We start from the raw sequence: 71,129 nt of genomic DNA, 5'->3' as shown, positions 1-71,129 counted from the left end.
CCAAGCACTGGCTGCTGTTTTTCTGCACGGGAGTTACAGACTGCGAATCAAAAGCAGGAGTTACCTTTTCATTGCAAGCCATTTCACAAGGCAAGAGCTGTTTGATTGGAGAACCCATTGCTCTTTCCACAGTACGGATGGCTTTCACCAGCTCTGCCAGTTCCTTTGGCTCCAGGGAAGCCTGGTGGTCACTTCCTTTCCATGTTTTGTCGAGAGTCACGTGACGCTCCACCACTTTTGCACCCAGAGCAACAGCTGCCACCGAAATGGCAATGCCGGTTTCGTGCCCTGAATAGCCAATGGGGATGTCGGGAAAAGCTGACTGATACGCCTGGAACCACGACAGAGTTGGTCTCAGTTGCCAAGGCAGCAATTTCAAAGACAGAGCCAATTTAACAGTAATAACTGCAGTGAACACGCGGGCAGTTTCTGTGCCACAAAACAAGCTGTTGGTTATGCTCAGGATGAAGCATGCCTAGGATGCCTAGGATTCCTCCAGCCCAAGTGCAAAACTTTGCACTTTGCCGTGTTGAACCTCACCAGGTCCGCCTTTGTAGCCTCTCGAGGTCCCTCTGCATGGCATCCCTTCCTTCAACCATGTCTTTCTAATTTATTTGTGCTCTTCAAGGTCTTAAAAGCCCACCCAGCTGTAAGTTGTGCAAATGGAGTTTTTTTCATCCAAGAACCCAACACCTTGTTAAGCTTAACCTGCGTTCAAAGCAGATGGTGCACCTTCCCATGTTTCAAATCTGAAGCAATCCTTTCCGCAGCAACACAGGAGTTATTCAGTCCTACAGGCAGTTAAATACAGTCACGTCCAGATATACTCAAGCTAACAAACACTGCGTGCATAAAGCTGGGCAGATGTTTGAATGCTGGCCGACCTGGGAACATTTTCCTGCATCGGCCACCAGGCACATCCAAGCAATAATTTCAAAGGAAACTATAATCCATTTTCTCTCACGGCTCTGATACTCACACAGAGCCTTTTTAATGGAATTATGCGGTTGAGCTCCCAACTGAGAATCACGTCCTCAGTTCCACACACCCTCCCAGAGGTGAGGTAACCGTCCACATCCTTTTCTCTCCTTTTCAAAGCTCACGCTCACCTTCAGCTCCCTTCTATTTAACTGCATAGCCCCTAAAGCAATCTCTCCTATCGTATTCCTGAAAGCTCAGCTCTGCCACAACAGGACCCAGTTAATAGTTTTACTTCAAGGCCAGGTGGAATTAGAGGACCGTGATGCACTTTCCCACCTCTCAGAGACAAACTCGAGCATGTGTAAGACCTGGAAACAGAGCGCAATGGAAGTGCACAGGCCTTCTGTGGTACTGTGCCAATAGCACTCTTACTTATTCACTGACCGATATAACACGGAGATTGACGTCCTCAGGCTGAAGCGGGTAGGCACTGGTGCACTGCAGGAAGCAGAAGTTTGGATTGATGGGCTTCACAATCTGATACACCTGGTGCATTGTGTTCATCGACTGCATCCCGCTGGAAATCACCATTGGGCGTCCTAGCCATTAAAACAAATGTTTTGCCTAGATTTCAAGTTTAGATCCCTAAGAAATCTGCACAGGCTTAACTGAAGTTCTGCAATGCATTTGGTTGAACTAGAAAAGGAAGATGGGTGATTTTTTTGGCTTTTTGTTTTTCCCCAAAGTTAAGCAAAGCAAATACATAATAACTGAACTGGTGAGACACTGTGAAACTATGAAGTTTAATGAGACTGGGTTCCCCAGTTCATGAAAGACAGGGAAAATCCAGGGAGAGTGCAGTGGAGGGGCACAGAGATGACGAGAGGCCTGGAACATCTCCGCCAGGAGGAAAGGCTGAGAGACCTGGGGCTGTTCAGCCTGGAGAAAGCCAAAAGGGGATCAACTGAAAACGCGAAAATGGACAGGAGTCAAGTGGATGGGGCCAAGCTCACTTCACTGGTGCCCAGTGACAGAACAAGGGGCAGTGGGCACAATCCAGAACATAAGAAGTTCCATCTGAGCACAAAGAAAAACTTCTTTACTGTGAGCGTGACAGAGCAGTGGAACAGGCTACCCAGAGACACTGTGCAGTGTCCTTCTCTGGAGATATTCAAAATTGACCTGGTCATTTTTCTGTGCAACCTGCTGTAGCAAATGTGCTTTATCAGACAGTTGGACTCACGGACCTTCTGAGGCTCCCTCCAGCCCCTATAACTTGTGATTCTGCAAATACTGCTCAGTAGATAATGCTTACCTTTCTTTGCAGTCTTTTCCAAATATGGGAAATTATTTGTATCTCCTGATCCTACTTTGAAAAATGGAACATCCAATTCATGAAGAAATTCTACAGCCATCTGCAAGAAAATAGATAAATAAATAAAAATTGCTATTTTTCAACACGCCAGTTCAGCTGGGTTAATGACAGAGAAGAATCACCGACAAGCCAACCCTGCAAAATAGCAAAAGCAAAGTTTAATTACTTTAAATTTAAATTTAAAGTTTAATTACTTTATATGGGGCACGTATACATAACCCTCAAATTATATTAGTCCAGAATATCTAAGGTACAAAATAAACGGAAAGGTAGGTCACATAAATTCCAAAGCAGATGCACCATTCTGCTTATGAAGGTTGGTCTGTAGGTTAACAGTTAAGAAACTCTGGGTCAAACATTATTCCAGTATAGTTACTAATGAACAGAAGCCAGGTGGACAGTAGGTGTCCTTACAGACAGCAGGAAAACTGTAATGTCCTGGCTGAAACTGATGATTGAGCACCTGGTGAAGGGGTGAGGCTGGCCTATGGACTGCAGACAAGTTCTTGACACTTATGCTCAGTATGTGACTGGAAGGGTGGACCCAGGTTGGAGCCACTCATCATAAGAGCAGGCCACGGGATGGGGAGCATGTCTGACACCTTGGCTCTGTCAACAGAGAGCCCCTTCACCAGTTCAGCAAGTTCTATTCCTACTTTTGTATACGATTATGGCCCTACCTGCAAATTCTTTGCTGGCAAGGACCAGTCATAAACTGTTTTGTTTGTTCGTTTGTTTGTTTGTTTGTTTGTTTTCTTTTTTTCTTTTTTTTTTTTCTTTTTTTTTTTTTGTGAGCAGAAGAAGTCTGGATCAAATCTGTATAACAGTGGTTTGACTGTGGTCCTGAAAACTTGATGGAAAACTATTTGGTCAATGTCTTTGTTGTTTAAGTGCTACTGAGGGGAAACTTTTAACTGAATGGTCAGTTGGTCATGTACCTTAAAGGGCTGGAAGAATTTACAGCTTTTGCTGTAAGCTAAACAGCTTCTTTTCAGTTAATCAGAAGAAGTAAAGGCTAGGTTTTACAACACAAAGATAGGGGGTTACTTCCTGCTCAGTTGCTATCTGTTTGATCAGACATACTAGGAAGTTAGTCTCTGTGGTAAACTAGTCTTTTTCCCTGCCAGGTTGGCTGATGTGTATTCTTTTGGATGAAAGAATATGATGTGCAGGGCATTTTAAAAGGGTGAGAAAATGTAAAGTCAGATATATGGATCATTGCTTTGTTGAATCAGGACGTGGTCATCTTTCACTGGTGAAGAGTTCAAAAGATTTTTCTGTGCAGTAGTTCTTGAAGCAGAATGATGAAATGGATCTCACAATGATTCAGGTTGGAAGGCTCTTTAAATATTGTCTAGACCAACCCCATTGCCATCAGCAGGGACAAAAGATCATTTGGATATCCAGTTGCAGAAAAAGATGGAAAACAATACCTGTAAATGTGTTCATGCTGATGCCAAATACCTGCACCTCAGATACAGTACAGGAGAGACGCTTTCTCTGCTCCAGTCTTAAGGAATCACAGAATCACAGAATCACAGAATCATAGGGGTTGGAAGGGACCTCTAGAGATCATCGAGTCCAACCCCCCTGCCAAAGCAGGTTCCCTACACCAGGTAGCACAGGTAGGCATCCAGGCAGGTCTTGAACATCTCCAGAGAAGGAGACTCCACCACCTCCCTGGGCAGCCTGTTCCAGTGCTCCGTCACCTCACTGTAAAGAAGTTCTTGCGCATGTTTGTGCAGAACTTCCTATGCTGCAGTTTCCAGCCATTTCCCCTCGTCCTGTCTCCACTCACCACTGAAAAGAGTCCGGCCTCGCCATTCTGCCCCCCACACCTTAGATATTTATAGACTTGGATCAGGTCCCCTCTCAGTCTCCTTTTCTCAAGGCTGAACAGACCCAGTTCACTCAGCCTTTCCTCATAGGGGAGATGCTCCAGGCCCTTCACCATCTTTGTGGCCCTCCACTGGACTCTTTCCAAGAGATCCCTGTCTTTTTTGTACTGGGGAGCCCAGAACTGGACGCAGTACTCTAGATGAGGTCTTACCAGGGCAGAGTAGAGGGGGAGGATCACCTCCTTTGACCTGCTGGCCACGCTCTTTTTAATGCAGCCCAGTAAGCCATTGGCCTTTTTGGCCACAAGGGCACACTGCTGGCTCATGGCCAACCTGTCATCCACCAGGACACCCAGGTCCCTTTCCGCAGAGCTCCCCTCCAGCAGCTCATCCCCCAACCTGTACTGGTGCATGCAATTATTCCTCCCCAGATGCAAGACTCTACACTTGCTTTTGTTAAACCTCATCCGGTTTTTTTCTGCCCAGCTCTCCAGCCTGTCCAGGTCTTGCTGAATGGCAGCACAGCCTTCAGGCGTGTCAGCCAATCCTCCCAACTTCGTATCATCAGCAAACTTGCTGAGGGTGGCCATTATCCCCTCATCAAGGTCATTGATGAAGATGTTGAACAAGACCGGACCCAGCACAGACCCCTGAGGAACACCACTGGTTACAGGCCTCCAACCGGACTCTGCACCACCAACAACGACCCTCTGTGCTCTGCCAGTCAGCCAGTTCTCAACCCACCTCACTGTCCACTCATCTATCCCACACTTCCTCAGCTTTGTTATAAGGATGTCGTGGGGGACAGTATCAAATGCCTTGCTGAAATCAAGGTAGACTACATCTACTGCTCTCCCCCTATCCACCTAGCCAGAGACAACATCATAGAAGGCTACCAGGTTGGTCAAGCATGACCTCCCCCTTGTGAACCCGTGCTGACTACTCCTGATAACCTCCTCTTCTTCCAGTTGTCTGGAGATGACATCCAGTACAAGCTGTTCCATCACCTTTCCAGGGACAGAGGTGAGGCTGACTGGCCTATAATTGCCTGGGTCTTCCTTCTTGCCTTTTTCGAAGACTGGGGTGACGTTGGCTATCTTCCAGTCTTCAGGCACTTCCCCCGTCTTCCAAGACTTCTCCCATATAAATAAATATCCCATGTCATATCAGAGGTGATCGAGAGCAGCCCTACAATGCCATCAGCCTCCTTGTTAGTGTGGATGCCAGAGGAGAGTTGCTTAAACAAATTTTATACACCATGGCTTCTTACAGTCTTCAGCTGTTCTACATTGGTCAGATTTTTTTCCTCTTGTTAATGAGACTTTTACCTGAGAAGCATCTTTCATGTGGAAGGTTGAGAGAGATTGAACTACTTAGTCTGGACAAGTGATGGTTCAGGGGGACTCTTCTTTGTACAGCACACTGACAGGACAATAGCCATTAGAAACAAATTAAAAAAAAAAATAAATTCAATACGAGCACACCTCATATTGAAGAAAAACCTTTATTTACTGTGAAGACAGACACTCAAACAGGTTGCCCAGAAAGTGGGTGCAGTCCTGCACAGTCCTGCCAAGAACATATTCATGTTGATACAGCTTAAGCAAGCACATTGGAATAGACAATCTCAGGAGGTCTCCTCTTAGCTTAATAATTCTTAGAGTCTGTGATTTGTTTGCCACTTCTTTTGATGGAAAAACAACAAACAAAAATACCAATGACATTCTTAATGTCTAATTCCTTTCCGAAACATCTCAATTTTGTTATTTTCTCTGGGTTATTTAGCCCCAGTCAATCCATTCAAAATGGGGCCTTATAATCTCATGTTCCCCAGAGTTTACTTTCAAGGTATTGATTTTCTGTCATTCATATGATATCTCGTATCTCATTCCCATCATGGCAAACATGCTTATTTATGCCATTTCTTGTTAGCTGTGGCTGTAACTGCCTGAGTCAGTGTGTGCTTAGTGATCTCTGTGCATTTGCTTCGAAGAAACTTGCAGCGTGATGTTAAATGATGTGCAGAATAGCTGCTGTGAAGGAGACAGATGCTGTAAGCTTCCTGTGCTTCTCAAGACAGTTCTTTCTGGCTCCTGTAACTTGTGAGCAAGTAGCAAGCAAAATATTAGATTCCTTAGCATGGAATTTTTTTTTTTTTTTTCTGACTTTTATCTATAGCTTGATGGTTGAGGAATATTTTTATTGATTTCGGGGGACCATATTCCAGCCAACACGTGCCCTTTCTTTCTAATTGCCAAAACCATCAGCTTCTGCAAAATAAGACTAGCTAGAAAATTCTCAGAGAGATGCGGTACATGTCCAGATGTCAGCTAGACTGTGCCTGTCTCATTTGCATGCCAAATGAGTTAAGAGGGAGCTGAAAGTACTGGCATTTAAATTTTCTGCTCTGGAAACATCTGTTCTACTAAATCTCAAATTTCTTCAATCAAAACCATTCTACGATTCCAGTACTCTGTTGAAATTATTTTCTTAATGTTGGAAGTACATAACTGCTGTCATATTTTGCTAAATGCTTGAAAACATCTTTTTAGAATTACTTTAAAAATAGAGGACAGTATTTTTAGAAGGGAGAATTATAAGTCATTCTGTTACAAAGAGTGGGGAGAAATTGCACTATCCTTAAAGTCATTTGTAGCCTGTGTGTCATTTAGTCTTTCCATAAAATGTTATTCATATAACATTCTTGTACTAGTCTCGCTGGCATGTAAGTCACCATGGATGAATTACAAAGGGCACTATTACTATAGTCTACAGTCTAAGATGTGATATATGCCTTTAGGAAACAATGTATTTCTACTTCTTTTGTGGGTAAGAAAGCAGGAACAAAACAATAGTTTTGATAGTGCAAAAATACTTGAAGAATTTATCATCAAAGTAGATCTAATAACCCACTGCAATTTTCTCTGCCTCAAAAGCCAGTAACATTAAGTTATCCTTTCTGATTTAACTCAGATAATTTTATTGCCAATTGTAAGCTTATTATTTTGCTTATGTTTCATCCTTCATCATGCAATTTTAAGACAAGCAAGTATGCAGATTTGCTTTTTATTTGAAATGACAGTATTCTCTTTGTACTTGTGGCATTAAGTCATCCGGAATCCCCCACCGGGCTAAGAAAAACTAAAAAAGCAGAAGAGGAAGTTGCTAGGTTTATATCCCAAATTCACTCAAACGCTTGAATGGGAACAATAAGACTATTCTACCTTTTTGTGTGCTTATGTAAAAGGGAGGAAGAGTGATTAAAATGTACATGGGAGTGTGCTTTCAGGACAAATTAAGGGTCAAGGCCAGTAAATTTCAGCATGAGCATGACATGCGCTTCATGGGGGAGTGTCATTTTTACAGTCTTCTGTTATAAATGAAGGACATAGTTGCTGCTGTTGCTCTTTATTCCTTCACTTTCCCGTGGCTGCTGGAGATTCATTAAAATAAATGACACAGTTCTGTTCTTCCTAGAAGATAAAACTGACAGAAGTTCAGCCTACTGCCATGCTAGATTCTGAGTTTTCACTGGAGAAACCAGGCATGCTTTAAATGACTCAGCAATATGCAGGGACCAGTCTGTACCACCTTCCTAGCAAAATGTAACTAACAGAACAAAATGTACCTCAGCCTGCAGTTTGCCTCACCATGTCTTTCATGTAGGTAAAAACTGACTTCCAGGGTTGCTTTTCTCTGCATTTGGCCAATTTCAGAACGATGTTGGAATGGGACTACAAGGTAGGACTGGGTGGCTTATGTCTAATGTACTGTGACACGTACTGACTTACGGGCAGCACCTAAGTGGAGGCAGAGGCCTTGCCATAGATCTCGGTAGAAAATCAGAATTACTGTCCACAGATATACCGTTCCAAGACGCCTAACACATGGTATGCATAGGTTAAGCTTTCAGCTATCAGAAAGAAAACATACGACTGCACATGGATGCTTCCACTGGCTCATTCTGCAGCGCCCGGCCCATGGGGGGCTATAGGACTGACACCAAGACACTTCTCCTGGGCAGTGCCATGGCACCTGCTGGCTTTTAAGAAGTGTTTGGGCAACGTTCTCAGACATAGGGTTTGGATTTTGTGTGGTCCTGTGCGTTGGATTACGAAACAGGAGCTGGATTGGATGACACTGATGGAGGCTTATTTTGATCTTTGTTGATCTCTCCAACTCTGTGAAAGGAGGCTGTGAAGAAATGGGAGTCGGCCTCTTCTCCCAGGTCACAGCAATAGCACAAGAGGGAATAGCCTCAAGTTGCATGAGAGGAGGGCTAGTTGGCTATAAGAAAAATGCCTTCTCAAAGAGTGGTGCTGCACTGGCACAGGCTGCTCATGGAGGTGGGGGAGTCACCGTCCTTGGAGGTGTTCAAGAACTGTGAGAGATGTGGTTGCTGGGCATGGTGGGGATGGGCTGATGGCTGGGCTCTGTGATCTTAGAGGTCTTTTCCATCCTTAACACTTCTGTAGTTTAGTGGCAGACTTGGCCGTGCTTGGTTAACACTTGGACTTCTCAGAGGTCTTTCCCATCATAAAGGATTCTACGATTCTCCGAGCCCTGCGGCTCACTACCACCCCAGGCGTAGTACGGTTAAGCGGTGCTACGACGCGGCAGTGACGCAACTCCGTACAGACAAAGTCACGCGACCGCTATCGGCCCCACGGCTACCGCGCGCGCTCCCACAGCCAAGCCTGCGCGTTCCCGGCCCCACAACCCCTTTCCGCTGCCCTCTCTGCCGGCTCCCCATCAAGCCCTTGGCGCTGATTGGCCCGAGCCCACCGAGGCGCGCGTAGGATTCCATTAGCCCCGCCTCTGCCGCTCGCTGATTGGCTTTGCCTCCCGGCGGTGCTCGTCTCCCATTGGCCCAGGCGGAGGGTGCCCCACTTCCGCGCCGATTTCTGTGTGGAGGCGCAGGCCCGGGACCCGCCGTCGCCCGTGCCCGCGCAGCACCGCAGCAGCTCGTTCCCATGGCTAACCTGGAGTTGTTCGGTGCGCAGCAGCCGCAGGCCGCCGCCGGTAACGGGGCGACGGACGGCGCCGAGGAAGACCCTGCCGCTGCCTTCCTGGCGCAGCAGGAGAACGAGATCGCGGGCATCGAGAACGACGAGGGATACGGCATCCTGGAGAGCGGCGACGTGCCGGAGGCGCTGCAGGCGGCGGAGGGCTTCGACTCCGGTACGGCGCACGGCCTCCCTCTCCTCTGTCCCGGGCGGCCGCTGCCTTCTGGCGGGTCCGCCCGGCCCGCGGCTCGCTCCGCCGCTCCCGTGCGCCCGGAGCGGAGTACCGCGGGTAGGGCGGTACGCGGCGCTCCGCCCGGCGCCGCTCTGCTCGGAAGCGGCGGTCCACGTTCGCGCGTGAGAGCCGACTGGGCTAATGTTTAATTTTACTCGGCCTCTGGCCGTTGTACCTCCGTAACCTTTGTACCGAAGGTGAGAAAGCTGACGCTGCAGAACGGGGTGTTGTGCTCGGAGCAGCGTGGTTATGTATTCTGGGAGTCGGGTTGTGGGGGCTCTCCGTTAGTGCAGCAGCAGCTGAAGCGGTCTCTAGCCTCTGGCACTAGGGCCTTTAATCTGAATCCTGGGCGAGAAGGGGCTGTGAACCTAGCAATGCTGTTTCTGTGTTGCTTCAAGGTGTGCCTCGTGTTCATCTCTGCACCCAGGGGAGTTTGTTTTGACCTCGAGAGCCATTCCTTTATCACTTCCCGAACGGGCAGCTAGCCTCTTCTGTCTGAGTTGAATTACTCCGCTCACCGGTTCACTATTGAAGTGTCTTCAGAATTAAGTTTTCAATGTGAAATGCTGCTACTGAAATAACTGGTGTTTATGGGACTGTTGGTTCATAATAACCCCTGAAACAAAGCACGGTTAAGCGAGCTGAGTAATGGAGACCTGCTGTATTCAGGGCTAACCTAGAGGTACTGCAGCCCTTAGAAACTGGCTCATTCATAAAAAGGTTGGCTATACAGACTGCGTACTTCCATGCAAACGTCTTTGTCAAGTGAAGTGACATCCTTAAGCACTAAACATGGGGGTAATCATTAGAATACCATCCAGATGTAACGTAACTCACTATTTTTATGAGCAGAAACAGACTGTGTATGAATCCCCTCTCTCAGAAGCCTCAGATGTTGCTCTTTGAAGCATTATGCTTTATATGGCATAGAAGAAAATTGTTAGCATCTCACAGGGTGATAGAACCAACTGGACTTGTATTTTCTCTGTGTGCAGTCTGGCTGTTGCAGCGTAGTTCCTCACCAGCTGATTAAGTGCTGCCAGGTTGGGTAGAAATGAAAAACTAGTTCAGCTGTGGCTGAAGAAGCTTTTCATTTCCTTTGAGAAACTGTTACTGTAGAAAGAGAGCCATAAAGTAGTAGATATAATCTAAGGATCTGTGAAGTCTAGGTGTGGTCTATATATCACTTTGCTTTTTGGTATGAATTTGGATTTCACTGATGCTCTGGCCTGTAGTACAGGTGTAGCTGATCATCTTTTTGGAATTCTGGTGGTCACCTTGTTAATAGAACATCCATTCTCTGACTGTTAAACCCTATATTCCCTATTAGGAAAAATAGAAGATGCAATTTGCAATAATGCAAAATGTGCTAGTTCAGGTGACAGGTGTATTTGTAACTTCTGTTGCCACTTCTCTATAAGACTTCTTAGGGTTCAGTCAACACCCTAACAAACATCTGACAACACTAGTTCTTATTAGTTTATTGAACTGTTTCGGTGAATGTAAATCTATTCTTGCATTTATTTATGTAAATCCTTAAGAAAAATATTTTAGTGAAACCTTAAAGCACGGTGGTCAGGGATTTGTGGATTTATTTAATTTACTGTTTTAACTATAACTTTCCTGAAATCCTGATTTATGGATCTGCTGGGTAAGTTTTTCTTTCTTTCCTTTCTCAATGCTGGGCAGAAGTTGTAGCTGAAGCAGTTCTCTTCCGGAGTGCAAAGATCTTAAAATATTATGAGAAACAGTCTCCAGCTTCCTTAAATATGCTTGTAAGAAACATGCTCTCTAACACATCAAACTGTTTAAATGAAGTCTATTAAAAAAAAAATAAAAAATAGTTCAGCGTTGAACTTCATGTACTTAGGCTAATGGAAACATATTTGTGGTAATTGAAACTGTATCCCTGTTAATTGTAGCAATGATGGGTACTTGGGGCATAATGTTGCCAACCTCATGTGGTCGCACTGAGCATCACTTCACATTGCTTCTGTCAGGGCTGGAATATTGGCCTGGCCCATTAGACCATTTATATGTACGTAGACATTCCAACTAGTCTTGTATTCACTTGAAATGTGAAGCATAATCGCTATCTCAGAGGACAAGAAATGCTGTGTAAATAGAGCAATAAAGAGCTATTGTCTGGTTATTAGTATTCTGGTCTCTTGTGGGATCCCCTTCCCAGTAAGAAAACAGTTCAGTTGTAGTGTCTGCTCTGCAGGAGCGAATGCGTTCAGATTGAGATATCTAGCTTCCAGAATCTGTGTTTCAATGTAAAAATCCCGTGATGGCTTGTTGGTGACTTCTTACTGAGAACAACCTTCAGTAGCAAGCAGTTTTGTGTAAACAGTCATGAAAATACTACTCAAGTTTAATGTAGGCTGTCTAGTCTCAAACATTGACTTCACTTGCACATTCTGTTGCCTTTATGTGAACTTCAGTGAATGACTCTCATCTTCTGAAGAGCCTCTCTAGGAGGTAAGGAACTGAAATCTCTCAAGGATTGAATATCAGTTGTTTTTTTTTTCTTTTTTCAAAATATCTTTGGGAAAGAATTGTTTTCTTCTGACTTGAGTTAACTTCACAGACAGAATGAGTTACTCATCAGTGGCTATTGTTTTTTCTAAACTGTTCAAGGTTTCAAAGTGCTCCATAAGGTAGCATTGAGAAAGGTTTGATTTAAAAAAAAAAAAAATAAATTGTGATGCTGTATTATGAAGCTCATAGTAGGAACAAACACATCTATTTTGCCTATTAATGAGGAGAGAAGCCCTTTTCCTGCTTTTATTTTTTATTTTACCTACAATCACAGAAATAAGGTTTTGGCTGGAAAACCTATTTTTCCTCAGTGATGCAAGACATTGTTGTAAAAGAATAAGGAAACAAAACCCTCAAGCTACTACTTTTTAGAAGATAAGCAGTGAAGAGAATACTCAGTATTTGAAAGGGATGCTAAGAGTAGCTCATATAGCATGACTTTAAGTATAGCCATATTGAAGTTAACTTCTCTTGCATGGAGAATATTGTCAAAAGCCTACTTGATAGGAAGACATCAGAAGGAATTAATCCATGTCTGAGCTTGAATTAGAAGTGTTACTCTTCATGGTCCTATGTCTGGTTCTTCTGATAGCCTTCATTTATTGTGCTGACAGTAAATCTTCACTAGTGAACAAGGCTGAAAGTGTATTGTGCTGCATAGCTGTATGGTCTTAGAGCAAGGCAATGTGTTTGATTTGAAGAAGTAATTACAGAAAATGTTCTGTTAATGCTCACTTGCAGCACTGCAGTATTCTTTAGGTGTTATGGATGATAAGTGGGATGTCACACTAGATGGGGAAATGTTGTAAGACTCTTCTGCTTTAACAAGGCAAAAGAAACAACAATGGAACGCCTAAAATGTGACAGACAGCATCGAGATGTTCCCCTTTTTCTTCCTTATCTCTGTGTACAGAGACTTCTGACTGTCCTTGCATTCCACTGCAGTCTTCAGGACAAAAGGAGTGTTGAAAATAAACAACTCCCAGGGGCAGATAGAGGACCAGCAGGATGCTAGAAGAACTCTAAATGACATTGAAGATCACCAAATAAGGCTGTGTCTGTTAGTCAGTATGTAATGTATGTGAAAATATAACCTATTCACGAACGATCAACTGATGGAGCATTCTTGGAGAGTTATCCAATGCTACTGCAGCACTGCCAAGAAAGAATACCTTGCTTAACTGTAACAAAACTTTGCTGTAAGTTTCTACACAGTGATTTTTTTTTTTAATCACTTTCAAAAGTAGATCTTCACTTCAGCTGTCTCTGACAGCTCAGTTGTTGACATTCAGTACAAAGCTAACTTTAAATGAGAGTTGTGTCAACTCTGAAGTTGAAGTAAGCCTCTGGCTAAACCTTTACTTTGTTCTTGGAACTAGTCTGTAGTTTTTGCATGCCTAGTACTACCAGAACAACTGCTTATGGATTAATTTTATTCCAGGTCCACTACCATCTGCTCGATCTGCCCTTTTCTTGAAGCTTCATAAGCTTCCTTGGCTGTTCCTTTCAGTTAGAAACTTTGCAAATTCACTGTATGTTGACTTTTAGGACTGAAGTGGGAAAAAAACTGTGCTTATCTTCAAGGTACTTGTCCATTTCTCTTGAAAGCTATTGCACATTTGGAGGACACACATTCTAGCTGTCTGTTTCTGGCAAGCTCAACCGTTTTTTCCCTCCTGTGTGTGCAAACAGCTGATACAGCTTCTGCTTTCCTCACAGGCTCAGACTCTAAAAGTTGTCTGGGTGGAACTCTAGAAGTTTGTTACTCCATTGCCAGCATGTTCTGGAAGTGTGGATACTTGGATATTTTCTGTGCTTTATCCAAAGTTCAGAAGGAACCACCAAGGAGTGTGGGGTGTTCCTAACTTCCTCAGAAAGTATGGTGTTAACTTCAGGAGTTGTAAGGTGCTGTATTAGTCATGAATGGACTCTGAAGCCAATAGAGATCTGTCATTGTTCATAACTGTTGAAAACATTTTTCTGGGGAAAGTTGTATACAAAATGACATCCTTCTGTGAACAAGGAAATCTGATACACAGATTGCTTTGCTTACTGAGACAAAGGCTGGCAAACAGGTTTTTTTTTGTTTTTTTTTAAGGTTTCATATTGATTTACACCAACACTGAAACTGGAGAGCTGGAGAGAGAATATTTGACTGTTGATTCTGTTTCAGTTAGTGTACTTGTGTTAGCACATGATAGCACAGCAGTACTGTTCTACTTTATTTTCAGCGGGCAGGGTGCATTGTCAGCATGCTGACTCAGCATTGTAATCACAAGTTCTAGGAAGCTTAAAACAGATGGAAAGCTGTAGTATTTTTAATGCCTGTGACTTATTTGCCCTCTAGCCATACTTTCTGCTGTACCAATTAGTGTCTAAGCAGAAGATAAGTAGTCCTAAGATGAACACATCTGTTTTTCAGCTCTGCAGGAATGTTGTTCCGTTCTGCAGACTACTAGCCTGAATGCTGAAGACTTTAATGAAAGTTTTCTCTTTGTATTATGACAAGAAAAATCTTAAAGATGTAATCCCCCTTACCTCGCTGGTCAGTCAGTGCTTCCAAGTATGTCCCATGAAACAACTGCCTTTCCTCTGGAGATCAGAACTACATTTATTTCAAGACTAACCTTTGTTGGGTTTTTTCTCTCCAACTAGGTTCTGTCTGATGATGCAGGTTGCTCTTAGCTCTTCCCAGGTAGGCTCTGTAGGCAGCTAACTTGTTCAGGTGGTTTTTGTCAATACAAGTTACAGATCCTGACTTAGCTGTAATTCCAGCCCAGTCTAAAAAGGTGAACAGCTGCAGCCTCCTTTTCTAGCATGAAGTGTAAGCAGGCCTCCTTTATGGGCTTCAGTCTTCCTAAATGTAATGAGGAGAATTGTTAGTTATGGCTGTAACTACTCAGGACTGTGTGCTCAGTGGTCTCTGCACATTTGCTTTGAGGAAACTTGCAGCTTGATGTTAAGTAATGCGCAGGATAGCCGCTGTGAAGGAGGCAGATGCCTCTCAAGCCAGTTCTTTTTGGCTCCTGCAACTTGTGGCAAGCAGCAAACAAAGTAGTTATTGCTCTTGAGATATAGGAGTGTAGCTCTAAAATACTAGGGTCCTTTAACTGGTAAAACTCTTGTTCATTTACTTGAATTGTCTTTCTCTTTCTGAAGCTGGTAACTGCATTATTGAAGGCTAGTATCATTCAATGTTACCATGTTTTGACTAAGGATTTTACATACTTTCGCAAGTACTGTGAATTGCTGCTGTTCAGGAGTCGGAGATAGGGGCTTAGTAATACTGGTAAAAGTGCAAAGAGGACATGGAACAAATAGAGCGTGTGGCAGCATGACAGTCTGCTCCAGGTGAATTAACAACCTTATTTAGGAAGCTAATGTGAAATGTTTGAGTTTCTGCCTGCTATTTGTTGACTTTGGTAAAATCTCAGCTTTCAGTGTAGAGTGCATTAATGTGGCAGAAACACTTGTGATGGGCTTATCCAGGGTAGCATTATAGATGAGGCAAAGTTGTAAACTTAATATATTTCACTGGGAGATGGTACACTACTGTTCCAGAAAGTGGTTCCTGAAAATTTTACCGCCTTCTCCATAGACTGAAGACTCAAATAGTTTCACAAAGTCAAATACTTGTTTCACAATTGATGTGTGTTCCTAGGTCTTCCTTCTGATAAGAGATTTTAAGCTTCTGTGGTAAGGATTCCAGCTGATCTTGTTCCAGAGACTCTCTTTGCCAAAAGGAATAACACGGCTGGAGAATTAGAAAGCTATCAAAGATGTCATTGCAGGAGAAACATGAAAGGTGATTTTTGGTAGGGATGTTAATATAATTTTTGGACTTGCTAGGAGTTAGGAGGTAACAAAATCATAAGATTTAGAAAGTGTTGCCCTACCTGATTGTTAGTCTTACAAGTAGTGTGAAAAGTGTAAGTCACCTTTAACTTCTGAACAGTTGTCTAGTATTCATTTTCAAAGGCAGGGATGGGAAAATGGGAGAAACTCCAGGACATTCTCCGTAGCAGCTTCTCAGCAGTGTCAGCTCTGCTTTTTGAGTAGCCTGTAGCAAGATCTCATAGTGAAGAACTGGCTTTAGTTCTAAAGAATAATGACTCACTGTCTCTTGTGTCCTGGAAAAGGAAGAAAAGTGCAGAGGTAAGGAATTGACCCTATGGGGTATTGAGTAACAATTACTTACATAATTCCCATACTGGATGCTGTAATAAAGGTTTCCAGACAAGTAACTGTTTAGTAAATCCAATTGTATTGTTTTTCTCAAATGGTTAAACTACAGTTATTTCTTTACAGGTGCTGTTGATGGAGTGATGAATGGAGTTGTCTATCAGGTAAAATACAAGTAATCTGTGCTTAGGATGTGCTGTTCTACTGTGAGAACTTACTTAAATCTAGACTTGTACTCACCATTGCTTTTCTAATGTGCTTGTCTGCTGTCTCATGACCTAAAGCTGCTAATGCTCGCAGTATGCTCCTCCTCTGAACTGGAAGGCATCTTAAGGCAGCAGTCTCTTTTGAGTTATGGTTGAATGGGACGTGACCACAGCAAGCAGATTCACTTTCTACGACTGGGTGACCAGTCTGGTAGATGAGGGAAGGGCTGTTGATGTAGTCTTCCTAGTCTTCAGCAAAGCCTTTGGTATGATCCCTCACAGGCTTCTTCTGGGGAAACTGGCTGCCCGTGGTCTGAACAGATATACACTTCTTTGGGTAAGGAACTGGCTACAGGGCCATGCCCAGCGGGTCGTGGTGAATGGAGTGAAGTCCAGCTGGCGACCCGTTTCAAGTGGTGTCCCCCAGGGGTCGGTACTGGGGCCCATCCTGCTTAATATCTTCATTGATGATCTAGATGAGGGAATTGAGTGTACAAACTGAGTAAGTGTGCAGATGACACCAAGCTGGGAGGTGGTGTTGATCTGCCTGAGGGTAGGGAGGCCCTTCAGAGAGGGATTTAGACAGGCTGGACTGCTGGGCTGAGGTGAATGGGATGAGGTTCAACAAGGCCAACTGCCAGGTCCTGCACTTTGGCCACAACAACCCCATGCAGCATTATAGGCGTGGGGATGAGTGGCTGGATGAGTGTGGAGAAGGACCTGGGGGTGTTGGTTGATGCTTGGCTGAACATGAGCCGACAGTGTGCTCAGGTGGCCAAGAGGGCCAACGGCATCCTGGCCTGCATTAGAAACAGTGTGGCCAGCAGGAGCAGGGAGGTGATCATCCCCTGTACTCAGCACTGGTGAGGCCGCACCTCGAGTATTGTGTTCAGTTTTGGGCTCCTCACTACAGGAAAGATGTTGAGGCCCTGGAGCATGTCCAGAGAAGGGCAACAAAGCTGGTGAGGGGTCTGGAGCACAAGTCTTATGAGGAACAGCTGAGGGAGCTGGGATTGTTCAGTCTGGAGAAGAGGAGGCTCAGGGGAGACCTCACTGCACTGTACAACCGCCTGAAGGGAGGCTGTGGTGAAGAAGGTTTTGGCCTGTTCTCCCAGGCAACGAGCAGGACATGGGGTAATGGCTGCAAGTTGTATCTGAGGAGGTTTAGGTTGGACATAAGAAGAACTGTTTCTCTCAGGGGATGGTGAGGCACTGGAATGGCTGCGCAGAGAGGTGGTAGAGTCGCCGTCCCTGGCAGTGTTCAAGAGGCGTCTGGATGACGTGCTGTGTGATATGGTTTAGTGCTTGTGGTGGCAATAGTGATGAGGAGATGGACTGGATGATCTTATAGGTCGTTTCCAGCCTGGTTCTCCGGTTCTCTGGTTCTCTAATATGACTTAGCATATACTTGATACAGGCTAATAAACCAAATGGAACATGTTCTGATTACCTACTTCGGAATCAAGTTGCTTAGTCTTTAATGATAACTCATGTTGTCTTATCAAAGTTGGTCTTACAAGGAAAAAAATGACTGAAAATATATTTGTTAGTGATGTAAAGTTGCATGACATTAAATTATTGGCATGTGGCTCATTCACATTATGAAAGCGTGTTTGTTGTATTACAGACAATGTTTTGTGTGTGTCAGGGAGAAACAGAGCATGCTCACACAATTGTTGTGGTATAGCTGAATTTAATACCTGTTTCACTAAGGCACTGCTGATTGTTGAGAGAATTCTTTGGAGAGCCCTGTTTAGATAAATACTTAAAAGGGAGCAACATATAAGCTACTTTTCCACAGACATTAGTGAACACTGAGATGGACAGAAACAAACTGCTTTCACTGCTACCGTTTTTATATCCTCACTCTTGCTGTGAGGTTCTTGGGAAAACTGCTTGTTATTGGTTCTCAGGTATACAATAAAAGGCAAATGAAATACCTTGATTGTTTATGATTCCAATAGCTGCTTTGTTTGATAGAGCTTCCACTTGATGAGGTATTTAATCTGTTAAGGGCATAGTGGAAAGGGTTGGACATGGAGTATGCTCTGTGGCAATGCACTTGTCTTTGAAAGTCTAATGTATTAATAACCCTGTGCACTGCAAGTCTTTGAAACGTTGTATGCTAAACTGCAAGTGCTAGCATACCTTTTAAAATTTAAGCAAAAAAAAAAAAAAAGCATCTTGTGTTCTAAGCAGCTTACAGTAGTCCCAATTCTGTAATGCCTCTAACCGATGTTAGAAGCCAACTTCTGTTGAGGCTTGCAAATTTCTCTGAAGCAGACAAATGCAAATTATAGAGAATACTTCAATCTCCTGTGCACAAAAAAAAACCCTCCAAAAATATACTTTTGTTGCAAATATTTAATGTGATATTAGCTGGGGGGTTTGTAGGCCTACAGCTGAGATTCTGTGAATGGTCTTATTCTTTCTTTGGTCTTAGACCTCTGGCACAGTTTGAACTCCTGGTTAGCTTGAATTTGTTTGATCCCCAGTTGCTAGAGGCAACTTTCATATTAGTTTACATCAATCATACTGCCCTTTATAGCCAGAGATTTTTCATCATGTGGTATGAATGTGGTATAGCATCAGAAGAATATCACATGTTCAGTTCAAAGCTACTTTTTGTAGCTTGCAGGTATTTACTGAAATGTACAGTTTTAATGTTTAAATGACATTTCTTTCTTCCCAAGGAAAGCAATGGTCCAACAGACTGCTATGCTGCCATATCACAAGTAGATCGACTGCAGTCAGAACCAGAGAGCATTCGTAAGTGGAGAGAGGAGCAAAAGGAGCGCCTTGAGCAGCTTGGTAAGGAGACTGTTTGTTGTAGTGGTATTCTTGGTTGAAACTCAAGAAGTGGCAGTTTCTTCAGCAGGAGAGCTTTTCAAACAATGGCCTCTAGCTTTCTGGAGTTCAACTTGCTGCTTGAGCAGCCAGCCTACAGGGTAAGACTTCTAGTAAGCAAACTGTTAATATTGGTGTAGGAGTTAGGAAGCAAGTGGTTCTCTGAACTTTCTTCCGACACTACTGAAGTGGCCTGTTTAACTTACCAGTGAGTTCCTCAGTTCTGTAGCAGAAAATAAACAGCTTTTATCAGCAGAAAAGAATGAGTAGATACAACTGCCAGCACTTTTCTTCAAGGAAGGAGATTGCTCATTTTAAGATTGCTGAGGCCACTTGTCGTTTTGTCATAGTGAAATTAAATAACCAAGTAGTAACTAAATTCAGCTATCAAAGGCAGCCACACCTACCTGTGGACAACTCTAAACTGGTGTACTTTCCAGTTTCACTAAGGAGGAGGCCTTACTTTGAGACCATCAGGACAGCCTTCTGAACATATGATTCCAGACAGAGCTGAGTCTGTTGTTCCTCTTTTATACTAGTTACAACAGATGAGCTTATCCTGAACTGTGAGTTGGGTGTAAAGGCAGACTGAGTATCACATTCCCTTAATTTGTCTAATGTAGAGAGCTTACTGAGCTTTTTTCTAGAACAGCCATAGCAAGGTGGCAGTGTTTTAGAATGGTTTGCAGGCTAGCAGACTGACTGTATTATAATTAGTCTACATATGCTTAGACTAAATTGAACTAGACTGTCTCAGTGCTGTACAGGGACATTCTGTTTAGCTAATCTTCTGAATGTTGAGGGCATCAGAGTTCTCATGGCCTAAATCAGAGAACCTCATAAACCATATTTGAGTGGATTAAGTAATAATTTGCACTAGAGTACACCCTGAACTATCAGTTGAAATGTTAATGAAATCCAATTGGAATAAACATACTGATAAATCAATTCTGGAATCTTTAGATGCTAACTCAAGAAAACAGGAAGCAGAATGGAAGGAGAAAGCAATAAAGGAGTTGGAGGAGTGGTATGCCAGACAAGATGAAAAGCTCCAGAAAACAAAAGCTAGCAACAGGTAAGATTTCTCCAGCCATCTGAAGAGCTATATTGCTGGCTGTGGAAGTAATTAGGCAAAGGAGAGAAGAGTAGAATGTCTACTATATCCTAAGTCACTAGTCCTTCAGCCCACTAACTATCCTGATAAAAGTGTCCAGTTGTAGACTAGTCTGAGTTTCTTTAGAGGCTAGCTTGAATGTCCAAATGGGAACACTGAAATAACAAGCTATTCCAGAAGCTTCCTTTAATACAAAGCTTGAATTTGGATGGAACTGTTCAGTCTGCTCACTTCTCTGTATGTACCTAGCTGCACAGCTCTTCAGTGGCTAATTACCTTGCAGCTAGCGATCGTACTTGCCAGCTCTCAGAAACTTGGAAGTGGTCTCCTAGTTACTCCAAAGCAGATTATTTCATTAGATGTCTTAAAACCTTTGGCTGCTTCTTGTGGAAGTTTATGAGAAATAAGCAGAGTTCTGTGAGTGACTATTTAACTCATTAAATTCATCATGCTTGAATTGGCTCTTACGGGCTGTGGAGCAGAAACAAGTGACCTAGGCACAATCTAGTAAATTCTTACATTTCCTTATGAGTTCCATGCAGAACTTTGACTTCTGGCTACATAAAGGTAAATATAATAATGCTGACTTAATAACACTTAGGACTTCACTTCTGACCTAAGTCTGCCAGTGTCATTTTCTTCAGGTAGTCATTGGGGCTGCTTTAAACTTTGGGAATCTGTAGACTTCAAATTGAAATGATTTTGAAATGCCATTTTTCCTATCTGAAGAGCTGGTTTATCATAAGTAGTCTTAAGTAGACTTTACTTACTGAATGACAAAAGGAGACTTTATACTTCCTACAGAACTATGGATTTGATGCTTTCATTCCCTCAGACACAGTCTTTCTGTTGGGCTGAAAACAAGATAGCTGTTACAGGCGGTGGCAAGAGCTTATTACCTCTTTAACTTTGTCTTGGCCAGTGGTTTGAGATCAGGGTGCGCATTCTGGAGTAAGGTCAATTTAAAAAGAGCTGCAGTCAGAAAAGTCAAGTGTTTATCTGAGGGGATGTTCAGCATTCTCACCAACCTGGTGAGATCTCTCTACTTCAAGTAGTCTCTGGTATCTGGAGATGATGTCATGCCAACACTGGGACTAGCCCTAAACTAGGTAGTCCTAATTTTCTATGATATAGGAGAGTTTTTGTGTTCCCCCTTGAGTTAGCAGCTTAATTGGTATGTTCTGTGTGGCAGCTGCTTCCCTGTTTCAGTGAGTGTAGGTGATACTAGTTAAACTTGCTTTTTAAAACTGCCTTCGGTTGTGTTCTGTACTTCTCATCCTTATCTCTTTTCTCCTGCCTGCTTGCCTGCCTGTTGGACTATTTGCTACCTAGGGTGGCAGATGAAGCTTTCTACAAACAACCCTTCGCTGACGTGATTGGTTATGTGTATGTTGCTTAACTACTAATTCTGTTTGCTAGTCAGCTAGGTAATGAGGAGGGTCTGAAATAGTGCTGAATGTCTGAAGATGTCTTCTGCCAAATATTTCAGCCAGTATAATAGTAGAATAATAATAATAATAATAAAAAGTAGAATAATAGCCTGTTTTTTTTTTGTCCTGACTCTGATCTGCAGCATTAAGTGCTGTTTTCCTGTGATGATCATACCCAGCACACTTAAATTATGTAGAATACATGCCACTGGAATTTTGTCAGTGATTCAGTACCCTGTAATACATTGGGCTTCAGTTTACTGACCTTCCAGGCCAATACAACAAGGTGTTTTGATGCATGTATGGGTTACAGTCAGATGGAGTCTCATGTGGGTGCTGTGTTTAGTCCCAATCACTTCCATGGTGAAGTATAAAGTATAACTGCATGTTTTGTCATAGGCACTGTGTTCCTGGTCTGTTCCATTTGACTAAATAATCAGAAAAAGATTAAAATGAGGTTCACATATAGTACAAGGGGAAGAAATCGCATGCTTAAATCAAAGGAGAAGAGGTGCCTATAGAATTTAGGATGCTATTAGAGAACATGTGGAAAAAACAAGATGATGGTACTAGAAAGCTAGTAGCTGCTGGTGAAAGAGCACATATGTGCAGATGTATTGCCAGCCTCACAGATCAGTGAGAAGACAGCCAGGATTTTCAAGCCCCAGTAATTATGCTAGTTTCTGTGGGGCAAAAGGGTTGCAAGGTTCATTAGCTTGTTCATGTATTTTAATTTCTTCCCTTAATTTGTAGACTTGAATTGAAAGATGGCCATGTCACAGATTCTAAGGTGACACCTTTAGAAGGTGTACTGGTGAACCATGGTTTGTCTTTGAGTGCATTTATACTGAAGGTCAAATGTGGAATTCATTACCTAATTGTAGATGGATGTAAAGCAAGACTTGTGAAATGATGGATTTACAGGTGGTGTTTGACTTTGTTCTGAAGTTTCCTGGAGTTAACTTAGATTTTTTCCAATAAAATCCTTCTTTTCTTGTAGCAAATGTGCAGTGCAAGTGCTGCAGAATAAAATTGGCAGCATGCTTCCTGAATGTAGGCCAAACTGCTAGTGCATGTTGAGCCAGCTGACCATCTGCATTAAACTCATTCTCATTTTCTATATCTGACTTAAACTTTCTCTCGTTTCTTTTCTTCTCTTCACCTTTAAGCACAAACATAAATCATCCTTGCTACAGCCTAGAACAGTTAAGTAAAAAACCTTCACTGCCCGTTAAAAGTGTCATGTCACATAAAGTAGCAGTGTTGTAGTGATCCTTGTCTTCAGTGGTGTCTGTAACCTTATCATCCCTGTGAACAGTGCTGAACCCTCATGGGGGAGTCATCCTCACTGCTTTTTCTGTACTGCTTGTTGGAGTAGATGGATTTGGTTTGATCTCTCAATGCTTACTGCTCTTTTACTCAGGCAGCTACCAGGGCCCCAGAGTTCCAGTAAATGATACTGGATTGTTACACGTGCATTGAAGCAATGCTGTTGGTAGCACAGAAATGCCAAAAGGATTCTGCTGGGAAGCCTCTGGTGCTAACCTGTACACATTGTATAAAGCCTCCTTAGAGTATCCTTAGGGTAAGAAGAGGGGAAACGTGTTTATCCTGCTAGCTGACTTCAGATGAGTCATCCTATCTGCCAAGATGTGCTTTAGACTACAGCACCCACAGGCATGGAATTCATTACTTACGTTCCTTGTGATTAATGCTGCTTCCATACAGCATTGGGAAACATCAGCAGATAGTTTTATGATGGCCTGAAGGCCTTGGGACTGATTTAAATCCTCAAATGGAATCTATTCTAAGACATGCTTGCAGGGAACTGTAAATTTCTGGTTGGCAAGTGTCCAAAGCAAGCCATCAAGTGACAGAAGCTTAAATATTTAAGACCTGGGCATTTTTCCATAAATAAAATGTCTGCACAGGAGTACCTTACCTTCTGGGAGTTTGGTGACTCCTGTAGGCAAAGACTCAGTGACTACTCTTAAAACCAAACACCTGTATTCCAACATTTTACACAGCAATCTTTTGCACTGCTTGTGCATAGCATACTACTGCAACCTATTTCCATCTCCAGGGCTGGGGCAGTGGGAGCTTAAGAAGCCATGATGTTCACAAGCAGCTGTCAGGTCACATTTCTTATGAAACGTGCTGAAAGGAACTGCATCCTGTAAGTGGGAAGGAGTGCCTTATGTTGGGCATTAACACAAGGTCCATTGCATTGCTTTCAGGGCAGCTGAAGAAGCCTTTGTGAGTGATGCAGAAGACGTTTTTCCAGGCACTGAGTGGGAACGCGTGGCTCAGCTCTGTGACTTTAATCCCAAGTCTAGTAAGCAGGCTAAAGATGTGTCCCGCATGCGTTCAGTCCTCATCTCACTCAAGCAGGCTCCGCTGGTTCGCTGAAGAAAGGCACAATGGAAACACTACAAATGCAATATCTTAACCTTACTCAGAGAAGCTATGTTTGCTGTAATTGGATTAATTGTTTCTATGTTTTTGTTGGACCAAACATGATGTATCTAGAGCTGATCACTGTTTCATTGCATGTTCTTCCTCATGTCTTTGTTTTAAACGAGAGAACCTCCTGAACTGTAGTCTGTGCTATTTGCACTGAGAAATCACTTCCAGCGTTACTGATATTAAAGATGTGTTAAACTGCAAAATGTGTTGACTCTGGATGAATTCAGAAACTCTCCTGCACTCTTTTCACAGGGAGTGTTTAAATCAAATGTTTCTCTGTGCTAGTGAATGACTAGCCAGCAGTATCTCTAGTTTCTCAGAGGCTGTCCTGCTTGTCTCTCTGTAAGCTTTCTTAAAGCTCTTGAGAGCTTTAGTTAGAACTGCTTCCTTATCCAATTTATTACACAAGGCAGAAGCTTTGGGAAACTGGAGCACCAGGCCTGTTAAGGAGCTTATCTTAGTTCTGTTAGAACCAAGGACGCTACCTTGTTGATAGTTTTCTGCTAGGTGACAAACTCACTCCAGCTATAGGTTTTAGGTACAAAAAATACCACAAGGGCGTTGAGTAGTTACAAACTCTGACATCCATCTGCTTGTTGGGATATCTGTTTTGCCATGTAATTATTCAATACCAGTTTCACATGCGGAGCCCTTTGGTGTGGAGGCTGCCTCAGATGCCAGCATTCAGATCAGATTCCAGCTTTGCTCTGGTTGATATAGTAGCTTAGCTAATGTGTAGGATTTCTTAATCTTTTGTGCATGAGCTGAAAGCCTAGCTTAGTTTGGGGAGGATTCCTTATGCAGACTAACATGGAGTACAGAGGAAGCTTTCTGTGTGCTAGTTTACGTGCATTGCGCCCTGTCCTGGCACCGGGCATTTCTAAAAAGAGCCTGACTGCATCTTCTTTATGCTGTCCCTCCAGCTATTCATACACATTGATAAAATCCCTGATAAGTGGGAACCTCCACTTCTCCGGACTTAACAGTCTCAGCACTGTAGGAGAGGTGCTCCAAGTTGTTTGTCACCTCAGTGCACCAATGTGTCTGTGTTTTCTCTTGCACTGAGGTGCCTGTAAGTAGTCAGTGTGTTGTAGGTGGGACATAGCAGTACTCATGCTGTCTGAAAATTGTTTTTGTTACTTATGCCATATTCAACAGAGCAAAAAGACAGTTAACTTTCTCTGGGTGAATCTAACTCCTTGTCTGTGCTTCAGAACAGACTCCTTTCTGGTGAGCATCTGCCGCTGTTCTGTGACTTGGCATGACACTTTTGCACTGTGTCTAGCCTAGCTGAGCAGACTCAGTCCTCTTCCCACCACTGTTTATTTCCGTAGCAGTAACGGGGCTGAAGAAAACTATCAATGGAATCTCAAAAAACATGGACAATTCCCATCTTTTAAACAAAATTCCAGCTGTATGCACACCAGCAGCATTGAGAGAAGCTGTAGACTCTACTGAATACATCCTGGAATATGACTGGCTTCGTTTAGCCTGTGGTCAGGTGGCAGACAGACCATACTGGCCTGAAATGGTGATGAGCGTATGTAGAGCTGAAGGGGGATGGTGTCAAGGCCACGAGTTCATTAGAGATAGGAACCTGAGTACTGCCCTGCATCTTTCTGCCTCTGAGAGGAAGCTCTTAGCCAGTGGAACACAAGTGAAAGTTGCCATTAGGCATGAACCACTTTTTTTCTTTTTTTCTTTTTTTTTTTTTTTTTTGCGGCTGGTCAAGAAGAGAACACATAGTTTATGGGCAAGTATTTGAGAAGGGACAAGGGATTGTCTGTTGGGGTTGACAAGAGGATTCATCTGGTGGTACCTGTCACATGGGCAAGCTTGTTCCTCTGCAGAGCAGTGATGCTGCAGCAGCATGTTGGCATTGGGTATAGTCTGTGCAAGTCTGGGCAGTCTGCTGATCTTCATTGTGAAAGGTTCTCAATGGAGGCCTTTGTGCTGTGACCGGGTATGGGACAGTCGTTTAAATTAGGAGTTGTAGCAATGGTGGCTTGACTGTAAAAGCAAAGCCTGATTGTGTGGGGAGGTACTATCTCTTTTTAAACAAAAAAAAAATGTGAGCTCTCAAACAAGATCCTCTTCAGCTAAAAGTTGAAGATTCATAATGATCTTTGGTTTGCTTACAGTACTGCTGATACCTGTATGGGGCCAGGAGGAAGGCTGTGCACACAAAAGCTTCCCTCGGTTATGAGAGTAGCAGAAAATTGGCTGCATTACCCATGTCCTTGTTGCCTTGCTCATTCTGGAAAATGTAAACTTAGTATGATTTTACACCAAACTGGAGTGTACCATACAGTCAGTGTTTTGGGCATCATTCTGTTTCCAAAGAGCAAAGTATGTGTTTCGTGCTTTGTGTGAATTAGCTGATGGACCAACCCAAAAGTGCTGCAGTTGCTTGTGCAAACTTAATCCATGGACTTTGACTTTCTGTGTCTTCTTCAGAACCTCATGAGCATCTTTAGCTGTTTTTAAAACACTTACTTACATACTCATAGTGCGAAGTATCTGCTTTCAGACTACAAAGCAAACACAGCTGGGTGCCAGACTAAAACACAGCTGTACTGAATGCATGACATTAGCAAGGACATTTCAGCTGCCAAAGCAAGGGTTTTAGTGTGCCTTTGATGAGCAATTTTCCGAAGTTACTTGGACTTCCCTGAGGGCTGTACAGTTCCAGCATTTTCCCCTCATTAATGCCTGTATACTCTCCACTGCATTTGAGAGAGGCACGGTAATCAGATTTCACTGAGGCAGGTGACTTTCACTGTGCAGTATGATTTGTTTCTGCAATACACCGTTAACAATATTTCTACTGGTTGTGCATCCCAATTTTTGACCATTTAAATGGAAGGACCTCCAGAAGACTGTGGCATTTGTTGATTTTCACTCTCTGGACAGCAGATCAAAGACAGAATAATTACAGAATAACTACGCTTGTTGCTCAGGAGACTAAAAAGACATTCCAGACATTGTTGCAGTGCTGAGTAGCTATGCTGCTTGCAAAACATCAGCAGAGATCAGCAGGCAAGCAGCAGTGGACTAGTTTTCCTACCAGATGGAACAATGCAGCATGTGGACACACAGAAGTCTTGTAGTGATTACATTAATTGTAAGGTACAGCACTGAGCCTGCATCAGTTGAAATTACTTTTCAGCCTTTTGGCACTATGCAATTTCAGGTACTGCTAGTGCATGTTAATACTGATGATAAAAATGCATGTCCCAAGGGGTCTCCTGGAATGCTCCTCAGAGCCGTATGCCATTCTGCTCAGAGAGTTGACTGTGGCATGCTTGGCAACCTTGTTAAAACTTCAGCACAGTTGTGATACCACGTGCACTTACAAGGCACATCGTAAAACCAGACTTCCATCTCCTCCAACAGGTGGCTTTAGCAGATGGTTCCAGTACAGTAATGGGAAGGCACTATTGTGTAAGTCTCACATTTCTTTACAGTCTGAAAATGCTGAAGATAGCTTGGAAAAAGGAAATCCAGCTATTGCCTTTCTGCCTTCCCAGAAATGGATATAAAGGCCGCTTTGCTGTCAGTAGGGCTCATGACTTTCAAGGAGTGGGGTGCTTTAAAGTGCACAGGGTCAACATATACTAATCACACAGCATGGCACTGTAGATATTCTCCCCTGGCACTGGATAGGACTAAGAATAGTGTCCATGAAACCTTTGGTTCACAAAGAAGCGTCTGAGGTGTGACAGGATTCTGAACAGGGGAGGAAGAAATAACAGAAAAAGCAAACAAAAGTCACACTTTTAAATATGAACATCTTTTTAATTTTATAAACTGACAACTGTCTCATGAAAACCAAGGACTTCTTCTGCACCACTTGCCCCTTTGCAGCTGGTTTTTGTCCAGTTGCCAGAAAAAAACAACTTCAAAAACATTTTAATAATTGTTTTCTTAAAGAAAATAGACTTTTGATTTATTTTATCAAATGTTTTGAAATGTTTAAACATCTTTCATATTTTGTCACTGCCTGCCATCTCCCTTCAGCTGCTAAGGAGAAATTTTATCTGAGATGTCAAAAGGGAAACAGCATTGGGAAGTCTGGAAAGCAAAACCTGGTCCCACTTTTTATCAAACAGTCCTCGTGATGCTGGAGGGATGGAAAGGTCAAACGATAGGTATTCTCTCTGCTAGAACCTCAATACTATTATCCCCACCCTGAGCTGTTGTCACTGTAGATCAAAACAGACTTCTTGACCTGCTCATGGAGCTACTGCTCTAGTACTGAAGTTACTGAAGTTAGTCTAGTCTAGTCTAGTTAGTGAAGGGACCCATCAACTAAATCCAGACACTAATGAAAAGGAACACATAAAGCCTGATGCAACTTAGCAAAGGTTAAGAGCCAGTATATCCTCACTATGGAGTAGATGATTCATTAAATGCCAGGATACAAGATTGTTTCTCTGGCTGCTGTCTTCTTTCTGGGATAGCTGACCACTTATATTGTCCTGTTTTTAAGTTTCTTCTTGTGTCAAGTAATTGTCAGTATTACAGTATCTTGAAAGCATGCCAAAAAGCAGATCAATAGAGACAGAACTATGTATCAAATAAAGACTTTAAGCTAAAGAAACCTGCCTTCCTTAAATGTACACAGTACACTGTGTGATCTTCGGCCTCTATGCAGGTCCCAGAAAAGCCCTCTCTCTCTCTCAGAATGTTTCCTGTAAAAATTTCCAGAGTGTCATATAAACTGTTTTTTAACAAGGCAAGCCTTTAAGGTTAGCTGCTCCAAGGCTAATAAATACCTTGTGAGGACGAGGCTCAGATTTAACTTTCCATCCTATGAGTTGATGGTAAATGCAGGACATCACTGACACTTCACCTGCATCCCCAGCACTGCTGAGGAGATGCGCTAAGTCACTCTGCAGTGAATGAGATTTCTCAAAAGGCAGTCTTTATGCTTATATATACCACATTATAGGCTGTCAGATAACTGGCCACTGAAGAATAAAGTCCCCTCTGCTAATCTGGGAGACAAAGTGGTAGACTAAGTCCCTTGAGAATACCCATTAAAATGAAATTCAACCTCAAAAATAAAAATACTTACTGCGGGCTGTAGCCACAACACAAAGGTGAACACTGCTACACTTGTCAGTTTGTTTGGACTGCTCTTGCAGCCTGCAATCTCACGAGACAACTGTCTTTCTCCTTCATATGCAAAGCTTCTAAAATGGGACTCTGCCCTCTAACGGCGATGTAATAAATAACTGTATCCTCCAAGTCCTTCACAAACCACTTCTAAATAGAGCTTTGTGGAGGCACATTCTGTTGTTTCCACTTACAGAAACTAACACCTGCTGTTGGTGATCGTATCCTATTTACTGTGTGGGTGGAAACCTGTAAATCGAAAAGCTGGTCACATTGTATACTTCTCATTTCACAAAGGTGAAAAATGAGAACTGGATCCCCAAGTATTAGCTATAATTTGACACAATACACATATTCCCTACCTTACATCAAGATACGCTCATAAATAATTCAGCTACACTTAAAGCAACATCTGGGCTTTGAGGTGATTAAAATCAACAGAATTGCACAATAGTTCCTACGAATTTTGATGAAATTTAGAAAAACTACAAAAAGCTAATACCTCAATTAGGAAATGTTGAAGTAGTCACTAACTATTTAGAACATCATTACTCTGATTCTGTAGCTGCTCTGGTCAAAAAAAGGTTTTGGGCAAAGTATTCCCTCCACCCATAAGGAATATGAATAGTTCATTTCTGTAATTCTTCCAGGCACCTAGTATATTCTACGGGTAGTATAATCCAGTACCAGGCTAGCAGCTCCAAGAAGAGCAGGGTCTGCTAGATTAGAGACCACCACATCCACAGTTTTAACAGATGACAGAGCCTGTCGATGTATCACATCTTTGACAGCATTAATATAGTGGCTGGCTAGAACTCCAGAAAGGATCACAAGGGAGGGGTTCATGGTGTGCAGAATGTTCACAACTCCAAGTCCTAATGCTGTACCAGCTGAAAAAAATAAATGAAATTACATGGAATACTCAAAGCAGTGCAAACACAATTTTTTGAAATAGATCTGATAGCAGCAAATAACTCAGTATTCAGAAGAGTGTTACAAGTTTTGAACTTATGTTATCAGACTGTATTAATCTTTCCTTTAAAAGGGAAAAAAGAAGTGCAGTAGTGCATTATTCAATAATATGGATGTGAAAGATCAAGCTGTGTATTACCACACTTGTACTCTAGAAGAAAACAGCAAAGCATTATTCTAACTTCTCAGTGCTACCAGGTATGTATGAAGAAAGGCCAATGGCATCCTGGCTTCTATCAGAAATAGTGCAGCCAGTAAGTGATCGGCCCTCTGTACTCAGTCCTGGTGAGGCCATGGCTCAAGTACTGTGTTCAGTTTTGGGCTCCTCACTGCAAGAAAGACACTGAGGCCCTGGAGCATGTCCAGAGAAGGGTAACAAAGCTGTGAGGGGTCTGGAATACAGGTCTTATGGAAAGTGACTGAGGGAGCTGGGATTGTTCAGTCTGGAGATGAGGAGGCTCAGGATTGACCTTATTGCTCTCTACAACTGCCTGAAGGAAGGTTGTGGTGACGTGGGGGTCAGTCTCTTCTCCCATGTAACTAGTAATAAGATGAGAGGGAATGGCCTCAAGTTCTTCCAGGCAAGATTCAGGTTGGATGTTAGGAAATACTTCTCCAAGAGAGCAGTCAGGAGCTGGAATGAGCTGCCCAAGGAGGTGGTGAAATCACTGTCCCTGGAGGTGTTCAAGAAATGCTTAGATGTGGTACTGAGGGACTTGGTTTTGTGGGAAATATTGGTGATAGGTGGATGGTTGGACTGGATGATCTTAGAGATCTTTACCAACCTTGATCATGATTCTATGACTATATGTTTCAAGCTAGTAAAATAGTAAATTATCCCATGTAAAATAATAGGCAAATTGCCTCTGCTTGCTCAGACTAGACATTCACTTGCATACAATAAGATGTCTTTTCCCAAATTCTTCAATATGAAGACCTTGAGACCTCATTTCTTTTTTTCATTTAAGACCAAACTGATCTTTTCAGGAACTTTTAATCTTATTTATTAGAACAGAAAATCTTCAATATACCTTCTGCTCACATTTCCTCCAACACTTGCGTTTAACATTTCATTACAGGTAGAAATTATACAGATAGAGGTCCTCAAATGTACATTGGAGTTGTGTTTGTAGTGTTAGAGTGCATTACCATATCTGTATCCCCAAAAATCTAATCATGGGAGGGTTTTTCCACCTTTGGCTGTCTTCTTACCTGTTCTGAGAATGCTTTCTGCCTTTGTGTTTCCAAGTTTAGCTGCTTGAATGAGATGTGCAGCACTAACAACCTCTTCATTCTTCATTGACATTCCTTCTACTAAAAGCAGATCCTCTGTTTGGAGGGGAGGAGAGAAAGCCAAGAGATAAAAATGGTGATGTGTTAACTTAAGAAATGGAATAAACAGCAATTAATTTTTCTATGTCTCTACTTACATTCTGAAGTCTGAAATTTGAGCTATCGGCACTGCTCTGAATTTACTGATCACAGTTCAGAGAACTGCTTGTAGAAGGAGAGCATCAAATTCAAACAAAGTAATTCACTAATATGATTACCTGCACCAAAACCTTCATAAAATCAAATATGAATGTTATCAAACTCAGTCAACAGAGTGAGAAGCTGTTGCTGGAAGATGATGCCTGTGAAACTCAACTGCTCACAGAATGCCTGTCAAGTTGCAAAACTTACCACATCATTAAAAAGGAGAAACTGAACTCTGCTACATGTTTATTGCAATTTTGAAGCCAGAGGTTCTAAATATGGCGTGACTGCATACTACCATATCTGAAAAAGAATTGTTTGGTACTAATACAGGCTGTTGCAGCTCCTCCATTGCCTATACACAGGACCTTCTAGCCAGTTGCCTGTACACCTGCTATTGTCTCCTCCTGGTGGCAGGTCTTTTTTTCAATGTCTCCTTTGAATTTTTTTTTTTTTTTTTAACTGTACTGCAATTTAGGAATCGTTTAAATGTTTTCAAAAATAAAACCATAGGTACCGTCATGCAGTTTCTTAGCTTCTCTCTGTAATGCTATTCCAGAGGCATACGCTTCTATACATCCTTGGCTACCACACAGGCACTCTGGTCCATCTAAAGATACTACAATATGCCCAAGCTCAGCAGCACAGAAAGAACTGCCATGGATCAATTCATGTTGATGTATGATTCCACCTCCAATTCCTGCAAAGATACAAAACCAGCCAATAGTAAAAAAAGTAAAATGCAGTCTTCAAACACCCCAGTTCAGTAAGACATTGAAATTGGCTTATTCTAATACAGATTGGAAAAAGTATGTGCATCCATGGTCTTCTGTACGGGAGCCCACAAATGACTGTTATTCAACAAATTTCTCCTATTCAGCATACATACTAAGTAAGCTTGTATTACCTCCTGTTCTTATGTAACAAAACCAGTATATATTGCTTGCTATTTTTTCCAATCTTATTTAAAATCTGTGGATGACACGGGACTACTGTAACAGATCTTTTAAGCTTGTGGACCATGCTTTTTTCCTCAAAGATGACACCAGAAGTGGCCTTAAATTTTTTTATTTTGAGAGGTTTTAATACTGTATTTCAACAGCTGTTTAGAATAACTAGTCATAAAGAATACTGTAAATGTTGTGGTAAATGGTCAAAAGGACTGTATGCTTAGGAAGAAAAGTCTACATCTGCACTTGAGATACTATCTGTCTTACTCAGTTTTCTTATCTAGCTATTCTACATATATACTCCGATCTTGTATTTCTGCAGACAGAAGAGAATTAATTAAGATATAGAGCTGAACAAACTAAAATTACTCCAGCTAAAATTGATCAAATTTTGCTTATTTCAAGAAAATGTCTTGTCAGCAACAGCATAATTTACATTTATCAAGAAAGATGTACCATGCAAAGGGTATCATATCATTCACCTAAATAAAAGTACAAACAGATATAGTGGCACAAGGATTTGTGGTTTAAGAAGTTAATATATCAGAGCCTTACAGGTGCTTATCAGGTGTTTATGCTTTTAAAACCAGATGAGCCTCTGAGTATTCTGGTGTTTCAACTTCACTTTTCCCTGAACTATAACATACTCACCTGTACCAGTGATGAGTGTTACAAAATTTTCTATTCCTTTTCCATGACCAAATTTCCTTTCTGCTAGAGCAGCACAGTTTCCATCGTTGTCCACCCAGACTGGCAAGTGCAGAGCATCAGATATTGGGGTTCTGAGATCTACAGAGCTCCACTCCTGAATGAGCTTTGTGGAGTGAAGTACAATTCCTTCTCGAGGGTTTACCCGTCCACCTGTGGAAATACCTAAGTCCCAGAAGTACAGGAGAGAAAAAGCAGAACTAAGTCTCTTTAGAACCATAAGTAAAAATTAGTTTTTCTCTGTGCATTGAGAAGTATTATTTCTCCTATTAGTGTTGAAGCAAAGTGGTAAGGTAAAAAATTCCATGTATTATTGCCAGTGTTATTGCTACTAGTGACATGTAAAGAGAATTGTTACCATTAACCAGTTTTCTCTAGCTGGAGAGGATTCTAAAGCTCATGGACTCTTTCAGCACCTCTGAGGAGCCACTCTATAATAGAGATATCTGGGTCTAGACACCACAGTTTGGATATTTTAGTCATCATTCTAGAGCATACACTATGTAATTCTGTAGTTTATCTAAAGATACTCAGAAAATCCTTACCAAAAAAAAAAAAAAAAAGCTTTCCATGCTAACTCAGCAAGAACTTGTTAAAACATGCCTTTACTTTTACCATTACCTATGATAACTAATCAGTAGTACTGACAGTGGCTCTAGGATCAAGTCTAGTCCTTCTAAGTATTTGCAGGACAGAAGAGATCACTTGAGTTTATGATTTTTAGCCTTAAGGAAATAATGATAATTTAGCAAATTAGTTATTCCCATAGAAATTACAAAAGAGATCTTAATTTCAAATAACAGCCTGATTCAAACTGCAACACTGAATGAGGCAAGTATCAGTTAGCAAAAACAAAATAACCAGGTAAGAAATGTATCTTATTCTGTAGCAAAATTTTTCCTTCAAGAGCAACCAAGCAGTAACAGTCAGTCACTGAAAGTCAAAGAAAGTGGGCTGCCTAGTAAATAGGAATGTAATTCTGACACAATTAAACAAATAAAAGGAAAGCTTTTTCTTCACATAATAACACTGTATGTTGGTTCTTGTAACACCATTATCCTAATTCACCTAGGCGATGATAAAAAGTTCTTAGACATTTGGGATACCTATTAATGCAGAGTTTGTGGCCTCACACTACAAGAAGTGTGAGGCTTTCAAGACTGAGCATCTGGGCACAGTAAACTAGTCTGGGTGGTTAAGTCATGGGTACTACGCAACAGGTAGTCTGAAAGATGCAAAGTACAAAACTGACACTTCTTACTGACTCTGTGCTTAACACTGTTTCAAAAATAATAAACTTTCAAAGTTCAGAATAACTTTGATATGCTAGACTGAAGGGATGTTATCCGGCTTGACGAGTGGGTCTGTTAAACAAGGCCAAGTGTAAAGTTCTGCATCTGAGCTGGGGTAATCCCCAAGGTCAGTACAGGCTGGGGGATGAATAGATCAAATCAGCCCTGTAGAGAAGGATTTGGGGGTGCTGATGGACGGAAGACACAACTGTATCCTGCCTGCATAAAAAAGTATGGCCAGCACAGTGAAGGAGATTACTATCCCCCTCTACTTTGCTCCCATGAGACCGCTCACAGAGTAATGTCTCCAGTTCTCAGTCCCCAGCACAAGAAAAACATGCACTTGTTATACTGCATCCAGAGGAGTGCCACAGAAATGATCACAGAGAGCTGAGGAACATCTCCCATGAAGGCAGGCTGAGAGAGTTGTGGTTGGAGAAGAGAAATGTTTGGAGAAAACACTTGGAGAAGAGAAGACTTTCAATGTACATAGGTAACTTATAATAAAGACTGCAAGACTTTCTACCAGATCATACACTGACTGGAAAAAGGACAGTGGTTTAAAACTGAACAACAGGAGACTTAAACTGAATGTAAGGAAGAAAAATTCCATGATGAGGGTGGTGAGACACTGGAACAGGTTCCCGAAAGAAGCAGTGGATGCCCCATCGCTGGGAATGTTCAAGGCCAGGTTGGGTAGGGTACTTTGGGCAACCCAAACTAGTGTGCAATATCCCTGCCTATGGCAGGGGCATTGGAACTGGATGGTCTTTAAGGGTCTCCTACAAATTAAACCATTCTATGACTCTACTACAGTGTAAGCAAAATGGAAATGAATTAAGAATGTTGCCTTTGTTTCTGTTAGCTGCAAAACTGATATAAGATTGTAGCCTTTTTGTTCTGCCCCAGTGCGACTGAGACTTCTACAGCACAACCAACCCTGGCCATAAAGAAAGGCTTACAGGTAACAAAGCAAACTGAACTCAGCTGAGGTTGTTTCAAGACCTGTTTCAATACAAAGATTCTGCAGGGAATTTCACAATCCACTTCTGTGTACCATGGACTTAATATATGTTTAATTCAGAGAACTTTTAGAATGTGCCATTCAAATTCAGAAGTATAGAAACCATATAATAAGTACAAACAGCCATTTTTTTTCAGTAACATGGGAGCCTTTACTGGAAGCTTAACTGTGCTAGAGGTTATGACTTGGGCACTGTTAAAACTGAGCAGATTGCCTTCCTGGCTGTTACAGGCTAGAGCAATTTCAGTATTTATAGTCAGCTTCCTGTTTTCATAAAAAGTTAATTATTTCAGACGTGGTAGGAATGAAGTGTAAGAGTTCAAAATACACTGGATCAGTTTGAAAGAAGTGCTTTACATTAGTCAGTAACATTTCGTTACACGTTGAACTCTCAGATGAAAAGACAAAAAAGTATTCACTAACTTACCTACTCCCAAAATTCTGCAGTTCAGATTTACTGCCTCCGATGCAGCTTCTACACACATCTTTAGAATTAGATCTAGTCTGTCTTCGTAAGTTTTAGGGTTGAGCTGGGTATACTTCTTAACTATTTCACCCTAGAAAATAAAAACCATAAATGTTCTCCACAGAAATTTACTTTCTAATGAAATTTCTCTTTAATTTCAATACAGGTCAACTTAAAAAGTGAAAGATATATATATATTTAATACATCTTAGACTTTGGTGCTACAGAACAGATTGTCCTCTGATTCCTGAGGACTCTGGGGGACAAACTTGCAAGAGGAAGGCTTTAAATTCTGTATCTTAGGCCTTACATTCTGCTTCAATTTTCCCTAGCTGAAATAAAATACAGATGGAACATGTGAATTGGATAAGGAAATGTGCTGGAACTGTTGTTAGGAATAAACTGTGACACAGCAGTACTCTTCAGCTCAATTCTTAAGTATTAAGAAAATTAATAATAATTGCTAAAAAAAATAAAAAAATAATAAAAAAAAATCCACTGCACTTAAGAATGAGATGCTTCCAATCTGACTGCATGGAAATTTGAATGGTGTTGCTAGCAGTAGCTAGCATCTTGTTGCTATACCAGCCAGAGAGAAGTGCTTCAAATTTTAACGTACAACTTACTATCCTTTCAGAAATAACCTTTCTTCTAAGTGGTTATGACTCTGAGTCACTGGAAATATTTCTGGAGTACATCTACTGTGACATCTGATGTATGTGCGAGGGAGGATGCAGGACGAAGGGATTATTTTTAAAGCCTGTGAGTCATGTATTGGTAGTAAAAAAATTAGTTACGCACATCTGAATCTGTGGTACAAAAAACTAACCTTAATGTAATGATTATATTGCAGGACAAGGCTATGAATATGCAGAAGATGCTATTTTCTTTAGCAAAGCTGTTCTTTGTATTATATAGTGAGTACTTTACAAAAACATGCATAAGTGAACAGCAGTGTATTTGCACAACTAAGGAAAAAGGAATAACAAAGTCAGTCAGTCTATATGCCACACATCTCACATGTTCTTGCCAGAGTAACTAAGAAAATGCCAGAACTTTGATATTTTTGAGCATTACATTTCACTCCATCAGCACCAGCAATGGTGCTTTCTGTTGTTACTTTAAATGTTATGTTTAGTTTCCTCTTCTGGTTTGGAGGGGAAGGCAAAACAGAGGAAGTTATTTATAAGACAAGGCCACAGCAAAACTCCAAAGACAGCATCTTTCAAAAGGAGCACTTCCTGAGTTCTTGAAAACTACTATTTTCTTCCTGGAAACCTCACCTTCATCTCTGCCACTTGCTGTTAAATGCTTAAAACTGTGGTGTAAATTTTATTATGAAGCGTTGATCTTTTGCTCTGATGTGCTAACATTTTAACTTTCATAAATGCCACCTCAAACTACACACTGCAGAACAGACAGCATTTTTTCCAATTTAGTTACCTTCATCTTTGTGTTGGCAGCAATCGTGGCATTAGTTTGACTGCTAAAAAAAATTATAATTGAAAATGTTTTCTTCCAGACCTCAGCTGCCACACACATATTTTCAAGTGAATACAAACATTCTGAACAATAACAGGTCTATTTAAACAGTTCTTCCCATTTCTTCAGGGACAATGTTTTGTCCTCCTTTCTAACTATGTCTAACTGATTTAGATATCTGAAAGTACACAGTGCAACAGAAGGAGTAGTTCTCCAACACTACGGAGAATAAAAGCCAAAAACTTCATCACAAACTTTAATCAAATCCTTAAAGTGCTGCAGAATTCAGAATTTTTATTTTTCATTATTACTTTGTTTTCTAAAGCAGAAAAACTGATGTTTAAGTGAGTTAAAATTCTTAACTGTCTTCTCATTATCACTTTGATAATAATTGTTGCAAGAATTTTAACACCAATAATAATTACATCAATACTGCACCTACCTTGAAGCTTCCAAGTTCAAGTAGATATTCTCTAATTCTGAAATTCTGATTCTGGGAAATCAGCTGATGATCATGGGTGTGTTTACTTGTTTCACTACAGGACACCTTCACAAGTGATCTGACACCAGACTGATACTGATGCCATTTTGGTAGCCTCTCTTTTTTTCAGGACTTCAGTTTTCATTACCTTTCACCAACTAATTATCTTCACCTTGTTGAGTTAGTTGGCAAGCACCCATGATATGCTGTCTGTAGGAAGCAAAACTATGCACACAATGCATCCTTATCCGTTCTATGGCATAGGGAAAGAAAAGGTTCTTACTGGGCCATGTTAGCAGACAAATGGGTAGGTGAAGTTCTAAGCATGGGTACCATTAACTCTCCCTGCACATTCTAATTTCAAGCTGTAATTTCAAGCCTATTTCAAAAGTAGTTCCTACTATTTCTGTGATGAAGACATCATACTGTCCCAAACAACCTGTTCCAACTTTTGAATTTACAGCTAAGTTGGATAGTAAAAAATCCTTTAGAGTAATTTTCCACTCTGTAGTTTTAATCTATTGCTGTTTCTTCATACACATATTGGACTAATTTTTTCTCCTTTCAGAAAAGGCTTCTACATATCTGAAGGCTTTTTTCTAAAGTATTTTTCTCTTCTCTGTATTAAACAACTCTAGTGTATTCAACTTTTCCCTGTTTTCCAGGCCCGTAATTAGTATTTTATTTTTTGCCTGCCTCTCTACAAGTGGTTTACATCTCTGTGGTGTTATGTCTTACACAGAATGCTTTTCCATGTACGGTTTGGTGCCGCTACTTATCATGATGCTGTGTAGGAAGATACTAAGATTTTTTGATTACTTACTACCTTTTCCTCTCCAGGTAGAAGAGATGTAAAACTCTGTGTCCTGTGACCACCCACCATCTCCTCTGAGTACACTGCTTTTATAAATACTGGCTGTTACTAAAAGTGGTTCTGTGCATCTGTTACATAGCTGTGTAAGTGAACAAGAAAGTAATGAGACAGGGTATGGAACCCTTCCCTCTTTGCTGACAAATGAAAAGCTGCATGGTGAACTCAGGCCAACAAATCAGAAACTTGCCCTGTACTTCTAAGATCATACGACTTTGTGCGGAAGGTATGCAACTAGGACCATACTGTTTCTTTCCTCAAGTCTTCTGCATCCTAAGCATATCTCCATTCTAGGAAAAGAACCACAAAGTCCCCAGAAGTTTGCAGAATAGCTAGAAGGATAGTATTTACCTTCATACTGACAATTGCTACTCGGAGATTTGTTCCACCTAAGTCCACAGCCAAAGCACTCTGTGTCTCTAGAATGTGGTCTATATCTTGAGAGATATTATCTTTGACAGGAGGAAAACAGAATTTCTTTTGCAATGGCTCTTTGAGGTCAATAGATTTAAGGAACTTCAAAATCCTTGGAACAGCATTACCATCACCATATATTTTTGAGCTATAATATGAAAAAAAAAAAACAAACAATTTAAATGGAAGTAACACTGCAATCTCCAAATCTTTTTAAATGACAGAAGGCTGTGATACTGTATCGTTACAAAATTATAGTATCACTATTATGATAACATTACACTTTCGACTACTCAAGTATATTGTGGTATGTGGTAGATAGAGTACAGTAGCTTGAAGATCACACACAACAACAGATTGTGCAAGCCTGACATTAGCTTCGTTTAGGAATATGGAACACGGGATGGAAAAAACTGGAAAGTTCTTAACCCAAAAAAAAAAAAAAAAAAAAAAAAAAAAAAGCAAATAAGAGTTCAATTAAAGGCCCCACAGAATAACAATCTAAAATTACAGATACTAAGAACTGAGTTTCTGAACATGCTACACACTCAGACAAGATATCACAAATATAACAAGTAGTAATAGTAATAAATGGTAGTAATAGTAATAAATGGTATGTTCACAGAATCACAGAATCGTAGGGGTTGGAAGAGACTTCAGAGGATTATCTAGTCCAACCCCCTGGTAAAACAGGTTCCCCACAGTAGGTACCATAAGAAAGTATCCAGATGGGTTTCGAATATCTCTGCAGAAGAAGACTCCACAACTTCTTTGGGCAAACTGTTCCAGTGCTCTGTCACCCCCATAGTAAATAAGTTCTTCCTTGTCTTTGAATAGAACTTCTGTGTTGCACTTTTTGTCCACTGTCTCTTGTCCTGTCATTGGGCACTACCAAAAAGAGTCTGTCCCCATCCATTTGATTCCCACATTTCAGATATTTATAAACAATGATGAGATCCCCTCTCAATCTTCTTTTCTTCAGCTTGAAGAGTCCAAGATCTCTCAGCCTTTCCTTAAGCAGGAGATCATAGAATTATAGAATCATAAGGCTGGAAACGACTTACAAAATCATCCAGTCCAACCGTCTCCTCATCACCATTGCCACCACAAGCACTAAACCATATCACACAGCACGTCATCCAGACGCCTCTTGAACACTGCCAGGGACGGCGACTCTACCACCTCTCTGCGCAGCCATTCCAGTGCCTCACCATCCCCTGAGAGAAACAGTTCTTCTTATGTCCAACCTAAACCTCCTCAGATACAACTTGCAGCCATTACCCCATGTCCTGCTCGTTGCCTGGGAGAACAGGCCAAAACCTTCTTCACCACAGCCTCCCTTCAGGAGGTTGTACAGTGCAGTGAGGTCTCCCCTGAGCCTCCTCTTCTCCAGACTGAACAATCCCAGCTCCCTCAGCTGCTCCTCATAAGACTTGTGCTCCAGACCCCTCACCAGCTTTGTTGCCCTTCTCTGGACATGCTCCAGGGCCTCAACATCTTTCCTGTAGTGAGGAGCCCAAAACTGAACACAATACTCGAGGTGCGGCCTCACCAGTGCTGAGTACAGGGGATGATCACCTCCCTGCTCCTGCTGGCCACACTGTTTCTAATGCAGGCCAGGATGCCGTTGGCCCTCTTGGCCACCTGAGCACACTGTCGGCTCATGTTCAGCCAAGCATCAACCAACACCCCCAGGTCCTTCTCCACACTCATCCAGCCACTCATCCCCACGCCTATAATGCTGCATGGGGTTGTTGTGGCCAAAGTGCAGGACCTGGCAGTTGGCCTTGTTGAACCTCATCCCATTCACCTCAGCCCAGCAGTCCAGCCTGTCTAAATCCCTCTCTGAAGGGCCTCCCTACCCTCAGGCAGATCAACACCACCTCCCAGCTTGGTGTCATCTGCACACTTACTCAGTTTGTACACTCAATTCCCTCATCTAGATCATCAATGAAGATATTAAGCAGGATGGGCCCCAGTACCGACCCCTGGGGGACACCACTTGAAACGGGTCGCCAGCTGGACTTCACTCCATTCACCACGACCCGCTGGGCACGGCCCTGTAGCCTGTTCCTTACCCAAACAAGTGTATATCTGTTCAGACCACGGGCAGCCAGTTTCCCCAGAAGAAGCCTGTGAGGGACCGAGTCAAAGGCTTTCCTGAAGACTAGGAAGACTACATGGATGCTCCAGCCCCCTAGTCATCTTTGTGGTCCTCTGCTGGACTCTCTTCAAAAGTTTGGTTTTTTTTGTTTTTTGTTTTTTGTTTTTTTTTTTTAAACTGAGGAGCCCAGAACTGGACAATACTCCAGATGTAGCCTGACCATGGCAGAGTGGAGAAGGATCACCTTCCTCAATCTGCTGGCCATGCAATTACTTCTCCCCATGTGCAATACTCTACACTTGCTTTTGTTGAATCTTATCAGATTCCTCTCTGCTCAGCTTACCAGCCTTTCCAGGTCTTGTTGAATGGTAGCACAATCATCCGGTGGTGTGTCAGCCACTCCTCTCAGCTTTGTATCACCAGCAAACTTGCTGAGGGTGAACTCCATCCCTTCATCCAGGTCACTGATGATGTTCAGTAAGATTGGGCCCAGTAACCACCCGTGGGGAACATCATTAGTTACAGGCCTCCAACTGGATTCTGCCACTGATTGGAGCTATCTGAGCTCTTTCTGTCAGCGAGTTCTCAATACACCTCATTGACCTCCACTCATCTATCCCACATTTGACTTGACCTCATTACAAGGATGTTGTAGGAGAAAGAGTCTAAAGCCCTGCTGAAGTCAAGGTACACAACATCCACTGCCTTCCCCTCATCTACTTAGATGGTCATGACAGCATAGAAGGCTATACCAGATTGATCAAGCATGATTTACCCTTAGTGAATCCATGCTGACTATGCTTGATAACCTCCCTTTCTTCCACTTGCCTGGAGATGCCATCCAGAATAAACTGCTCTACCACCTTCCCAGGGACATATGTGAGGCTGACAGGCCTGTAGTTTTACGGGTCCTCCTTCTTGCCCTTCTGAAGACGTGAGTGACATTGGCTTTCTTCCAGTCCTCAGGCACCTTTCCCATTCCCCATGACCTTTCAAAGATGACAGAGGGTAGTGTAGCAATCACTTCTGCCAGCTCCCTCAGCACCTATTAGTGCATCCCATCAGGGCTTGTGGATTTGTGTGTATCGAGTTTGCAAAGACAATCTCTGACCAGATCCTCATTGACCAAAGTGAAGTCTTCCATTCCCCAGACCTTCTTTTATCTCCAGTGTCTGGGATTCTTAAGGGGCAGTCTTAGAAGTAAAGACTAAAGCAAGAGAGGCATTCAGTAACTTCACCTTCTCAGTGTCCCTGTTACCAGGGCACTCACTTCTGTCAACAGCAACCCACATTCTCCCTGGTCTTCCCTTTGCTATTCAAATACTTAAAAGAAGTCCTTCTTGTAGTCCTTAACCTCCTTTGCCAGATTTAATTTCAGGTGAGCCTTAGCCTTCCTTGTTGTATCCCTGTGTTCCCTGCCTACGTTCATATATTCCTCCCTCATAGCGAGACCTCTTTTCCACATTGCACTGATCATCTTCTTCCATTTGAGTTCTTCCATGAGCTTTCTGTTCATTCATGTAGGTCCTCTGCCACCTTTGCAGAATTTCTTTCTCTTACAGATGCACTGAACTTGAGCTTGGAAGAAGTGCTGCTTGAATGTTAACCAACTCTCTCCAACCTCCTTGCCTCCCAATGCTCTAATTACTGGGATACCTCCAAGTAGGTTCTTGAAGTGGTCAAAGCTGGCTCTCCTGAAGTTCAGAGTGGTAATCCTTTAATCCTATTCAGTACCTTTCTTCTTCCATGTAAGGTTCTGAACTTCAGTATCTCACAATCACTGCATCTCAGGCTGCTCCCAACCATCATATAACCAAACCCTTCCCTCTTTGTGAGAACAAGGTCCAGCAGCACACCTCTCCTCATTGGCTCCTCCATGATCTGCCACAAAAAGTTATCTTCATCTCATTGCAGAAACCTCCTGGACTGTGTGCTCCTGGCAGTGATGATTTTCCTGCAATTATCAAGGTGCTTGAAGAATCAGCACCTGGGACTGTGAGACTACTTTCAGCTGTCTATAGAAGGCCCCATCAATTTCCTCCTCCTGATCAGGCAGCCTGTAGTAAACTTCAACAACGGTGTCACCCGTATTAGTCTATGACTTAGTTCTCCCCCACAAGCTCTCCACTCATTCATCAGTCATCCCTACATGGAGCTCAATGCATTCCAGTTTTTCTTTCATATAAAGAGCAATTCCACCATTTCACCTTTCTGGCCTGTCTTTTCTAAAAAGGACATATTCATCCATGACAGCATTCCCAGTCACATGTGCTGTCCCACCATGTCTCTGCGACAGCAGTGAAATCACGGCCCTGTGACTGCACATAAATCTCTGTTTCCTCCTGTTTATTCCCCATGCTGCATTGGTATACAGGCACTTTAGAGAAGAAAAGGGAGCAGAGGGTGCAAGTATCCCTAGAGGGAAGCAAGAGGATCCCCTGTAGCTATACACACCTGTGAGCTCTTGTGGCTCTTGTCATGCAACACAGCTAAAAACACATCTGCCACTATTCTGGTTGGCCTGGTTCATTCCCCAGTTGATTGCAATGGGGTTTTATAGTCTTCTTGGATTCTGCCCATGTTCTGCTTTACTGCATCCTTCATGCCCATGTGAAAGAGCAACAGGGGATAGTAGTCTGTGCTCTCGACAATCTGTGGTACCCTCTCAGCGATGTCCCAGATCTTGGCTCCTGGGAAGACCTCTCAAGACTCCCATTTACATCAGTTTGCTACAGATAAGTCTCATTTTTAAATATCTCTGTACATAATAATATCAGACATTTAGTTCTCCAGTGTTTAGTTTTATTATTATACTGAGATCTTTAACCAATACACTCTTGAGTCTTGTCCTTAATGAAACATATGCAACATCCTGAAGTTTTTAAGAGCTCAGATGTTTTAGAACTGAGGCTCAGTACTGTACGTATGAAGAGCAGTGAATACATCCAGCAGCCTCTCTGAGAGTTTGTACTCATGGCCCTGCACTTATTATGCCTGAAGCCAATCCTGCTACAAAGTACTGTGTCTTTCAAGCAGATGTCAAATGTAGACAGGCAGGATGTTCTCCCCATACTCTGTGTTCCACTATGGAATGAGCTGTCTTCATAATTCTAGTCTAAACTAATATATGAATTTTCTCCTCTTTGCTTTCTGCTAGATGTTAAACTACCAATTATATCAAAACATCATTAGTAACCTCAGATTAGCACACTAAAAAGTCTGTGATCAAATACGACAAGCCATATCTAAATACTTTCCTCAACTACTTCTATACCCCCCCCCCCATGTGAAACATACTTACCATGGATACTGCTTACCAAACTGGAGCTGTAGCGCATGCAGAATTTTATCCTGTGTGTCAGCATCACGAACATGAAGAACATTTTCACCTAGATGAAAATAACAAAATAGGACGAGTCACCTACTTAAATGATGTTAGAGGATAAGAACTGCTTTACAAATGAATAGGGAAGTAATCATTTTTAGTTCTTCTGACCAGAAGACTCCAGCCAAATCAACGTTACTCTTACAGAACATGAAGGGTAGAGTACTAGTTTTCAACAGAATTCTGTAAGTACAGTGAAAACCACAGACAAGTGGTCAATCTGCATGACTGAAATACCACAATACAGATTTATATATACAATACACAATTCCTAATGTGGTGATGGGTTCCTGTTCTTAAAGTGAAAAATAAATACAAGTGAACATGGAAGTAGCTATAAAGGATAACAATTAGTCCCCTCTCTGCTAAACGGGACGCATTGCAAATGGAGATCTATATTTAACTTGTCTACAGATAAATGCCTCATTATCTCATCACTAACATGATACAGAAATATGGGAATAGCCAGCAAAGCTTTAAGAGGTCAAAAATTAAGTTGTACTGACACTGCAGATGGTCTCTGTAAAGCCTTTGTTTTACTTTATTAAGTGAAACAAAAAACCTTCAGAACTACAAAAAAATTAAAGTAGTTATGCAAACACTTACCTGTTTCTCTTCCTGTCTGGCGTGTCCCCAAGTTGATAACAGGTGTGCCAAATGCTCCCACTTCTCTGACACCACAACTGCTGTTACCAATCATACAACCAGCATGGGCAACTAGCTGAATGAACTGGTCAAATGGGACATGCTTCACTGCCCGAAAATTGGGATGATGTTCAATGCCCTTTTTCCTCATCACCCGAACCATCTCTTTGCTTCCTACACAAAAGCAAAAGACATGAATAAAGGAAAAAAGTTCAATGAGAGTCTCAACACACAAAGAAGTGAATAGCAGCCTACTGAATTGTCACCTCTGGGCTGTTTTTGTTCCCTTTCAGGCACATAAACTTAAGTTTAATCCCCAAAATCATTTCAACAAATCTAACATAATTTTTCAGTTAGTGCAGGAGGCATTGCATGTTGCTTCCATATGTAATACAGTTTCCCTTCATCTTCCTTCCACACTGAAAAGCTGTGATGTCCTTCAGCAATTTGGACAAGGACAAGTTGCAGTGGATGCAAGTCTGACGCTGAGATCATCCAGCTATTTCCATCTGGCTGGAGATTCTGGGAAAAAGCACTCTGTATGAACCAATGTATGCTTCACAACTAGTTATCCGTCCTTCTGTCACGCAGGCATTTTACTCACCTGCGTCTACATTGGGGAATAGAACAAGCGTTCTCTTGTTAAAGGAAATGAGCGCATCTAGTGTCAGTTCAAACATCTTTATGGAATGTTTAATATCTGTGGTTACAGGATGTTGCAGAGCAACTATATAATCTCTGGGTTTAACATCTTCACCTGTTCAAATGGAAAGAAGAAGAAAAGTGTTTTTTGTTTTTCAGTAGCAGAGAACAGTAAGAGGAGGGAGTGATGTGACAGCTTATTATTTACCTCTCTAGGCATGACTCATAACTTTTACTCTCCAAAGCTCAACACACTGTTAACTTTCAGGCCTAGATCTCAATCTTTGCAGGTCTAAACCAGAGCTGAGAGCTGTTCTCACATCTCCCTGAGTCTGTAATAACATGAAAGCTTTGAAGCTGCTCTTAACTTTCACTGACGGCAGCAAGAAATGAATCTTCCTGAAGGGCCGCATCACAACAGGAGATGAGTAGGTTTGTGGTTTGTGATTGTCATTATCACTCATTACTTGGGTTTTCCGCCAGCTCTCCATCATCATGCAAAGACTTTATTCCTAAAGCTATACTTGTTTTTGCGTATTTATTAAACAGCTGATCTGCTACACAGTCACCTGCTAATCTAATAAGATTCCATTTTCCAAGTACTCAGGCTACTGTGCATTATAGGAGACTGCTTTGTCAAATTTAACTAGAAAGCACAAAAAAATCAACATTTACAGGAAACACTTCTAAGTAAATCAAAAGTGGTAAGCACATATGGCCCTATTACAATAAATTCTGCAAAGGAACGTTCAGAATGTAAATTTGCTCAATTCTTTTTAGATTAGTTCTAAATAGCTCTGATTCTCTTTTGACACATTCTTTACACCATAATAAAAGTGTTCATATAGGAAAAAGTCTATTTTTAAATTGTTTGCATCAGAGAAATTACCAATTTAAGAAGGTCTTGGTGGTGGTGTTTGTTTTGTTTTGTTTTTTTTACTTTGTTAAAGGACTAAATTTTCTGCTAAGACTGATTTGCAGCTTTTCTTACATACAGAATAAATACAGAATAAGGCCAAATGTACAAATAAAGCTATGGTAATACTGGTATCAAATACATTCCTTCTCGTTGTTTGTTTTTTCTTTAGAAGAAATACTTTCATAATAATCCCCCATTAAAACAAAACCCACTACCAATAAGTCTGTCCTTCTTTGTTTCCCATACATTTCCTAGAATCACTGGGCAATAGATCCCCAAGGCAGCACAGACCATGGATTAAGAACTCAGTGAGTTTGTCTGAAGTCATTCGAAAACCATAAAGAAGTGGATGCTCACCTAGCCATACACGTATAACACTCATGTAGTCCTTATTTTTGGCAGAGAGAAGCTTGTCATATGAAGGACAGCCTGCTAAAAGGATGCGATCGTGGTCTTCACACATGGCTATCAAATGCTGCTCTGCACTCCTTGTGCAGCACACGTGGTAATGGGCAAGTTTGGTGATAGCATGTCTAATAGAGTCGTCAATGGTCCCACTGACTTCCCCACCTTCAATGTGAAGAATGCGAATATTCATCAGGGCTGCAGATGTGGCTAGTGCCAAAGCATCAAATCTGTCACCATGAACTATCATTATGTCAGGTTTCAGGCGGTTCAGGACATCTGGTAACTTCACTAATGCGAGGCCTACTGATTCCACCATGGCTGCCTCATCCTCCCCTCTCACAATAGTGTGCAATCTTGTATGAATATCGAAGTCATCTTGTTCAATCATGCGATAAGTGTTACTGAAGATAAGAGAGAAAGGGTTAGTGGAAATAGAACTTGGATTTACAGCAACACAGCTTGACAACATAATTGCACACCAGAACACTAGAATAGTTGTACTATGTTTGAACAAAAGCCTGCATATCAAGTCTCCCTCACTAAGGAAACTAATCTGGGAACACTTTAGTCTATATAAAGATCATTCCTCCTACTCCAATTCCATCAAGTTTTCTGTACACCTTTAATAAAAAGTTTTGCTAAGCATGTTCCAGAACCCCCAGAAACTAAACTCTTTATTCATGTCTTTGCGGGGTCTACTGGAAAACTGATATGGCTCATTTTCTTTTCTGAAAAGATATGCCAGTTCTTCACCAATAAACAGACCTTGCTGGATGAATGTATAAATACAACAGAAAAAAATGCAACGCTGAAGACTGCTGCTTGCTTAAACCTAAGAGAGAAAAAAAAAAAAAAAAAGTTTTCCCATTTTGTCTTCAACCTATCTACATTCACTGCTCTTATCTAAAGGTTACACTTATAAATTAATTTAAATCAGACTGGAACAACAAAAAACCCTCTTCAGCTCGCGAAGCAGGACTGGCTTATTTTTCCAGCCTGACCATATGCTAACCTGACAACAGGGGTTTTTTTTGTTTGTTTGTTTTGAATCAGGTTAGTTTTAAGGTATTGAATTCACATTACCATATTATTGGATGAAAACAATGGCCAGTGCAAAGCAAGAAACAGAGCACAGTACTGAGAATGGGCAGCAGTTACATTTCCTCTCTTTGCAGTCTGATGTAACAAAACTACCCATGACCTCACAAAAAAATCACACCTTAACTTATCATGTGCCAAAATTGCTGGTTGGGAAACCCAGAAAGTGCTTTTACTTGAAGATATGCATGACATTTCTAATTGTTTAACAGTGCTCGAATGCTGAGACCGTTATGCCAAAACCTTACTTTGACTTGCAAAGTGTTTTCTTAACAGTTTAATTATCTTAGCCCAGTTTGATAAAGGCATCTGGAGCAAGATCAGACATAAAGAACCCCAGCAAAAGTATACACATTCTTCCTTCTGCCTTCCTCCTTTCCCTCAGCAGATAGGAGAATGCTTATCTGGGATATAGGAAGTTCTTACAAAGGAAAGGATCAGAAACAAGACATTCCATCTACCAAGGCAGGTAATGTGACTGCTCACTTACACATTATTAGGAAGGGGACCCTAATCTCTCCTGCCAAATGATATCTAATACCTCTCCTTCCTCTACCTCTAGTCACTCATTTTGTAAGAAAGAGATTATCCTACGCTGCTTTCTTCCCCTGCAATCCTGGAGGTGAGAACTAACAGTATTTACCTGCAATACCAGTTATATAAAAACTTTATCCAGTAAGTATGTAAATTACAAGATCTTCAACTTAGAATGACTGCAAGTTATCTTTTTGCCATGAAAATTCAAAATTGTAACACATTTTCATTTGACGATAACCAGATTCTAAGGTAAGTCTGAATGAACTGAATTGTTCACTTTATTAGAAACTGTGTTGAAAACCTCAGTTCCAGCACTTACACAAAACTTTCTAAAATTCCAAGACTGATTTGTAAAAAAAAAAAAGAAAAAAAAAGCAATCTTAGTAGAAGCTGAAAATTGAGACAGAATATAATGTCTGAAAAATGATTTTTAAAATTTTGTTATGTGCTTTCATGATTTCAAGCATTTTGTGACCTAGCATTCATGACTGTACTGCCAACACATCAGAAACAGAATGAGAATGGGAGAGATACAAAAATCCACCTTACCCATAATCATCAATCAAGTGGGAACCAAGCACTACGACATCAAGCTCAAAGAACTGTGGTTCTGCCTTAATACCAAACATAATAGGAGCTAATTTTGAATAATCAGCACGGTTGCAGGTAGCAACACAAACACGAAGTTTGTGGTTGTTTCCATTCTTCTCCATGTCTTCTTTTTGTTTCTGTTTTGAAAGATTCTTGAAATACAGTTCCTAAAAAATAAATGAATTAATAAATAGAAACCATTAGTAACAATGTTAAAGCAAATAAATGGCACCCGTTATGAACAGCATATGTAAGTGTAGCCCATAACTATAGACATATACTGCCTTACCCACTGCTAGCAGACAACTGATATCTTACAGTACTTAACATTAAAAGATCTCAGAAAATAAAGAGTAGGGTTGTTCTTTTCATTTATTTAGAACTCACTATTTTAACACATTTTCTTCTATAGGTAATTCACATATTCTATACGAACAATATTTAAATACTACAGAGTTCAATTGTAACTCTTAAACTCTGGAACACTGAAAAAGGGAGCAAACAGTGTAGAAAAACTACAAAGCTGTGGTCAACTTGTGCAGGTAGAAAATTGGAATGGCCAAAGCTCAGCTGGAAATCAATTTAGCTATTACAGTCAAAGACAATACAAAATGCTTTTATAAATGCATCAACTGCAAAAGGGGGATTAGGGAGAACCTCCATCCTTTATCAGATATGAGGAAAAATGCAGTGATGGAAGATGATGACAATGTTAAGATACTTAATGACTTAATGATTAAGTTATGGTTAAGATACTTACTGCAATAGGCTCCCCAGGGAGGTGGTTGAGTCACCATCCCTGGATATGTTTAAAAACTGTTTGGATGTGGTGCTCAGGGACATGATTTAGCAGAGGGTTGTTAGAGTTAGGGTAGTATGGTTAGGTCGTGGTTGGACTCAATGGTCTTTAAGGTCTTTTCCAATCTGAGTGATTCTATGACTTTTTGCCTGCTTTTTTTAGGAAGGCCAACTGTTCCCAGGATACACAACCCCTCTGAGTTAAAAGATGGTGACAGAGAACAAGATGAAGCACCTATAGTTCAGTGGGAAACAACAGATAACCTATTACATCTTTTTAATATTGATAAATTCAAAGGGCTGGATGGAGTTTATCCATGGGTACTGAAGGAGGTGGTGGAAGCACTCACCAAGCCATTCTCAAAAATTTGCTGACAGTCCTGGCTAATTGGGAGGTCCCAGATGACTGGAAGTCAGTGAATGTGACTCCAGTCTAAAAGGAAGGCAGGAAAGAGGATTAAGGCAGCTACAGCTCTGCCTGTACTCATCTTGGTACTGGGAAGGGTTATGGAGCAGATCCTCTTGAAAACTCTCAAACAGCAGACATGGAACAATTGAGAGATCAATGCAGCCAGCATAGCTTTATGAAAGGCTGTGGATGTTGTCTATTTGAATTCTAATAATTCTGAAGTGTTTGACACCATCTCCCATACTATTCTCCTGGTGAAACTGGCTACTCATGGCTTGGACAGGTGTACAGTTAGCTAGGTGAAATGACTGGATGGATGAGCTCAAAAGGCAAACAGAAGTCAGTCCAGTTGGTGGCTGATCCGCAGTGATATTCTCCAGGGATCAGTCGTGGAGCTAGTTTTATTTAACACTTTTATTACATATCCACTTCCAGAGGAAGAAGGATCAAGTGCACCCTCACTAAGTTTGCTGATGATATCAAGTTAGGCAGGCATGTGGATCTGCTTAAGAGTAGGAAGGATTTACAGAGGAATCTGGTTAGACTAAATCAATGGGCCAAGTCCAACTGTATGACATTCAACAATACTCAGTGAGTTAAATCTATCTGGAAACCAATCACTAGTGGGGTTTCTCAGAGCTCTCTTTTAGGTGCAGCTCTCTTTAAAGTTTCTGTAAATAACTTGGTTGCAGGACTGAAAGGAAGTCTAAGTGAGTTTACTGATGACACTAAATTGGAAAGAACTGTTGATTCCCTTGAGGGTAGAGAGGTCTTGCTGGGAAACCTTGACAAACTAGAGTTCTGAGCAAGCACCAGCCACGAGAAGTTTAAGAAGAGCAAGTGCCAGATTCTGCACATGGATAAGGTAATCCTGGTTAGACGCAGACTGGGACACAAGAGGTTGAAGAGCAGCTCCATGGAAAGGGATCTGGAGGTTCTGACTGATGACAAGTTGAATGTGAGCCAGCATTGTGTACTGGCAGCCCAAAGGGCCAACCACACCTTGGGGTGCAGCAGGCCCAGTGCTGCCGCCAGGCGAGGGGAGCGGCTGTCCCCTCTGCTCTGGAAGAAGGATATTAAGTTACAGAGAAGTGTTCAGAGAACAGCAATGAAACTGGAGACTAGAAGAGCTATGAGAAGTGACTGAGAGACTTGGGCTGCTTCATCTGGAAGAGGCTGAAGTAAGACCTCATCTTTCTCTGGAAGGACCTGAAAGGAGGTTGCAGCGAAGAGGGTGTTGGTCTCTCAGGTGATAAACATAAGGAAAAAAAACCACACGTTGTGCCAGGGGATTTTTAAAATAGACATTAGGAAGAATTTCCTCCTCGAGAGTGTGCTCAAGCATCGATACAGGCTGCTCAGAGAAGTGCTGCAGTCCTCATCACTGGAGGAATTTAAGAGGCGTTAGAGGCATAACTAAAGGAGCTGGTTTAGCAACCAGAGTTGGTAGGTCAGGCTGCTGACTGAACTTTACGACCTTGAAGGTCTTTTCCAATATAAATAATTCTATAATTCTAAACAGTAGGATGACTTTTCCCTATTCTAATGGAACTTTCTAGCTAAGAAAATTATTGACACAAAAATAAATCAAAGAAAAAAAAAATCTGTTTTAGAACTACAGAATGGAACAAACTGCTAAGAGATACATTCACTGACAGGCCCCGTGAACAAAAGGAAAGTTTTTGCTCAAATCAGTTTATGTATCTGTCAAACACACTGTGGTGAAATACAGTGAGTTAAATATTGACTCCTAACCCCTTTCATACTATGTTGTGGGGCAAAGTGCATCAAGATATTAAATAATACAACATTGGGTCAAGTTACAGTAAAACAACAATTTTTGGAGGCAATAATGACAATAATCAGTAGTTGATCTGGAGTCTATTTTTGATTGCTGTTGCTGTTGTTTATTTTTAAAAAAGGATTCTTAACATCTTAACAATTAAGATGCCCCAGGAATTGAGTACTTTTTTTTAATTAAACAAACAAAACAACAACAACAAAAACAAAACAAAAAGCAAACATCAGCAGGTAACGTAGCAAGACATTTACTCTAATGGACTCTTCTAACCTGTTAAATAGCTGATTAAACTTTGTAATCCTGTTTAATATTTACCTACCCTATGTTTACCATTTTACCTTGCTTTTTTCAGTTATTTCAGAAAATGGGGGGAAAAAAAAAAAAAAAAAAAGCTTCAGAGAGAAAGAAAAATTCATTAAAAAAATATAGAGGAACCCAATTTACACCTCTGCCTCCCTTTCTCCCCTCAACAGAAATCACCATTTTGGTAGGAGAACATCAGACCAGGTATGTTTTTGTAGTTCTCTTTCTGAGAATAACTGGATTTTAAATAAGTATTATGCTTGGGGTAAGAAATTTAATGCTACGTCAGATTTTTACTGCATTTTAGTGGCAAGTAAACTAGAGGTGACTTTTCCCAGCTTAATGCAGAAGGATGCTCCTCTCTGACACAGATATAGCAGTATCAATCTCTGTACTTGTTTAGATAGCTAGGGAAGCTCTTCCCAAGCAGCTGCTGTGTAAGCACAACAATAACACTGACTGATTTCATGCTCCTTTAATTTTTGGTATTTACAGGGCAATGGAAGTTTGCTGTGGGGAAAAGAGAGAATTACTTCCGCAAGGTCTTGGCCATGATGGAAGGATCAAATTTTGTACTTTCACAGAAGACTCAAGGTCAGATGACAGCCAGGGGTTACATGCTGTGCACTATACAAATACAAAATACAAATAATGCAAAAAGAAATAGGTTTTTAGCTTTGTCACATTCTGACATCAATATAATTTTCCTTTAGTTGATTCTCTATTACTGACACTATTGCACAGATATTCCTCCATGTCTGCCTTATAAATGGGGAAAAAAAAAATCTCATTTTTCAGTAAATTTTTAAGACAAAGTCCATTAGGCTATTTTAGCATCCCACCCTCGTGACAATTACAAAATTCATCAGTTTTTCCAAGTTCTCCCTATTTTTCATGCATATTACATTTTGTCACATATAACAGCCACAACAAAAAATATTTTGCATAACAGTTGTGTTAGGACTATCAGAAATCCGTCTCAAGTTGTCAGTGGTAAAAGATATTTCTAGTTTCCACTTGCCATCCATTAAGGCTCTGTGAAACTATAATCGACACGGCGACTTTTTTTTCCCTACTCTAACTCCATCAGTCACAATTTACCTTTGAGAACGAAAGAAGGGCGGCAAAAAGCAATGACAGCTGCCATGACTGAGCTCATCAGAAATGGCATTTCTCATTCACCCTTGCAAAACAACAATGCCAGCCACCTTCAGCAGAACAGATACAACCTGGAACTTCAGCGACTTATTCTTACGACAAATTAAGCTGAATTCTATAAATCCAGCCATAAGTTAATAGTATTTTTTCTACAGTGAGCCATTACATTTGTATTTTCATTAGACCCTTGTACTCTGTTAATTGAATACTGGATTACACTTTCAGACAGTAACGCCTCAAACAAATTAATTACTTCCTCCTGCTAGAACTTCCGCAGTTATCTGTTTAGATGATGGCTGCTTTCATGTGATCTCATCTTTCCTTTTGTCCAACGGTCTACAAATATTTTAAGTGCACATACGGCATTCAGTCCCTCAAACTGAAAATGGGAGAAAGAGTGCCTGCAGAGCCACGTACATTTAGGTCAGGGCATGTGTTACCCTTTATCACCACACACAACCTTGAACCACATCACCAGCAGTCAGACCCAGCAGCAACAATGCTTTCCCAGTTCTAAACCAGCCTCTTTTGGAGATGCTCCTGCGCAGGACATCCCAGCTCTGCACGCCTAAAAACAGCAACGAATTCAAATGAAATCACATCGAAGATGTGAAACCGACATCCCTAAGGCGTGCCTTTGAAGCCGCACGAATGACGTTTCCGGATCAGACACAAACCTCTCACCGGAGTCCCGCATACGCTGCCGCACACAATTCCACATTTCAGCTTCAGTTAACACTAGGTTTTGGGCAGCCCCGAAGCGGAATTATTTTTAGTACCCTCTGCAGCACAAGTTTAACAAACAAACCCGTGTGAGCCACGCGCAGGCCTCGGTGCAGGCGGGCGTTCTGCGGCTGCCAGACCGAAGGTTTTCCCCACCCCGCAGGCGCTCCCCTAGGAGAGCCGACCCTCAGCAATCCGAACCGAACCGTCCGCCGCCTGACGGCCCGCAGCAGAAGCGAGGCGCTCCTCCCCGCAAGCTCGCTCCTCCTTTCCCCCAGACCCGCCGCCTCACCGGGGCCCTCTTCGTCCCCGCGCGCCTGCACCCACCGCCGCCGCGCCCAGCCCCGCGCCCGGCCGCCCGCACGCCCGCGGAGCCGCTGCTCCTCGCGGCAGACCCTCGCCCTCCCCCACCCCCGACCAGCCCACGCGACGCATGCGCGCCCCGCCCGGCGATGCCCCCGCAGGCAGCGCTCCTCCGCCGGCTGCCCGGAGCCCTCCCCGCGGCGCAGCGCGGCCGCCCCCTCAGGGCCCACCGACGGTCACCTCGCTCGGCGGCCGCCTCTCCCCGCGCCGCGCTGAGGCCGCAGTGGCGGCGCCGGAGCCGCGCGCGTAGCAGCCCCGCCCACGGTGGGCGGGCGAGAGACAAGCGCGCAGCGGCGGATCCGCGGCTGGGGCACGTGTCTGACCCTCGGGGGGTGCTGCTGTGCCGCGCGGTTCTGCGGCCCGGGTGTTAATTCAGCCGAGAGCGCCTGCATCGACTTCATCCCGTTAGCGTCACTGGCAGTGCCGCGATGGAGCTGGTTTAAAACCTGCCTCCAGGCGTTACTCAACACCTGTGTGTTTCAGATGACTGTAAAAGATGCCTCGTTTTCTCAGGCTGGGTCTGACCTGGATCTGGGTTCAGTTCCTCAGCAGCACTTGCCCACTGTGTTTTCCTACAGAAATGCCTAAATAAAATGCTGCAGTGCCACATAATCCTAGTCAAAGGAGGGTTCTTCACTGCGATTTTTCTCCCTGATGGATCTCTGATTAGTGCCGCTGAAGCCTGAGAAACTGACAGACTGATGTGGCAGGGCCATCCATCCTCAGACACTTAGAAAATACCAAGCTCATGGCACATTTATCTATTTGGCACCTACGCTCTGACAGTTCTTTAGTCCAAAGTGTGTCTTTCAAAGTGTGTCTTTCTCCAAAGTGTGTTCATCCATCCACAAGGGCTGCTCTCCTACTATTTTATGATATTGGCCCATGACATCAGAGAATGGTGGTGGTGGTACAGCAGTAGAGGTGCATCCTTCCCACCAATATCCCATTACATCTTGTTACCATGGGAGAGATGGCAGTAGAGGGGCACCCTGACACCATAACGGCCGACACAGAAGCGTGTACGAAGCAAAGGTGGGTCACTGAATTCCTCTGTGCAGAAAAAATCACACTCATTGGCATTCATTGACACTTGGTGAACTTTTATGGAGACCAAACAGCAGATGTCACACACTGAGGTGGCGTGTGGCATGTTTCAGCAGTAGTGACAGTGATGTGAAAGATAAGCCATGTTCCAGATGGCTGCATACAGCTGTCACACCATGAAATGAAGAGCGTCTTGATCAGCTCATCCATGCAAACAGGAAGATTATGAACAGAGATGAGTACTGGCTCCTGTGCATTGGAAACAATGGTTGCAACGTCAGAATAACACCAAGTTTGCACCAATTGGGTCCCACACATACTCTCATGGGAACAGAAAGAACACTGTACGCCAGTTTGTCAGGACCTATTGAACCAATATGAGGCTGAAGGTGACCATTTCCTGGATCACATCATTACCAGTGATGAGATGTGGTGTCACCACTGTAAGCTGGAGTCAGAATGGCCATTCGTCAAATGATGACACGTGAATTCCTCATCAAAGAAAACAAGACACAACACACAGCCTTTAGCAGGTACAGTGATGTGCACTGTCTTTTGGGATAGGAAAGGGGTGATCCTTCTGGATTTCCTGGAAGCCAGACAAACCATCAGATCTAACTGCTACTTCATGACACTGCCTAGGCTGAAGGCTCAAACATCCAGAGTTAGACAAGAGAAGGAGACAACCTTTCTCTTGCAGCATTATAACACCAGGCCCAATACCTCTTTGAAGATGGTGGAGCACATTGCTATACCCACCATACAGATAGGCACCTTCTGATTTCCATTTGTTCAGGCTGATGAAAGATGAACTGTGATGGCAACATTTTCCTAGCAACCAGCCTTCACTGGTGTTACAAGAGCAGCATGCAGGCTTTGCTCATCGCTGGCAAAAGGCACAGATATTGGTGGGGACTACGTTGAAAAAGAGTATTTTGTAACTCAGAATTTGCTCTTTGAAATAGTGCTATTGTGCTCTTTGTATCTCTTGTAGTTTTCTTGTAAATAAATAGGAGACATTACTTTCAGATTGACCTATATAACATGTGTTATATCCCTTCTGCTTTCAATTTCAGCTTCTCAAGAAAGATTTATCTTCATAGTGCCTCCTGTGGGCAACTCAACTAAAAGAAAATAAAGGAATCAGAAAAGTTATACTCCTATCCCCTCACTAGGGAAAAAAAAATTGCCCTTTCCCACAAGGTTTTGAGGAACAAGTATAGAAATTTTCAATCATAAGACATCTTAAGTGGCTTTTGTTGTAAGAAAGGAATGAAGGGAGGAAGGGAGGGAGGGAGGGAGGGAGGCAGGGAGGCAGGGAGGGAGGGAGGGAGGGAGGGAGGGAGGGAGGAAGGGAGGAAGAGAGGAAGAGAGGAAGGAAGGGAGGAGGGGAGGGAGGAAGGGAGGGAGGTAGAAAGGGAGGAAGGGAGGAAGGGAGAGAAGAAAGACAACAATCCACCTAAGGCAATACTTATCTTTGGGAATATTTCAAACTCTGCTTGAAATTGACTGTTTCCAAGAGAGAAAGAACATCTTAATGGGATCAATAACGGGAGATGGACTTTTTCCAGAGAGGGCATGTTTGCTGCTTAGCATTTGAACAGAAGACCATCTGATCGTGTCCTTTGGTCTGCATCTGGCTTAGAGATCGCACTGTTTGGAAAGCCATCCTGAGTGAAGTGACAAATACAGACTGTGGCCTGCACCTGGGAGAAGGCACCTGTCAGTGCCTGACCGGACTGTCGTACAGAAGATGGATAGCGTGGGCTAACACTCAGTGCCGCTGCCTTCTGCACGGAAGTTACCTCCTCCCACCCAAAAGCAAAGGGACATGTCTTTTTAAACATGTACATCAAGTGTAGGTGTTATCTCCCTCTTTAACTCCCCATACACCTGTTTGATTTATGTCAAAACCAGTTGCTGAGTATAAGGAAGTGAAAACTCAGTCTAAGATTTTCACAAGTAACCAGAAGCAGCTGTGCATGTCCTTGTACATTGTGCCACCAAAAATGCATGAAAGAACTTGAATAATAGAAGTAAGGGCTTCCAGGACAGCTGGTCCTTCTGATGCAGTCATTATTTCTGAGGAAAGTGGTGTCCAGAACCATTCAGCTGCTGTGAATGCACTCTGTTATGAATGTACCTCATAGGAACAGACTGGGTAACACCTACCGTATGGTACAATGGGAATATAAGCAGATGCACACAGCAGGAAAAGCATAATAAGACACTGCCGTTCTGCATCTTCTTGTTTGTTCTTCACAAAACTACCAGGTGAGCAGTGCAGTCAATACTTACTGCAAGCAACCACAGCAATTTTAGGTCAGTATTACCACAGCATGGGCTTGCAACTTATATCTGATGTTTCAGAGAAAGAGGAGATAGAGAAGATGAGATGAAGTCATTTACACTATGCAAGATTTGGAGTTTTATTTTCTTCTCCTCACAGCACAGATCTCTCACATCCCTGCTCAGAATTTTACAGATAGATGACATGGATGCTGGTAAGCTTGTTAGGCACAGAGTTCCTTGCCAAGGAAATGAAAACTTAAAAATATCTGAAAATTGGAGAACATATGATAAAATGAAGTCCACCAAAACCCCAGGTGAAGAGAACTGGTATTCTCACTGAAATTACAGGAATTGGATAAAGACATCACAAGACTTTAGAGTTGCCAGTGTTCTGTAACAGATTAATAACCTTTTTCTTACTAGAACAATAACATATGGTGATTTTTGGTGATTTATTGTATAATTTATACTTACCTATAAAATTTGAATTAAATTTCCAGCAACTTGCTAGAGCAGAAGGATGCAATAGATGCACAGTATGAAAGGCAGCCTCTGTTCTGATGGCCTCCTTGGCCGAGGAGGGCTAAGATAGTACCTATATAAAACCCACGCAAAAGAGTGCTGACGACTTCAATTGATTTATATCATTTCATACAATCTCTGATGACGTGAGCCTACATCTTTAACTGAATGAAACTTCACACAATTCCCCCCCCCCAACCCTGTCTCTCTAAAAATAAAACAGTGGAACTGACCCACTTTCTGCTGCCATTGCATGATCCACTCTGCTTGTGCGATCAATCCAGTGCTTCAAGGGTCTGTTTTCTTTACTTGAGATAAAAGCTCTTAAGGACATGGTTTGTCTGTTTCAAGTTCCTCTCGTGCGCACTTCTGCTAGAATAAACATGATTGCTATTGCTGATTCATGCTTGTTGACACACGTCAAGCATTCACTAGGGGATACAGCACACTTCAAGCTGGCTTTGAAGCAGGTGGGGCTGAACAATGATGGCAGCCTAGCTGGGGTGATGCTTGTAGCAGGATTTTCAAGCAGGATGGCAAGATGCAGTCTGCTGAAGCCTGTGCTGTGTCTAAGCCTCAGTTAAGCAGAAAAGACAGTCTATTCAAAACTGGCTAAGATGTGTTCAAACAGGAATGAATACGGCCACTGTACCTAATCAATAGTATTTGGACAAAAGCTAGGGAGGAATCAACATGGTTGCCAGCTGTTGTCATTAAGTAAGAACAGTGGTAAGTCTATCAACAAACAGATTTCCATTTTCACTTCATCTTTGTTTGGGAGTGGTATTCGTCAGGCATACTTGACAAAGAAAACATGCAGAAGAAATGGCCAAGTTAGCTTGATGCAACTGCCTCTCAAATGTGAAAGGCCATACAACAAAATTAAGTTCTTAAAGCATTCTCAGTTTTCCTCACCCTGGGCTTCTACCACAACTTGTTAATTCTGTTTAAACAGACTCGGTTACAAAGCATAGCTTGATCTTCTGTCTGGCTTTCAAGAGGAAGCTAAAGCTGCATCATTTCTCCTTCATGCATGCTGTATTATCTCAACCTTAAAGATGTAAGACACCAAAATTATTATCTGCCAGTAGTGCTGTGGCTCTAATCTTGTGTTCCACATTCCACCCAGCACTTGGCCCTCACTCCAACCTTCCTGTCAGTGTCGTCACTGGTGGTGGGCATTTTTGTCTCAACAGGTGCAGAGACTGAGGGCAGATCAGACTCCCTAACGAGAGAGGAGCTGCTGTGCTTGTGGGTCTGTGCAGGCTTGCAAGCTCCAACAAAGGTGTAGGGATGTGCTGCCATGGAGCAGGAAGTGCAAGACAAGCCAGAAGCTGGGAGGAGTGGGAAAGAAGCAGAAACGCACATCTACTGATAGGATTGCCTGATTTTTCCCACTTACAATTGAGATATGATATTGAAAAGAATATTAAAAGACTGGCAGTGAGGAATGTTGCAGCATCGAACTCTGTCATTCTGTCAGTATTAATAAATACTTCCAGCACTGTGACCAGGTCTGGAGGTTTCTACTTGTTCGTCTTGTCCAGCTAGTACATAAGCTTTACAGCTTTTTTATAGCTTCTAATGTGCTACATCCTACTTGCTTGCAACTGTGTTTTCAATGAGACTCTGATGACAAATATGTGCTAGTCCATAATTTCTAATTTTAGGGGGTTAATACTGCTACATAGCTACAAATAAATAAATCACAGACAAAGCTCAGATCTAGACCGAAGAATGATACAAGTAAATATGTATTTCATCCTTTTTTTCCATGGTAAAATTGCTTTGTGTAATTTGTAAAAGTCTAATTTGGCTTTTAGCTTCTATGAAGACAAAAAGAAAAGGTGATTGTAGAGATGGTTATGCTACACAATACAGACAGTTTGCAATTTCAGGAAAGCTGGGGAAATTTTTAAAGACAATATAAAATGTGCAAAGAAGTGAGAGAAATCTTTCTTGTTCTTCTTTTGCGTGTATGTGTGTGTGTGTCTATGTCTGTGTATATGTGTATAGCCTTCACTAAGAAATGGGCAAATCCTCCTGACAGGTCCTATTAGCTCAGTTATGCAAACATCATTTTTATTTGTGTGACTTTTAGAGCAGTCTTAATTCCTACACTATTAAGTGGCTGTTATCTGGTCCTGAAACAATTTTTTTTTTTTTTTTTCATTTGAAGATCCTTGCAGAAATGCTGTGGAAGACTCAGATGACAGTCAAAAGCACAGCACCAAGCACTGTCTACAAGTACATTCTTGTTTTTAATTTGATGCCAGGGATAAAACAGCCTCATTTTTTGTTTGGATTATCTATAGCCCACATTTTCATTACTCGCAGTCTCCAGAAATGGTTTTGTTCTCCAAACAAGAAGCAAAAGTCAAGGTAAAGTAAGAACAAACGCACAAATTTAAAGGAGGCACAATCTCTAGGGACTGTGCAAGAAGACTTCACAGACCTTCTGTAAACACATTTTACTTGGACAGGAAGCCAGGACTTTGCAAATGACAAAGAGCAAAGTTTTAAAGTTCAGGATGACATTTAGAAAGGGGAGGGAAAAAAAAAAAGCAACTCATACAGTAAATGGTAATTTACTTCTTTCCTTTACATAGTTAACTAAAACAGAAAATTGCATCTAAAGCATCTGAGTTGTGATCAGCAGTTATTCTTAGTCAACTTCCAGGACAGTCTCATTTTCTCAGCTGGACTTCTACGCATGGTATTTCATTAGGGCTTTGATTTTGGTACTCAATGTTTGAATGAAAGATAGTCTCAAATTACAAATTAAAAACAACTGCTAAAATATTCCCTGACCTTGCAGCAAAGGTGACGTTCCCAGTAGGTGCTCTAACCTCCACAGGCTGTGCTGAGGCTCTCCTGGAAAGGCCGTACGCCTGGAACACCACCAGAGACAGGCAGCCTATTTTCACAAGGCGAGATGTGTGCCAGGATGTAGAAGGCCACCCAGAGCCATATGGTTACAGACACCTTCTGATCAGCTTGGCTGCAGAGGCAGTCATGTTAGAAATCTGCATAAGCATCCCTGCCTTTGACTAAGGGGACTATTTGCCTGTGCTGTCTAAAACCTTGCCAGGCAATTCTGCAGTACTGACAATGTGTAGCATGCTCTTGTGCCTCACACTAAGTCCCACGAGCCGTCTCATTCTTTTACAACAGAATTGTGAGAAAAATGTGGCAATTCAAAAAGGATTTTCAAAAGGATGGTTTGCGTTTTTAAAGCAAGGTACTTAATGGGAAAGTCACTACGACCAACTTCCACCGCATGGAATTATGCAGGTTTGCAAAAAATATTAGAGGGATCCTTGACTCTGCCCTAGTCTCATTTTTATGTAATACATAAAAATCCCCTTTTCTTGAGCATCATAGCATTGATGGGATTCTCAGTTCCTTAATTATTTCCCACGGCGTGGGCTGCCAACTGTCTCACTAGCTAAATACTCCAGGCTGCAGGTAGAATGCTTAAATATAAAATGTCACAGGAGTAGAGGTGAAGGTCCTTCTGATACAAGACCAAAAGTCAAAAACTACTCTCAGTTTTTGTGTGGTAATATTCTACTGTTAGGGAGGACTTCTGCCTTCTGTTGCCATCTGTGCTGCTCACTTCATTGTTATGAATGGGGAGCTTTGATAAGGTTAGTTCCTATCTCTATGTTGGTTTACTCTTTTCAGACTCTGATGTCATGCCACGATGGTGTCATGTTTAAACTTAAGGCACCATGGGGAAACACAGCTACAAGAGGTCAAAAAAACTTTGTCAAAGAATTTTTTATTTAAAAATAAAGACTATGGACATATTTTCAGTGCTTGCTGGAAATCCACTTTTTTAAAGTCTGTATCTTAGATGGATGCTGTCACTGGAGGATATCCAAGATGATGTTATTTCTCAGCACCTGCAGATCTGAGGGAGACTGGGAGCCAGATCTGAGCTCAAAGCTGGCTGAGAGGCAAGAGGAAAGCCAGGATGTGTAAAGACACACTTTTGAGAAAGAGGAATTTCAGTACAACATGGTAAGACATTCAGATGGGACAAGACCTCTTTGCATGTACAGGCACACATCTTTGGTTTTGTACTTTGGCAGACATCACAGAATCACAGATCGGTAGGAATCAGAAGGGACCTCTGGAGACCATCTAGTCCACCCCCTGCTAAAGCAGGTTCCCTACAGGAGGTTGCAGAGGAGAACGTTCAGGCAGGGTTTGAATATCTGCAGAGAAGGAGACTCCTCAACTGCTGTGGGCAGCCTATTCCAGTGCTCTGTCACCCTCACAGTAAAATAGTTTATCCTCAGGTTCATCTGGAACTTCTTGTATTCCAGTTTGTGCCTACTGCCTCTTGTTCCATTACTGCACTCCACTAAAAAGAGTCTGGCCCTACACACTTGACAGTCGCCCTTTAAATACTGATAAGTACTGATAAGATCTCTCAGCCTTCTCTTCCCCAGGCTGAACAGTCCCAGGTCTCTCAGCCTTTCCTCATAGAGAAGATGCTCCAGGCTCAGGCTCCTTACCATCTGTGTGGCCCTCTACTGGACTCTCTCTAGAAGTTCCCTGCCTTTCTCGAACTAGGGAGCCCAGAATTGACACGGTACTCCAGACATGGCCTCACCAGGGCAGAACAGAAGGATCTGCTGGCCATGCTCTTTTAAAAATGCAACCCCAGATACCATTGACCTTCTTGGCCACAAGGGCACACTGCTGGCTTATGGCCAACCTACTGTTCACCAGCGCAACCAAGTGCTTCTCTGCAGAGCAGATCTCCGATGTCTTTTCTGCATCTTTCCTGCATGCAGTCATATCTTACGGTCACAGACACAAAAAGGGATGAACCTGTTCTACAGGTCGTATTGAGCAGCCAGTAGTAACCACCTTGGGCAGAGCAAACCCTGTGCTGAGAGTGCTGCCCAAGGGGATGAAACAAGAACCTGCCTGGGGTTTGGTGGGGATCTTGAACCCCTTGGGAGCACCTCGTCAGCCCCCATGGCTCAGTGTCCCCTTCTCCCTCTGTCTGCCTCTCTTTTGCTTTTCCCTCAGCAGCACCTTCACTTCCGTTAGCTGAACGCATTCAGAGAAAATCTACTCAGAAATACAGCCCCACAGAGAACGAAGCTCCCTGTCAGTCCGCTGGCACCTACAGCTCCCCACCCACCCACTGCCCATAACCTGCTTGGGATGCGAATCTTCTGAGGCCCCACATCTTTCTTCTCAATGGGTGCCTACCGAGCACCCGGCACAATAGGGCCATACCTCATCGCCACCAGGACAACAGCAAAACAAATGTAGTGACTGATAATGCTAAAACCTAACATCCTGAAACCTTCTCCGACCACCCTCCCGGCGCTAACCCTAACACGAGGGAGCTTAAACCCAACGCATCATTAAACAGTACGCGGAGAAGTCACAAGAAAGACGGTGCCGGCTGAGCGAAGGCTGCCAGCTCTCAAACCTTAACACGGACTACCCAGCAAGGCTGAAGCCGCGCAGCACGGCGGACCTTCCGGCACGGCGGCCAACATCCCACGCGACACGGGGGATCGGGGGCTCCTCATCCCGTCCCGTCCGCCCGGCGCCGGCCCCGCGGGATCCAGGCACGGCATCTCGGGGCGGCGCCCCGCTCCCGGGGTCTCCCACACCACCTCATCCCCCTCCCCCGCGGGCTGCGCGGAGCCGCGCCGCTGACTTACATGGGGACCTTGGGCGGGCGGCTCCCGGCGGGGCGGCACGTTGGTGCCCATGGCCGAGCCCCTCGCCGCCGGTGCTGCCGGTGCCAGGCCGAGGGAGTAGAAGGAACGGGAGAGGCGCCCTGAGCCGGGGGCGGCTGCTGAGCCCCAAGCACCGCCCCGAAGGGCGGGGAGGAGGGAGGGATGCGGGAGAGAGGGAGGGGTGCGGCAGTCAGCCCATCACCACTATGCCCAAGCACATTCACCTAACACCTTTATAGCACGACCACTTCAGTCAGCAAATCTGTGTCAGTTCTACTGAGCAGCTCCCACCCTGTGGTCGGATTTGTGCTCACACGTATCCAAATCAGCAGTAGTGGCCATAACCATCACTGAAAGATTTTGTAACTCAGGACCCACATGCTGTGCTAATAACTGCTTTCATCCTCCTCCCATAGCCAGATAGTTTATGGTTTTGAATTTTTTCCGCTGTGTTTCTGGCTGCTCATTTTACTCTATTACATACTTAAAAGCCAGGCAGCTACAGCAAAAGGTTTCAAAAATGGACACTTGTAGAATAAGAGCTTAAGGAGGTAGTTTGCTGTGAAAATTGTGTTTTTTTCCTTGCTCTCCACACACATAACTGGCACAACTATTATTTTTTTAAATGTGTTTTAAAGTATTTTTTTTCTGTTGAGTTCTTTGCTTCTTCTGTGTCAGAAAGTTACCTTAAATTTTTCTGTCTGCAATCTGAACTGAAACCCATCCATGCTACACTCTCTTCTATTAAGTCACATACCTTTCCTTCACATTTTTGCAGCTCATAGTGCTTCCCAGCTTTGAAACACCAACATATTTTCTTCCCTCAGAGCAGTATTATAAGTATGTATGTATTTCCATATGTACGTAAATACACATAAGTCACTCTGACAGAAACGTCTCCTTCCTTAGCTCCTAAGGAAACTACAACAGATACAAAGAGCACAGTAACACTATTTCAAAGAGCGAAGAGCTGTGCATTTCTAACAGCAACGAACAAGAGCCTGCACACAACTTTCCTAACAATCTGCACCAGCAGAGGTGATCCACTGTTGCTATCACTATTTCTGAAATGCACCACCCAGTGCCTCACTGCGTGACATCTGCTGTTTGATCTCCATAAACTTTTAACGAGCACTGATAAACATCACTGGGTGCCTTTTTTTTTCTTTTTTTTTTTTTTCTTCTGCATAGAGGAATTCCGTTCCACCCCTTTGCTTCAGACACCACTCTGTCAGAGTGCCCCTCTGCTGCCATTTCTCACATGGCAACAACATGTGATGGAATATTGGTGAGAAGGATCCACATCTACTGCCCTACCACCAACATCAGCTTCTGATGGCAGGGGTCATCATTACAAAATAGGAGGTACTACTTTCTGATGAGCCTTCGTATATGTAGGTATGTGTTTTTTTAAAGATTTGTCAGTTATGGGAGATTTCAGAGAGCAAACTGTATTCAAATTTCCCTGTATCAGATGCTTGGCTACTAATATTTCCCCAGCGGTAACAAAAAAGGGCTGTTAGAATTGGAGCACAAGGCTTTGTATTTTCCCTGTGACAGCACTACATAGAAAAAAAAAATGTAACAAAAAAACCCACCACACCTAAATGCCTATGAGCTTCCCCAGCCCCAACTTCCTTCTTACTGTACTTTTCCACCTTAGCAGACATTGGTCATCCTGCTTCTTCAGGCTTCAGTAATCACCCGTCTGGCATGGGACCTCTACTTCCTACTCTCCTGATGATTAATCCACTGCCAGAACAACTGGCCTTTGTTCTGGAGGGATAATAACACAAACTCATTCATGCAACTTGCTTGTTCCTGTCATACCACGCTAGAAAGCTGTGAGTCTGCTAGGAGCTCTGTCTGTGAGAGTGCTTCCATTTTATCCTTACCTCCCCACATTATGCCTCTGATTGATTGGCCCTATTTGCTTCTCCTGAAACTTCACAGCAGCGGAAGCCACTGCTGGCCTGGTTGATCAGCTGGAACTCAGGTCAAAGCGCCCCTGTTGTCTAGTAGCGAGAGAAGGGAGAAGCTTTGATTTTGTACAGTTACATGGGATATTAATATGCATACAGTATGGGCAACACAGTGATGGCACTGGAGCTTCAAAAATTCATGCCTACCAGGGCATCTCCACATATTTCTCCTGGTCTTTCCTACCAGGACATAGGCAGCACCCTAATTTTCCTTGGGCTATCAACACCTTACAGGTTCACCCCTTCTGAGGGATATGTGGCTCAGAGTCCTCTGGCCTGACCACGTGGGGAGGCAAGAAGGGAACTGAATTTTTTGCAGCGTTTTTCTGCACCTGCACAGGAATCCAGAACCCCGAGCTGGTGGTGCAGGAAGCTGAGAGTAAACAGTGACTTCTCTGACCTCTTCTCCTTGCTTTGAGGCAAGGAGGAACAGGGAGAACTTTCTGAGCAAACTCTGATTAATCTTGCTACACCAGCTCTTCTTGTTCTACTCTCCCTGTGTCCCTTTATTTGCCTGTCAGCGGTTCCTGCTAAGATGGCATGCGAAAAAGATATACTCAGAAAAGAGAAGATACTTCTATGTAGTTCACGCAGGGTCTGTTACAAAAAGGCACTCCACAAACACTGCAGGAATTCAGTGTAACAGTGATGGCAGTAAAGTTGCTAAAGGAGAAAGGAAGTGTCAGTTTTTCCAGTATGATAGAAAAAGAGGAGTTTTCACCAATCATTGCAGTGAAGGGCTGTGGAATCCTCCAGCCAAATGGGGCTCTCCACTGGCATTCTACAGCCCTCCTGGGGTTAGCCAGTTTTAGTGGATGAAGTAGAGATGAAGCAGATGGAAGCTGTGAGTAAGACTCTTTTCCTCCTCTATAGATAAAGCCTGGCCACCCAGGCTTGTCTTGTAAGAGTGAAAAAGGGATTTTGGGTGCACAACAGCAGGGACTCTGGATTGAGAGGGAGTGGAATGTCTCTATGCTTGCAAGTTTAATGAAACCCACTAGCTTGTTCTAACAGGGAATCAAGATTAGCTGACCCATATTCATTAAAAAAAAAACAACAAAAAAACAACAAAAAACCACAAACCAACCAACCAAACAAACAAACAAACAAAAAAAAAACATCAACGTTCCATCCAAATATCTGGGGGTGTAAATGTGAAAAAGGTGCATAAGTTTCTGTAGCCAGTGGCATGGTGTGGTCAGTGGCTAATACATTTTTTTAGCCACAACTCATTAAAGTAGAATCAATAACATCTGAAAACCTCACTGCTACCAGAAACAAACCACCAAATTTATTTGCACAATCATAGGCTTTTCCAGCTCTCAGTGAAATCAGATTTTACTCCTGAGTCCTGTGTAGTTTTAGAGGTTTTAGCTAAGAACTGTATAATAGTACCAAAAATGTGACTGTATGTAGTATGGTGCACAAGACACACTGTGCCAGAGGTTAGCCTACTAAATTCAAAAGCTTCAGGCTATCCTGCACCTAAAGGAAGTATTTGTAATAGTGATTGTCTTCTGATTTTATCTTCTGATTGCTTAGGTCTGTAATCTCTGCTGCATTCACGTGGAGCAGGAGTCTGGAAACTGTAGGTTTGTATGCATAAAGATGTGTGGGAATAACCTGGAGAAAGGATTCACCAGGGATGGCATGGGATGTTTACCTAAAGAAGAAGAGTGGCCTTCATAGTTCTGTGGATGGGAAGGGAAGGGAAGGGAAGGGAAGGGAAGGGAAGGGAAGGGAAGGGAAGGGAAGGGAAGGGAAGGGAAGGGAAGGGAAGGGAAGGGAAGGGAAGGGAAGGGAAGGGAAGGGAAGGGAAGGGAAGGGAAGGGAAGGGAAGGGAAGGGAAGGGAAGGGAAGGGAAGGGAAGGGAAGGGAAGGGAAAAAAAAAGCTTTTTACAGCTTTTTACCTCAATACAATGCAGATTCCCTTGCTGTCTCACAAAATAACACTTGGTTTTGGTGCTAGGAAAGGCAAATGAGAAGAACAAATACTGTCAGGGAGTCGAGTGATTAGTTCAAGGACAGCTTTGTGGATTCCGAAGAACTCTGAGGAGATCTGTGAAGCAGAAGTCATGAGGCCTAATTCATCCTTCAGAAGAAAGATCCATGTGACTGATAAACAAGCTGGTGAGAAAGAACATGCAGAAAAAATGCATTTGGCTGTTACACTGAGGATGGCCCTCAAGTAATTCATTCCTTTTAACCAAATCTGGGAAAGACACCTTTATCTCTCTTCTACCTGACTCCTGTGATGGGCACTGATGTATTCTCAGCAGTCATCAGGGACCTTCTGCCATTTGATTCTGTGATTCTGTGATACAGCAAGAAGATCAGCCACAATCCAGTGTTTTCCAGTAAGCTCTGCTTCTTCACAGATCCGTCTGTTTAAGAAGATAGAAAAGCAGTCTGGAGTATGACACAGTGCTAGCTGATGATTCTCAGGAATTCCTGTCAGGTCTCCCTTAGCAGATAAGTGAAATGCACTGAGTGCTCCTGTCCCAAATCTCAGAGAGGTACCTGCTCTGACAGTAGCTCATCTCTGTTACAGCATATATCTGGGCTTGAAATCTGCACTGAAAGATTTTGCATGCTGTTCTGGTACGGCTTTGGTAATTGCTCATTCCCTGTCCTTGATCAGACCAGGGGAAAACTGATAAAAACTGAAAATAATAACATGTGCTGGGAGGGATCTTAAAGATCACCTAGTTCTAATTCCCAGCCATGGGGAGGGACACTTCCCACTAGACCACATTGCCCAAAGACCCATTCAACCTGACCAAGAACACTTCCTGGGATGAGGCATCCATGGCTTCTCTGGGCAGCCTGTGCTAATGTCTCTTCAGAGTAAAAATTTTTTCCAAGTATCTAATATAAATCTAATTCCTTTCAACTAAAAGCCATTATCCCTTATCCAATAGCTAAGTGCCCTTGCAAAAAGTTCCTCTCCATCCTTCTTGCAGGCCTGCTTCAGGTACTGGAATTCTTCAGTGTAGTCTTTACAGGTAGAATAGGTGTTCCAGCCCTCTGGTCCTCTTTGTGCTCCTCCTCTGGTCTCACTCCAACTGGTTCTTGTTGTTCTTACACTAGGGGCCCCAAATGTGAATACTGAGTACACCAGATGAGATTTTACTAGAGTGGCATAGGAAAGGAGAGTCGGCCCCCACGACAGTTTGGTCACTCTTCTTCTGATGTAGCCCAGGATCCAGGCTCCAAGTGCACACTACTGGCTCATATTGAGCCCCTCATTAAGCAACATCCACAAATTCTTCTCCTCAGGGCTACTTTCAATCCATTATCTGCCCAGACCACATCTGTGCTTGGAACTGTCCCTACCCAGGTGCAGGACCTTGCATTTTGCCTTGTTGAACTGTATGAGATTTGCACAAGCTTACTTCTTGAGCCTGACCAAGTCCCTCTGGTTAGCATTCCTTCCCTCCAGAGTGTTAACTGCACCACACTGCTTGCAATCCACAAATTTTCTGAGGATGTACTCAGTACCACTGTTCATGACACCAACAAAGTTGTTAAATAGTGCTGGTCCCAATACTGACCTTGTAGAAACACCACTCATCACTGGCCTTCACCTGTACGTTGATCTATTCACCTAATATCTTTGTGTGTGGCCATACAGCCACTATGGAGTACTCCATCCATCATGTCAGTATCTCACCAATACAGAGACAGTGATGTCATGAGGGCAGCCCTGAGGAGAATTTGGGAGTGTTACGTGATTTCAAACAAAGAAAGATTCAACATTAGCTAGCAATGTGTGCTTGCAGTCCAGAAGAAAACTCTATCCTAGGTTGCATCAAGAGGAGTGACCAGGAGTTAGAGGAAGGTGATACTGCCCCTCTGCTCTGCTCTCACGGGATCCCACTTGGTGTATTGTGTCCAGTTCTGAGGCTCCAAACACAAGAAGGACATGGAGTTGTTGAAGCAGGTACAGAGGATAGCTACTAATGACTGGGGACCAGAGCACCTCCACTGTGAAGACAAGCTGAGAGAGCTGGGGATCTTCAGCATGGAAAAAAGACTCTCAGGAGACCTTATGGTGGGCTTCAAGCACCTGAAGTGGGTCTACAGAAAAGCTGGGGAGTGGCTTTATATGAGGGCATGTAGTGACAGGATGAGGGGAAATGGCTTTAAACTGTAAGAGGACAGATTTAGACTAGATATTAGGAAGCAATTCTTTACTGTGAGGGTGGTGAGACATTGGAACAGGTTGCCCAGCTAGATTGTGGAAGCATTCAGGGCCAGGCTGGACGGG

The 71,129-nt window shown here is 42.5% G+C and overlaps 3 protein-coding genes across 9 annotated transcripts in view; 1 reads left to right on the top strand and 2 right to left on the bottom strand.

Annotated features, from left to right (window-relative positions):
* The window catches only part of LOC125687392 (sialic acid synthase-like), a 10,393-nt gene extending 1,284 nt beyond the window's left edge, over positions 1-9,109 (bottom strand). The window contains exons 1-4 of the mRNA XM_048932523.1: positions 8,771-9,109; positions 2,237-2,336; positions 1,366-1,520; positions 65-331 (exon numbers count right to left, since the gene is read on the bottom strand). Coding sequence (XP_048788480.1) covers positions 65-331; positions 1,366-1,520; positions 2,237-2,336; positions 8,771-9,109 — 861 coding nt within the window. The remainder of the gene's footprint in view (positions 1-64; positions 332-1,365; positions 1,521-2,236; positions 2,337-8,770) is intronic.
* On the top strand, positions 9,007-24,381 carry CLTA (clathrin light chain A). 2 transcript variants are annotated; one of them, XM_048932221.1, is made up of 7 exons: positions 9,007-9,315; positions 16,222-16,259; positions 18,995-19,112; positions 20,112-20,223; positions 21,595-21,648; positions 22,862-22,897; positions 23,930-24,381. In XM_048932221.1, exons 1-7 carry the CDS (start codon positions 9,108-9,110, stop codon positions 24,099-24,101), a joined length of 738 nt encoding a protein of 245 aa, XP_048788178.1. In that variant the 5' UTR covers positions 9,007-9,107; the 3' UTR covers positions 24,102-24,381. The 2 variants fall into 2 exon arrangements, with proteins under 2 accessions (XP_048788178.1, XP_048788179.1); XM_048932222.1 differs by lacking the exons at positions 21,595-21,648; positions 22,862-22,897 and having other exon boundaries at positions 9,010-9,315; positions 23,930-24,378.
* Positions 24,382-27,932: 3,551 nt separating this feature from the next.
* Positions 27,933-64,994, bottom strand: GNE (glucosamine (UDP-N-acetyl)-2-epimerase/N-acetylmannosamine kinase). 6 transcript variants are annotated; one of them, XM_048932163.1, is made up of 13 exons: positions 55,480-55,560; positions 54,631-54,781; positions 49,703-49,911; positions 47,468-47,919; positions 46,154-46,306; positions 45,511-45,723; positions 44,821-44,908; positions 39,353-39,563; positions 36,129-36,258; positions 33,329-33,550; positions 32,245-32,427; positions 31,464-31,580; positions 27,933-30,169 (listed from the first exon to the last, which is right to left on the bottom strand). In XM_048932163.1, exons 3-13 carry the CDS (start codon positions 49,864-49,866, stop codon positions 29,934-29,936), a joined length of 2,169 nt encoding a protein of 722 aa, XP_048788120.1. In that variant the 5' UTR covers positions 49,867-49,911; positions 54,631-54,781; positions 55,480-55,560; the 3' UTR covers positions 27,933-29,933. The 6 variants fall into 6 exon arrangements, with proteins under 6 accessions (XP_048788120.1, XP_048788118.1, XP_048788117.1 ...); XM_048932161.1 differs by lacking the exon at positions 55,480-55,560 and adding an exon at positions 54,891-55,003; XM_048932160.1 differs by lacking the exons at positions 54,631-54,781; positions 55,480-55,560 and adding an exon at positions 64,860-64,994.
* Positions 64,995-71,129: the final 6,135 nt, after the last annotated feature.

This window comes from Lagopus muta, chromosome Z (assembly GCF_023343835.1).
Source record: "Lagopus muta isolate bLagMut1 chromosome Z, bLagMut1 primary, whole genome shotgun sequence".
Taxonomy (NCBI): Eukaryota; Metazoa; Chordata; class Aves; order Galliformes; family Phasianidae; genus Lagopus; species Lagopus muta.
This window is presented reverse-complemented; position numbering and strand designations above follow the sequence as displayed.

What these genes read in the sequence shown, in the direction of transcription:
- CLTA (XM_048932221.1), top strand. Translation starts at nt 9,108, where the DNA reads ATGGCTAACCTGGAGTTGTTCGGTGCGCAGCAGCCGCAGGCCGCCGCC. An exon ending in GGAGCGCCTTGAGCAGCTTG is followed by an intron (nt 19,113 to 20,111) that starts GTAAGGAGACTG and finishes TGGAATCTTTAG; the next exon opens with ATGCTAACTCAAGAAAACAG. An exon ending in AAAACAAAAGCTAGCAACAG is followed by an intron (nt 20,224 to 21,594) that starts GTAAGATTTCTC and finishes TTTGCTACCTAG; the next exon opens with GGTGGCAGATGAAGCTTTCT.
- GNE (XM_048932160.1), bottom strand. Translation starts at nt 64,910, where the DNA reads ATGGGCACCAACGTGCCGCCCCGCCGGGAGCCGCCCGCCCAAGGTCCC. An exon ending in TAGCAATTGTCAGTATGAAG is followed by an intron (nt 36,259 to 39,352) that starts GTAAATACTATC and finishes TTTATTTTCTAG; the next exon opens with GGTGAAATAGTTAAGAAGTA. An exon ending in AGCTAAGAAACTGCATGACG is followed by an intron (nt 31,581 to 32,244) that starts GTACCTATGGTT and finishes CCCTCCAAACAG; the next exon opens with AGGATCTGCTTTTAGTAGAA.